The sequence below is a fragment of the Equus quagga genome, chromosome 2, assembly GCF_021613505.1.
Source record: "Equus quagga isolate Etosha38 chromosome 2, UCLA_HA_Equagga_1.0, whole genome shotgun sequence".
In the NCBI taxonomy this organism is placed as follows: Eukaryota; Metazoa; Chordata; class Mammalia; order Perissodactyla; family Equidae; genus Equus; species Equus quagga.
The window spans coordinates 178,461,370-178,533,458 of NC_060268.1; positions in this window are offsets into that span (position 1 = coordinate 178,461,370).

Below are 72,089 nucleotides of genomic sequence, written 5' to 3' on the forward strand. Positions count from 1 at the left end.
CTGCAAATATTGTCTCCCATTCTTTAGGTCGCCATTTCAATTTACTGATGGTTTCCTTTGTTGTGCAGAAGCCCTTTAGTTTGATGTAGCCCCACGTGTTGATTTTAGTTTTCGTTGGTGGTGCTTGCTGTTGTTTTATACTTAGAGTGGAAGGATGTTTTTATTTGTTAATGTTGTCAATTTCTGGCTTATTTTGGTCAGAGAATCCTGCTTATATTATTTCTATTTCTTTAAATTCATTGAGATCTTTGTGGGATAAGATTTGATCAATTCTCTTAATGTTCCATCTGTACTTTAAAAGGAGTCTTCTCTTACACTGTTGTTTATGTTTCTACATATATCTATAAGACTCACCTCACTGATTATGCTAATTAGGTCTTCGGTATTCTTACTAATTTTTTGTCCACATGGTATTCCTTCAGTTGAGAGAAGTGGGTTAAGTCTAATGTTAACGTGTTTGACGATTTCTCCTTGAATTTTTTATAGATTCTGCGTTACAAGATTGTTGCTGTGTTATTGCGTGCCTGCACACTATAACCGTGGGATCTTCATTGTGACTTGTAGCCTTGACATTATGAACTGTCTTCTGGGTCTTTTATAATGTTTCCAATCTGAATTCTACCTTGCCAAATATCAAGTTTTCTTCCTTGCATTTTTATCCTTTATTTATTTATTTATTCATTATTTCACATAGTATAAGTTTGTCCATTCTTTAATTGTTAACCTTCCTGGATCTCTTTATTTTAGGAGTGTCTCTTACATAGGACATAACGCTGGGTTTTTCTTTGGTAGCCAAAACTCTAAGTCCTTCTTTTAATAGGCTAAGCCCATTGATATTTATCATTATAATCAATATATTTTGCCTCAGCTTCATCATATTATATATTTGTATGTACATATATACATATGTATATATATTACTACACACACAGATACACGTATATTGAAACACACATAATAGTCTTTCAGTGTGGTCTTTTTGATTTTTGATCTTTCTATCCTTTATTTTATCTTTTGGAAGCCAAGAAGATTTGCATTTTTGTGCAAGTAGTTACCTTTTACTAACATTATTTGATAATACTTTAGTTCCTCCTCACTAGCTTTTATCTATTGATCCCCTACTATAAACAACATCAGAATTAGCTAGTAGCCTCTTCTTTGCACTCTTATGCTGCTCCTCAATGCCTAATTGGAAATAATAGCACTTTACTCCCAGTTATACCAATAAGGTAATCAGGAAGATTATCCTTGGAATTATTAACTGTGAGGTCTTCAAAGTTAATAACGCCAATTTCCGTAGTTCAGTGAGCTGCTATTTCATTGATCAGTCCAGCCCTGCAGGATTCATCTAAATACCCTGCATCCTGAGTTATATTGAGGAGTTCATGGTCAAGGGCTGCCTGTTACTGAACCCCAAACATTTAAAGAATAAGAGCATAATACACTCCAGGGAGGACTGATTCCCTATACCCCTGATGGTCACCCTGCCCTCAGGGCTGTGTCTTTGGACATCTTCAAACAGTGGCCAAGTCAGTGGGATGTTTATTGAATGGTCAAACTGTGCCTAGCACTGTGCTAGGTATACATGAAAGATTAGTTCATGTGAGTAAAGGGCGTGAGATGATGTCTAGCACAGAGGAGATTATCGTTACAGCTATCAGTATCATCATCACTCTGAACACATATCAAAGCTGACCCCAGGACGCTGAATGTCGTGAGTGGGCATATCCTGTCATTCAAGGCCTTTTGGGATCTGACTGCAAACTCTTTGCCTGTTATGGACATTCATGCTTTTTTTCATGATCTCTTGGAGTCTATTCTACTTTCCTCTCTAACCACATCCTTTTTTCCCTCTGGGAAACCGCCTCTACCAAACTCTCACTCCTCGTTGTTGGAGGAGACCTGGCCTCATCCCAGAAGATAAGCTCCAGAGATGAAGCACGTGAGCAAGATCTAGGCCAATCAGGGAATAGATCGCATTTCCTTTGGTACACTGGTTGGTTCAAGGATATGCACATGACCCATCAGAGGCAATGAGATGCAATGAGACATTTTTTAGGTATCCTGGGAAAAACATATTATCATCTGCTAGAAATGTGAGGTCTGGAGCTGTTGCAGCTCTTTTGTAGTCTTGAAAAGAAAGCCTGTCTAGGTTGAAGTCCATAACTAAAGCCAAGTGACAAGATGGGGAGAAAGAGGGTTGGGACGTTTTTCGAGCCATGCCTAAAGCTACTTCTGACTTTCCACTTAAGTGAAACAATAGATTCCTTTTCTCTTTAGCTGACTGGAGTTGAATTTGGTCACTTTCAAGCACGAGAATCCTAAGTGACACATGATCTGATCTTGCTTTTCCTGATTTTGCTGTCTTCTATGCGTGCTCCATAATTTTCCACCTACTTGACTTTGTTCAAACTAATCCCTCTGTCTGGGAGCCCCTTTTTCCCCATCCCTGAATATCCAAATCCTTTTCATTTTTCAGGATTTAGATCAAATGCTGCCTTCTCTATAAAGAATTGTTTGAAGTATTCAGAGAAGATGAGGCATCCACTCAGCAACTTCTTAAATAGTCCAAGAAACCAATGTTCTTTGCATTCCCCTGGCAATTTTTCTATAACTTTGTAATTACCTTAAAATTTTTAAAAGTTAAACGTAAAAAAGTCTAAGCTCTTTAGTGAGCTTGTGTTCAGTAAAGTCAACTTCACAACAGTACTATTAATAACACTCTTTCTGTGGGATTGATTTGAAATGGCCCTAAATGTGTCCAATGTCTTGGACGAGGTAGATGGGCCCTTTGTCAAAGGGCAAAAGTATCCAGGATTTATCCCAGTTGCTGGCACATAGTAGCGACTCGACCGAAGTCTTTTGAATGAATGAATGAACAGGGATGGATCCCACACACAGGCATCAAAGTGTTGAGCGTGCAGAGAATCCATAGAACATTGTCTTCAATATTTTATGTGATGTAAGAAAAAATTATTAGAGTTCTAGAGTCTGGTCCCTGTTAAATAGTTAGGAGACTAAAAAGGAGATTTTCCATCAACTGAAATAACTTTACTTCCTGCAGACTGTGTAACGGTATAATTGAAGATTCATGCAAGACTAATGGATTCTTTGTGAAAGGAATGGAGGCATGAAGGGAACCTGATTTCATTGCGCAGTGACAACAGCAGCAGTTATTTATCAGAAAAGTAAATTGGATTTACTCGCTCATGGCACTGCCCCTATTGTAATGCTAAGTACGCGTGTGGCCCAACTTACCTCCTTCTTCCCCACCTCCCTCTGCTTCACCTGCCCCTCATTTGTTGGCACTTCTTGCATCAGATGATCAATTTCCATGACCCTATATAAAGGTGTAATCATGTATATGGTCATAAAACTCATGGGTATAACATGAGTTACACCATCATGAGTATGACACGCGTATACTCCATCACCATCATGAGTACAACACCTCAGCAAACAAAAATCCCACTCTTCAGCCTGGCTGCTGCAGGCCCAGCTCCAAATCCTAACCTCACATAGAGGGCCTGGACTCTGACTGCTCTCTCAGAATGGAGCATCAGAAAGAGTCAAGTGCCCATGTCTCACATTTGGAAAGAGAATTACATCAGTTCAAAAGAGTCCATTCCTGGCCCCAACGCAGTCCCTATGTGACTTTGGTAAATCACCCAACAGCCGAGCGTCTCAGGCTGCTGGTCAGAGTGGCAGATACAGTAATGACTGCCCTAACTTCTTCCCAGTCATAGTGAGGATCAAAGGTATGTGAAAGCTCTAAGTAAAACAGTTTCCAGTACACAAAAGTTATTATCAATATTTGGATGCTAAGGCAATACGTAGTTATAGAGAAATGATACCAGAGCAAAAAGAAGGTAGATGAATTAAGGGAATTTGGTCCAATCTCCAGATGGAATGGAATGTCTGACTTCTCCTCAGATGATGCTGGCCTTCCACTGTCCCTTTGGCTGATAGCATCACCAGGAAGGTCTCTGGTTGTTGGGCAGTCTTGTGACATGGAAAGTCTTATCATTTTAGCGTACATTAACTTACCCACATCTCCAGGAGATAACATCTGTGGTATTGGCGGTATTTGGTCTGGCAAAGAGAAGAGCATTACTGAAGTAGTCTTGTGGCTTCTTCTGGTCTCTCTCCATTTAGGAAGAAGTAGCCCTCCTTCCCACCATCTTTTCTCACCTGCTCTTCCGTTCTGCTCCGTCGCGGCTCTCCCTCTCTCGTGTGTTTTCTCTTCTTATAGCTCCAAGCCAAAGACACACTTAGACCTGCCCAAACAGAAAGTGCTTCCTGCTACTGTGCTACCTTCCAAGCCAAAGGATTCTTCTCTCCCCCGACTCCCATGCTTCCTAAGTGAAGATCCATCCATCTCTCAGCCCAATTCTTTCCCACTTTGTCCATGTCCTCTTTCCTTGACCTTCTCAAACCACCCAGGCCACAGGTAATACCTCCCTGAGGACTCCTGAGCCTGACTCTCCTGGGGTTCCTGGCCCACAGTCACCCATCCATGGGACATCCTTACCTGACTGTCCCAGCAGACCTTCATGCTTACTATAGGCCCAACTCAGTTTTCATCTCCTTTCTCAACCTACCTTCTGCTTCAAACTCCTGTATTTCAGCCAGTTGGGCCAACATTACTGCAGTCATCCAAACTGAGAACCTTGGCATCATCTTTAAACACCCCCTCTCACCTCCCCAGCCCTGTGAAACCTTCTATTGTTCTTGCTGCCACCCTTGCTCAACTCATCATTGCATTCCTCCTGGACACTAGCCCTCCAACTGCCTGGCCTCCCACTCCGAGTGTCTCTTCTTTCTAACACAGCTGCCCAGTGGATCTTCCTAAACTGTAGCAGGCAATAGCACAGCGTAAAAGCCTGCAGCCCCATGCCCACCTCTCACCTTGCTTCCTGTAGCGTTCATCCCTCCGCTTGGCTTTAGAGTCCCCTTTTGGTCTTGTCCAAGCCAACTTTTGCAGCTTTATTTCCGACTCCTCCTTTGCAAATACTGCATATTCCTCTGTAACCAGAGTGTTTGACCCATCCAAGCATGCCCCGGCTTCCGCGCCTCCGGCCTTCACTTCCTGAAGTACCCTTTCCAACCGCCTGTCTCTACTTGGTAAAGTCATTTGAGACTCAGCTCCAACTCCCTGCCAGGAAACCTTCCTGGATTTCTGCTTTTCTGCTCCCTTTATTAGAACCATGGATGGAAATTCCCATTCTCTCCACTAGATTATAAATTCCTGAGGGAGTAGGCTGTGTCCTGCCCATTGATGAATGCCACATAGCACCTACCCCATAATAGCACACAAAGCTTATTATTTGCTGTGATAAATCCATTTGTTAAAATAAATTCCTCTGGAGTGGATTTAATACCTCCTTTGAAATGAACCTTGTTGCTTTCTGATGTTTTTATCCTCTTGAAATTTTCAGAAATCTTTTCTTAGACTTGAATCATCTAGATAGATTTGCTTAGCTGGTGACCACAACATCCATCTTGAAATCTTACAAAACAATAATAATCCAATTCACCTGAATAACAGAACAATGCTAAATAAGGGTTTATGTTTGTGAAGTAGAAAATGCCCAAAGAAGAGAGAAATGCTGCTTGAATATTTAATTAGCAGTGATGCAAAGAACCTGAAGGAAATATACATAGAGCCACTCCTTCTGAATTCTCCATTCCCTGAAAGCTGAGTGCGCTGTTTCTGTGGCCAGGAGAAGAGACAATATCACTTCCAGAGTTGAAATAGAAGATTTCTGAACGTCAAGTGGATTCGGCAAGTCTGAACAGATTGACAGGATAGAGAGAGCCAACCAGGGTCTGAACTGGGCCGGCTTCAAGCGGGTGCAACTCAGGCAGCCGCACAGGGCCCCCTGCCCAGAACCCTGGGCTTGGTCTAATGCTCTGATGTCACTATCTTGAAATTCTTAATTTTTGAAGAAAGTGTCCCGTATTTTCATTTTGCAATGAGCCCAGCAAATTACGCAGCCAGTCCGGGTCTGGAGCCTTTGAGGTCAGAGGAGCAGAGGATGAAGAAACACCAAGAATGTGGTGACATCAGTGAGCTGTCACTTGACTCGGGGGTGGAGGGAAATGCTTGCTCGATTGGAAAAAGTCACGTATTCCCTAGGAAAGATGATATAAGTTCCTCTTCTCTTTTGTAAGCCAGCCTCTGAAGGCATTTTGGAAAGTTTTTCCTATCTAGAAGAAGGGGAGTAGAATTTCCCATGAAAATCTTAACTAAAGATTTCCATGTGGAATCACCAGACCAACTAAAAATTATAACACATAAACGTCTCTGGCATGTATGCTCATAAACACGTTTACAAATACTCCAGGACGCCATGTCTTGACTGCCAATTACTCAGCAATTAGTCTTCCGAAGTATGTCACTACGTGATCCCCTTTTAGAAAATGATGTTACATGACCATAAATAGCTTATATCCACAACTTGCGCATTTTCTTAAATGGAATATCTTGGTAAGAGATCGTATTTCCATCACACCCGAGAAAACGCTCCTCTGTTAATTGGAAGAATGAAGAAACCTATATTTTGTAGGCAAATGCCTATGCTGGAGGAACTAGCGGGTTTAACTACAATATTTGTCTTGTGACTCATTTTGGCTTTGACAGTTCGACTACAATAATTATCACTTTCTCAGGAAATATTTAATGAAGATAATAAGATAATCCTGTGCACTACTGCACTTTCTCATTGAATCTTTTTAATTCATTGTTTTAATGATAGAAAAATGTGAATCTGTTATTAAGCTAACACAAGGCTAAATTTTCCAATATGTTGCAAAAAAAGGTACTTTGCGGTATATAATTTGAAGTGCAGTTAGGCTGAATTTATTTATGTGGTGAGGTTTAAAAGTTATCTTAGTGGAAACATCAACATTCTTTTAGGGAGGGTGCTGGCTCTATTTAGAAAAATAGTGATAATTTGCTCTTGGGGTGTAAAGTCAAACTCTCCCACTCAACTTGGCTTGCAACAAGTCAACAAAAGTTGTGGTTAAGCTGCTCTACATTTGGGGGTCAAGGAGAGAGGAGAGGAGAGAAAGGTTGAAGCAGAGCATCCCAGAGGCTTTTAAGATCAGAATAGTTAATATTTCATCATGAGTTGCAAATCAGGCCCATCTCCCCCAACATTCCTTCAAGTCCACCGCCCACACAAATGCCTCGAGAGAACGGGCAGCAGCATCCACTTGGGATGGCATGGAGCAGACAGATTGTGGGTCCTGTAAGAGCAGAAACTGAAAGCACATAGGGATTTACCCAAATGTTGGGCAAGCTGGAAGATGGCACGTGTGTAGATCTCTTCATGGTGCTTGGGGTTGCCCTGCCTCTAAGTCTCTCTTTCGACATTACTACTAATTTTCAAAAAGAAATTATTTCCCCTTGGAAAATCTTTTCAGTGACTTTTGTTTTTCTGATTTGAGAGATCTAGTATGACTCTCACCAGAGTTTTCCCCTCTCCCTTCAGCTCCCCCCAGGAAAGGCTTTACCTTGAGCAAGGCACAGAAAGGGTTAAAGATGAAATGGCCCCTGCCTTTTCCTGGGGTGTTTTCTCCTCTCACTTTCTCAGTATGGACTCAAGAGAGTCAGAGTTCCTGTGTTCCCAAACCCCATGGAAGAACTCTGCAAGAAACGGGGGCAATAGCAACTTCTGGCATCTTGGCTCAGGGTTGAAAGTCCATACGCTCTCTTCCCTTCTCCCTTCTCTCTCAACCATAAACTGGAAATCTTAAAACACACTCACTAAGTGAGTCCTCGTCCTCCTTTTCCCTCTCAACTGTCAGCCATTTAAAATGTGTTTTCTGAGCAGCAACTCTGCATGACATACAAACCTATAGACAGTCTTGCTTAAAAGCAGTATTTTCCTAGTTAGCAAGAAATTGAGAGATGGCTGAAAGAGGAAGAAAATATTAAGAAGATTCACCCACTAGAATAGCAATACTGTGTAACTAACCACCAGTAATACACAGCTGTAACGTGCAACTTCGCTAACTTCCCCGGCTCTGCAAACCCATGATTTACCCGCTACTTGCAAATTCTAAAACCACTTCCTCTAAGTTTCTGGACGATTCTTCACTCTAGGGTCTAGGAGATGATAACCAAGTCCACTTCCCTCCAGAACGGCATAACACGACACCTGGAGGTGAGATGGCTCACTGAGGTTCTTTTGAACTAGAGTGAAGAGAAACTGGGAAAACTCAGGTATGTTTGTCAGCAGTTTCCTTCCTGAGCAGGAGATGCTGGAATTTGCATTTTGATGTAGTCTGTTTCCTAGCTCTGGGGAAACCAGCCAAAGGTCCTTCAGTTATCTCAAAGCAAAGAGACTCTACTGGAAAGGAAAGGGTTGAGAAAATGTGGCTTCAGGGCACCAAGCACCTCTGCATAGTCATCCAAGATGCTGTTATTTTTGTGGACAGACAGAGCTGCCAACACTGCAGGGTGTTAGTGATGGCAAAGTGCTTCTTTCCTCAGCGGGGACAGAGTCTGCCCTTTGCCCATGTATTCTCGTGCGTTCTTACGGAGCTACGGGTGCCTTCTCATAGCAGTTTGGGGAGGCATGGATGAGGTATAGCGATCTACAGCAAGGATGCACAAGCCTATCCATCACCTTACTCAAAAGACACCAGGCTCACCTTGGCCCAGCACAGCCCAGACTGCAGGTGGGATTTAAGACCAGGTAGCCCAGCTTGAAGAAATGTACTTGTGTCCTACGGCTGGAGAGGGAGCAAACCTGGATGGACTTCTTACTAGAGTTAAGGGGAAAACATGTCCTCCTAGCCTTGGGGTCCAGGACCAGTCTTGAGAGTGCACCAGTAGCAAGATGGAAGCCAGCTGCGGACCCAGGAGGGAGGGGGCCGGTAGAAGACCCTCTGCAGTGGTTGAATGTGATTCTGTTCATCTCCTATGATCACAAATCCACCCTTAATATCTTTCTAGAAGTTGCAACCTGGTCTTTGCTGTGCTGTAGGTCCCAAAGGAGCCAAGGGGAAGGCTACCTCAGCCTTTGTATTCGTTTCCTGTGACTGCTGGAACAATTACCACAAACTTAGTGGCTTAAAACAACACAAAGTCTACAGTTCGCAAGGCCAGAAGTCCACAATGGGGCTTAGGAGGCTAAAATCAAGGCCAGTGTTCCTTCTGGAGGCCAAGGAAAGAATCTGTTTCCTTGCCTTCTCTACCTTCCAGAAGCCTCCTGAATTCCTTGGCTCATGGCTGCATTACTTCAACCTCTACTTTCATCCTCACATCTGCTTCTCTGACTCTGACCTTCTAGCCTTCCTCTTATAAGGACCTTGTGAGTACATTTGACCCACCCAGATAATTCAAGGGAATCTCTCCATGGCAAGAGTCTTAACTTAGTCACATCTGCAAAGTCCCTTTTGCCATGTAAGGTCACAGGTTGCAAGGATTCGGACATGGCCACCTTTAAGGGCCATTGTTAGCTTTCCACAGCCTTCCACCCCAGGGCACAGGTGAGCATCAGCACCTGCATCCTGCAGAGGGGCCCACTGGAGGGGCAGCGGTGGCAGAGGCAGCAGTGGCAGAGCCCTGAGTTGCAGGAGGTCAAAGTGGAAGACCGGAAGGGAGCTCCTCCATACTTTTTGTTTCAGATTAACAATGAATCGTTTTCAGTATAAGCAAAACCCAAATAGGACACACTTGTACTAAAAATGATGCATTGTTTACCTGATATTCACATTTAAATGGACATACTATATTTTTATTTGCCAAATCTGGAAACCCTTGAGGAACTCAGGGAAATAGTTCCCAGGCATCTGGAAGGAAGATACTCTGAGGGAGCAATGTCCTACAAGGAAACCATTCGAGAGGCTTGCTATTGCAATTACATTACACATAGAACTCACAAATTTTATAGACTGCAATCGGGGCTCCCTTAACACTTTCTTTTTTCCACATGAATATTTCTCTGATCTTAATTTTATTGTCTTTTCTCACATATGTTTTATGCATTTTTGAAACATGGCCAGTGTTACCCAGATACTAAATATTTATTTCAAAAATGTGATTCCAACTAATGTATCCAACTGAACTTTTTATTTTTATAAAGCAAAGACACCACCTGGTGCCTTCGATAAACAGATGTGTGGCTCGTACAGTCAAACTCAGGACTGGGCCATTGACTATCAAAGTTCCTCTTGGACATCAAGAAGATCAAGGCAACATTAGTAACCAGTTATATTCCTTATGCATCGGAAAATCCCCAGACGTCTTTTGTAAAATGCTATGACTCTTTGAACAGTATTATAGGCTAGGTATTGAAAAAAGTCTCAAATAAACTGCCACATCATGGGAGTTTTCCTACGCAGTGGGCGACCAGAAGTGTGAACAAGTCCAAGGGTGATTTAACGTCGCTTTTGAAGAGTGTATATTCTTGCTTGAATTGCACAATAATCTGACTGTCTAGACCAGCCGTATCCAACAGAAGTAATGTCAGCCACATAGACAATTATAAATTTTCTAGTAGCCGCATTAAAATAGTAAAAAGAAACAGGTGAATTTAATTTTAATGATATATTTTTTAATTTATTTTTTATTGAGTTAATGATAGGTTACAATCTTGTGAAATTTCAGTTGTACATTATTGTCTGTCAGTCGTGTTGTAGGTGCACCTCTTCACCCTTTGTGCCCACCCCCCACCCCACCTTTCCCCTGGTAGCCACTAATCTGTTCTCTTTGTCCACATTTTTAAATTCCTCATATGAGTGGAGTCATACAGAGATTGCCCTTCTCTATCTGGCTTATTTCACTTAACGTAATTCCCTCAAGGTCCATCCATGTTGTTGCAAATGGAATGATTCTGTTCTTTTTTATGGCTGAGTAGTATTCCATTGTGTATATATACCACATCTTCTTTATCCACTCATCTGTTGATGGGCACTTAGGTTGCTTCCACGTCTTGGCTATTGTAAATAATGCTGCAATGAACATTGGGGTTCATGGGACTTTTGGAATTGCTGACTTCAAGCTCTTTGGATAGATACCCAGTAGTGGGATAGCTGGATCGTATGGTAGTTCTATTTTTAATTTTTTGAGGAATCTCCATACTGTTTTCCATAGTGGCTGCACCAGTTTGCATTCCCACCAGCAGTGTATGAGGGTTCCGTTTTCTCCACCTCTCCAACATTTGTTACCATTTGTTTTAGTTATTTTTGTCATTCTAATGGGTGTAAGCTGATATCTTAGAGTAGTTTTGATCTGCATTTCCCTGATGCACAGTGACGATGAACATCTTTTCATGTGCCTATTGGCCATCCATATATCTTCTTTGGAGAAATGTCTGTTCATGTCTCCTGCCCATTTTTTGATTGGGTTGTTTGATTTTTTGTTGTTGAGTTGTGCGAGTTCTTTATATATTATGGATATTAAGCTTTTGTCAGATGTATTACTTGCAAATATTTTTTCCTAGTTAATGGGTTGTTTTTTTGTTTCAATCCTGTTTTCCCTTGCCTTGAAGAAGCTCTTTAGTCTGATGAAGTCCCATTTGTTTATTCTTTCTGTTGTTTCCCTTGTTTGAGAAGACATGGTGTCCGAAAAGATCCTTTTAATACTGATGTCAAAGAGTGTACTGCCTACATTTTCTTCTAGAAGCCTTATGGTTTCAGGTCTCAGCTTTAGGTCTTTGATCCATTTTGAGTTTATTTTGGTGAATGGTGAAAAAGAATGGTCAATTTTCATTCTTTCACATGTGGTCGTACAGATTTCCCAGCACCATTTGTTGAAAAGACTTTCTTCTCTCCATTGTATGCCCCCAGCTCCTTTGGTTAAGATTAGCTGTGCATAGATGTGTGGTTTTATTTCTGGGCTTCCAATTCTGTTCCACTGATCTGTGCACCTGTTTTTGTACCAGTACCATGCTGTTTTGATTACTGTAGCTTTGTAGTATGTTTTTGAAGTCAGGGATTGTGATGCCTCCAGCTTTGTTCTTTTTTCTCAGAATTGCTTTAGCAATTCGGGGTCTTTTGTTGCCCCGTATGAATTTTAGGATTCTTTGTTCTATTTCTGTAAAGAATGTCATTGGGATTCTGATTGGGATGACATTGAATCTGTAGATTGCCTTAGGTAGAATGGACATTTTAACTATGTTTATTCTTCCAATCCATGTACATGGAATGTCGTTCCATCTCTTTATGTTGTCATCCATTTCTTTCAGAAAAGCCTTGTAATTTTCATTGTATTAGTCTTTCACTTTCTTAGGGTGAAATTCACCCCGAGGTATTTTATTCTTTTTGTTGCAATTGTGAATGGTATTGTGTTAATTTTAATGATATATTTTAATCAACATACCCAAAGTATTATTCTTGCAACATGTAATCAATAGGAACAATCTTTTTTTTCAAAGATTGGCCCTGAGCTAACATCTGTTGCCAATTGTCCTCTTTTATTTTTTCTTCTCCCCAAAGCCCCCAGAGCCATGGATGACTAATATCACAGCGACTGGCTAACATCCTGCTCTACGAGATCGAGAGGTGCATCTGTATAATGATAATGGCAGCATTACACTTAAATAAGAACTTACGGAAAATGGAAACTTCTCATCCAGAAGGCTTTACAGCGTGAGATGCCATCTCCAGGACCCTGTCTGTCCTAGGAAAAGAGGCTGATACCAAACCACCAAGACTAATAAGTTAAAATACACATCTTCCTCTTGGAACACTTCTGCTGAGGGAGATTTTTGGTAAAGGAACAGAGAACTGAAATGGACTGACTCCAGGCCTCTTCTGGTGACGATGTACCCTCCAACATTCATGGAGCAAACTTCCCTTTGTGGGTCCTTTGGGCGTGGAGAGAGTTGCAGCCTTATGGATGTCCTCACATGGCTTTTAGCATCCTGATCTTGGAGACACCTCTGACTCTAGAGCCCTGGAGGGGGAATAAATGAAGGTAAAGTAAAATCTTTTTTTTTTCTTATTTTTAATTGATCTAAGAGATAACTATTTGTTCGACATAGTGATAGTAATAATAATGGTAATAGTAATAATTATAGCAAATGGATGAGTGAAGTGAATGACAGCAATAAGGACGGGAGGGAGAAATTGAGAACTCTTTTTTATTAGATAAGCTTACTATACATAAAATGGAATAACGTTATTTATAGGTAGACTTAAATTAGTTTAAAAATGCATATCATAAACTCTATCATAGGGCAAACATTAAATTTTTTTAAAAGAAGAATAACTGATACACTAAGAGAGTAGATAAATCTAACCATATGAAATGCTCAAATAAAATCAGAGAAGGCAGAAAAGAAGTCTCTGACAATAAATAGAAAACAGTTACAAGCATGGTTGGTATCAACATTAATCCAAATATGTCAATAATCACATTAAATATAAATTGTTTAAATACTATAATTACAATACAGAGATTGTCAGAGCAAAAAAAAAAAAAGACCCAAATACATGTTGTCTATGTGAAACTGACTATAAATATAAAGTTTAATGTAAAAGAAGGGAAAAGATAGACCACGCTAATACTATTAAAAAGAAAGCTGGAGTAGCTATATTAATTTCAAAGAAAGCAGATTGTAAAACAAGGAAAATTATCAGGGGCACTGAATGATGACAAAGCGGTCAATTCTCTAAGAAGACATAACAGTCCTAAAGACATACGCACTCAACAACAGAGCATTGAAATACGTGAAGCAAAATTTGGTACAACTAAAAGGAGAAATAGAAAAATCTGCTGTTAAAGTTGGACTTCAACGCCTCTCTGTCAGTAATTGATAGATCAAGCAGACAGAAAATCAATAAGAATATAATAGACCTAAATAATACTATCAATCAAGTTGATCCAATTTCCATTTATAGAATATTCCATCCAACAATAGCAGAATATACATTTTCCCAAGCTCATATGGAATATTCAGCAAGATAGACTACATTCTGGGCCACAAAACACATCTTAATGAATTTAAAAGAATGGAAATCACACAAAGTGTGTTCTCAGACCACAAACGAATTAAACTAGAAATCAGTAACAGAAAGATAGCTGGACGGGGGCCAGTCTGGTGGCACAGTGATTAAGTTTGGTGCAGTCCACTTCACCGGCCCAGGGTTTGTGGGTTCGGATCCCGGGCACAGACTTAGACTACCCATCAACCACGCTATGGTGGTGTCCCACATACAGAAAAAAATAGAAGAAGATGGACACGGATGTTAGCTCAGGGCCACTCTTCCTCAAGCAAAAAGAAGACTGGCAACACGTGTTAGCTCAGGGCCAATCTTCCTCACCAAAAAGAAAGAAAGATAGCTGGAAATCCCCAAATATTTGGGAATTAAGCAATACACTTCTAAGTAATACATGGGTGTAAGACAAATGTAAAAATATTTTGAACTAGATTAAAATGAGATTACAAGTTAACAAAACTTGTGGGATGTAGTGAAATCACTGCTTAGAAGAAAATACACAGCATTAAAATGCATATATTACAAAAGAAGAAGCTATAGTATCAATAATTTAACCTTTCGACTTAGAAAATTAGAGAAAGAAGAGCAAGGTAAGCCTACAGCAGGAAAAGAAAAGAAATAATGAAAATTAGAGCAGAAATCAATAAAATTGAAAATGAGAAAATCTATGAAATCAAAAGCTGTTTCTTAGCAAGATCAATAAATTGATAAGGCTCTAGCCAAGCTAACTAAAAAAAAAAAGAGAAGAAACACATTATCAATAGCATAAATTTAAAAGGATTCGTCACTACTGATTCCATGGATATTAAATCGATAACAAAAGAAGACTGCGAGCAACTCTGTGCCCACAAATTTGATAATTTAGATGAAATGGACCAATTCCTTGAAATATAAACTAATAAAATTCACACAGGGAGATATAAATATCCTAAAAGTCTGATATCTTTTAAAGAAATTGTCTTAATAATTAACATCCCTCCCAAAAAGAAGCACCAGATCCAGATAGCTTCGTGGATGAGTTTTACCAAACATTTAAGAAAGAAATAATGTCAATTCTCCCCAATATCTTCCAGGAAATAAAAGCAGAGGGAACACTCCCTAACTCCTTCTATGGCTCCAGCTTTACCCTGATAACAAAATCAAATAAAGACATTATAAGAAAGGGAAAACAGACCAATATCTCTCATAAACATAGACTCACAAATCCTCCAAAAATATTAGAAAATCAGATTTAACAATGTATAAAAGTATGCTATTTCACAACCAAGTGGAATTTATTCCAGGAATGAAAAGCTGGTTCAACGTGTGAAAATCAATCAATGTAATCCACCACATCAACAGACTAAAGAAGATAAAGCATGTTGTCAAATCAATTGGCAGAAAAGCATTTGACAAAACTCAACACATATTCATGATTTTTTAAAAAACCTCGTAGCCTACTAGGAATAGAAAGTATCTTCCTTGATCTGATAAAGAACGTCTACAAAAAGCCTACAGTTAATATCATAATGGTGAGAAACTGAACACTTTCTCCCCACAACCAGGAACAAGACAAAGATACCCTCTCTCACCACTCCTGTTCAACATCATACTGGAAGTGCAAGTTAGCAGAATGACATAAGGAAAGAAAGTAAAAGGTATACGGATTGGAAAGGAAGAAATAAAACTTCTTTGTTCTCAGATGACATAATTATGTCAAAAATCCCAACCAATCAACAATGACAAAAAAACCCCTAGAGCTAATGATAGAATATAGTAAGATTACAAGATTATGAGTTATGGCAAGATACAAGGTTAATAGACAAAAGGCAATTGCTCTCTTATATACCAGCAATGAATAATTGGAACTTAAAATGGAAAAGAAAATAATTTACAATAGCATCCAAAAAATGAAATACTTAGGTATAAATCTAAAAAATATGTGTAAGAACTATATGCAGAAAACTACAAAACACTGATGAAAAATCAAAGAAGAGCTATATAGAGAGAGACTGCACATTCGTGAAATGGAAGACTCAATATCGTTAAGATGTAAATTTTTCCTAACAGGATCTACAGATTCAACGTAATCCCAATCCAAATCTCAGCAAGCTATTTTGCAGATATCGACAAAATAATTCTATAGTTTATAGGGAAAGGCAGGAGACCTACAATAGCATACATAACACTGAAGGAGAACGAGGCTGGAGGACTCACACGGCCTAATTCCAAGAGTCACTATAAGGCTACAATAATCAAAACAGCACAGCGCTGGAGAAAGAATAGGTACACAGATCAGTGGGACAAAATCAAAAGCCCAGAAATAGACTCACACAAATATAGTCAACTGATCTTTGACTAGAAGCATAAACAATTCAATGGGGAAAAGACAGTCTTCTCAACAACCATATTGTATGCAAAAATCATTGGCTATCAGTATGCAAAAATAATAACCTAGACACAGACCTTACACAAAAATTAACTCAAAATAGATCATAGACCTAAATGTAAAATGCAAAACTATAAAACTTGTTGAAGGAAATATAGGAGAAAATCTATATGAACTTGGGTTTGGTGAGAAATTTTTGAATACAGCACCAGTGGAATGATCCATGAAAGAAAAAATTGGTAAGTTAGGTGTATTATAATTAAAACATGCTCTGCAAAAAACACTGTTAAGAGAATGAAAAGATAAGCCACAGACTGGGAAAAAATACTTTCAAAATACATATCTGATAAAGGATTTATATCTAAAATATGCGAAGAACTCTTAAAATTCAACAATAAGAAAACAAACAACCTAATTAAAAATGGTCAAAAGATCTGAATAGACACCTCAATAAAGAAGATATACAGATGGCAAATAAGCATATGAAAAGGTGTTCGACATCATTTGTCCTTAGGGAACTGCAAGCTGAAACCCCCAAGATACCACTGCACATTTACTTGAATGGCTAAAATCAAAAACACTGACAACACCAACTGCTGACAAGGATGAGGAACAACAGGAATTCTCATCCTCTGCTGTTGGAAACACCAAATGATACAGCCCCTTCGGAAGACAATTTAGCAGTTTCTTACAAAACTAAACGTTGTCTTACCATACAATCTAGCAATTACACTCATAGGCATTTACCCAAGTGATCTGAAAACTTATGTTCACACAAAAAACTACACATTCATGTTTATAGCAACTGCGTTAATAATTATCAACAACTGGAAACAACTAAAATGTCCATCAATAAGTGAATGGATCAACAAACTATGGTACATCCATACAATGGAATATCTTTCAGCAATAAAGAACCATCAAGCTCTTTATGAACCCTAAATGCACATTGTTAAGTGAAAGAAGCCATTCTGAAGAAGCTACATACTATGTGATTCCAACTATACGACATTCTGGAAAATGCAAACTATAGAGACGGTGACCGGATCCACAGTTGTCATGGGTTCTGGGCGGGGGTGGGAGGGCTGAGTAGGTAGAGCACAGGGGATTTTTAGGACAATGAACTATTCTGTATGACACTATGCTGGTGAACACAAGACAATAAGCATTTGTCAAACTCATGGAACTTGACAGCACAGAGAATAAATCTTAATGTATGCAAATTTTTAAAAAATCACTTAGGATCCTGGGGGATTCCAGGATGGAAGGCAGAATGTGACAGAAGAATCTAAATGTATTAAAAAGATATGAAACAATCTCATTGAAGGGGTGGGGAATAAGATGTTGACCCAAGGAGCTTTGGAAATGAGCAGAGGCTGCAAGACCAAAGGCAAAAGGAACTAACCATAAGCACCTTAGCTGATAAATCTGTTTCCCATGTGGACATGTGTCAACAATTCTGAAACCATCAGAATATATAATGGAAGTGAGCAGTTAGTAAATGGCAGGAGCCAGGCTTCTCTCTGTTGGAGTGGGAAGTTAAACAGATAAGCAAGGAGGGGAGGCTGGATGATCCCTGTGGGAATGGATCAGAGGGGGAGACAGGAGTATGCTAAGCTCACGTTCAGCTCAATCTAGATGCAGATGGTTACACATAGAAATATTTACAGAGGTATGTATACACGTGGATTAGTATACACACAAATGACTGCTGTTCTGTTAGCTGAGAGGGCCTAAAGGAAATGACACTCCAGTAGCAACAGCACAACCAGCACCCAGACTTTGGTTTCTAACGCAGTTCTTCAATGAAAGGAAACAGAGCTCCTTGGAGAAATGCCGATTCTAGGCCTGAGACAGGAAATTCACAAGTGGAACCTGGAGAATCTTGCAGAGCAAGGAAGCCTAAGAAAAAGGATGGGGGGTATTTCAAAGGGATACAGGAGCAACTGAAAGAGCTCTCAACGGCCAAAGTTGGGAAAATTTGAGAACCGAAATAAAGTAAATAAGTACTGGATTATCACCCAAAGTATAAAATGAATATATAGAGTCCATAGTGATGTCAATAGTGATTAAATAAGTAAATAAATAAGAAAAAGTAGACAAATCTTCCATGCAGAAGAATTCCAAATATACTCTGCCTTCAAGGAAGGGGAGCATAACTCCTCACCCCTTAAGTGTGGGCTGCGTATGGTGACTTTCTTCCAAAGAGTGCAGTAGAGAAAGGGAGAAGCAGAAGCAGAATTTGACAGTAGAGAAACCTGACAAATACCACCTCAGCCCGGTGATCGACGGCAACGTCAGCAGTGAGGAGTCATAGCGACAGTGTGTGCGCTTGAGATGATGTGATGAGAATGGCTCTTTGCCTCTGTGGCCTTCTTCCCACCCCACAACCCCAATCCAATTACAAGAAAAACATCAGACAAATCCCAATTGAAGGACATTCTAGAAAATGACCAGTAATCCTCAAAACTATCAAGGTCATCAAAAACAAGAAAAGTTGGAGAAACTGTCACCTAAAAGGAGCCTAAGGAGACAGGATGACTAAACCTAATGTGAGATCCTCGACAGGATCCCGGAACAGGAAAAGGACATTAGGGAAAAACTAAGGAAATCTAGATAAACTATGAACATTTTTATATATAATTCTTTTTCTCCTGTGTGTGTGTGTGTGTTTCGAGGAAGATTAGCCATGAGCTAACATCTACTGCCAATCCTCTTTTTGCTGAGGAAGACTAGCCCTGAGCTCACATCCATGCCCATCTTCCTCTACTTTATACATGGGACCCCTGAAACAGCATGGCTTGACAAGCAGTGCGTAGGTCTACACCTGGGATCTGGACCAGCAAACCCCGGGCCGCCAAAGTGGAACGTGCAAAATTAACTGCTGTGCCACTGGGCCAGCCCCCTAAACTATGAACTTTAATCAATAATAGTATATCAACACTGACGCATGAATTATGACAAATATGCCTTATTAACGTCAGATGTTAATGCCGGGGGAATTGATGCGGGGTATATGGGAATTCTCTGCACCATCTTGGCAATAATTCTGTAGATCTAAAACTGTTCTTTTAGGAGTTTATTTTTTAAAATCAAAGGGATAGGATCAAAGTTGAAAGAACTCAGAGAACTCTGAAATCAGACATTTGCAACAGATTTGAAAAAAAATCAAAAAAAATTTTTGTCTACAAACATGTCCATCATAACAGTATTGTTGGTTAATCTAACTTAATTCTGAGCTAAATTTGACTTAATTATATCCTGTTATAGGCAAGATGTAGATAGATACCAAACTATTCAAGCATCAGATGGGCTGGGGATAAAATCTTAATAGAATGAGTGGCTTGTTTTTAAAAATGCTAAATCAGAACATGAAAATCCAGACATGCATGCTGGCTAAATCCACACAGAGACGGGGGAACAGGATCTCAGACACCATACTGCTCATGTGTGGCATCCTTGTAACTAAATTGGGCAGTTTGAGGAACACCAGGGAAGACAGACAAATGATAAGAACGGATCTAAGGAGATTATAAACGGAGCCAGAAAATACGAAAGTGAGATTTCAGCTGGATAAATGCCAGGTAAAACATCTGGGAAAAATAATCCCAAACACAGATAAAGTCACAGGGAATGAGGTGCCTGGAGACACCAAAAGAAATCAAGCAGAGAGAGCAGATTAAATATTAGCCTGTATGCAGTGCGGTGGGGAGTGAAACAAGCGGGCTGAACAGAGGTGCGCCTCTCCCGGGTTTAGTGGAGCCGTAACGAAGCCCTGACTCTCCTCCTGGGTAAGGTCACAGCTCTGGTCCTGCGGGAAGCTGGGGAGGAATGGGTGTGGAGCTGGCTTGTCCCAAAGAACAAATTGCTAAGAAATTCACTGCTCCTAAAATTCTTACCAAATGAGAAGGTGGTTCTTCATTTCTGCTAAGTGTTCATAATGGAGCAGAGTCAAAGCAATCCTTAGAACACGGGAGATAGAGAGGACCTTCGAAATCCAGTGTCTGAAGAGTTTAGGGCTCATGATAATGCGGGCATTAGAGGTCACTGGTAAGTGACAGCTCAACACCATTATCTTCAAAAACTAAGAACAACAGACAGCATTTGCTGCTAGCTCACCATGTGCCAGCCCTGGGCTAAGTATCTTACGTGCGTTGTCTCATTTAATGCTCACCACACCCTCCAAGGCAGGAATTGGTATCATCCTCATTATACAGATGAGGATGATGAGGCTCAAAGAAGTTAGGGCACTTTCCTGAGGTCCCCTGGCAATTGATGGCAGAGCCAGGACTATGACCAGAGCCGCACGGTTCCCAAGTCTGTGCACTTAACCTCAACTTGTCGAGTAAGCATTGCAAAGTGAGCCCCACACAACACGCAGCCCATGTGGAGGGCTGCAATGGCCTGAGTTGCTGTGCTGCAAAGGGCTTGGTCCAGGAGCTGGAAGTCCTCGGGCCGGAGGAGGGGCAGGGCACTCTTTCTATCTCTTTTGCTCTGCTCTCTCATGAAGGAAGTTTTACAGGGCAGCTCCAGCCCTGGGGGTGGGGAACAAGGCCGGAGGCTGTGCGCACTGCAGATCTGGGGACCCCAGTGTGGCCGCACACCGGAGCCTGTCGTCTTTATCATCAGGCAACCTGATGTGTTGATTTCCATTTGCCTGACTCTTGCAGTGAAGAGTCTTTCTCTCCCGCCGTCCCTTTCTTTCCCTTCTGAACTCAATCAGAGAACGAAGTTGGCACTTAACAGCCCCTCATTTTAATACTTGACACCGCCCCGGACAAGTGAACAACACAGCCCCTCTCTCTGTTAGCTGCTTTCTGCTCCGGAGAGAAGGGCAGTGCCAAGGCCTCAGGGCACCCAGGCAAGGGACGCTCCTGGCACATGGCGGGCACTGCCCCAAACATGTGGCTCACCCCTTCCTTGAGCCTTACTTCCTCCCACCACCTACCAACCAGAGGCCAATTCAACTGATCTTTCTTGAGCATCAGTCCTACGCTCAAAGGGGTCCTGGCAACAGCCCCCTTGCTAGGAGAGCATCCACTTTAGGTGGGAAGTTCCTGTGTCAAACCAGAAATGTCAATTTAAGCATCTGTTATGTTCCAGGCCCTAGTCTGACATGGGTGCAGGTAAGAAAAATCATCCATTGCACCTACCTTAAGAAAATCAGTCTGGTGGAGGCCACCATCCTGTCAACCAGGAGGAAGAGAGAGTGGGCCCTGCACAGCAGCAGCTCTCGACCTCTTCCTAGGGGAGTAGGGGGTGGCCTCCCCAAGCCGAGATGCACCGTGGAGGTAGAATATACAGCTGACGCAATATAGAGAATAATAGAAAATAGGACGCAAGGGAGGGAGGCAAAATAATTGGGACTAGGCAATGAGAAAAGGAGAAAAAAGAAGGAAATGAAGAGACAAGAGGCTGTGTGAGCTGGAGGGCCACTGACAAGGCTTCTGGAAGCAGCAGACTTCACCGCGACTTTGGAGGGTTCCCCAACTCCATGTAGGCATGGATCAGAGGCACGGATGGGGTTCCACGTGGGGAACATGGGGGATCGGAAGTCAGAGGAGGTCCAGGTCCCAGCCCAGGCCTGAATCAGCACTGCCTTGGGGGAAAGGGGAGGATGGAGGGGGCAGAGGAGGACAGAAGGTCATAGAGAGCTCTGTCCACGCCAAAGGAACATCAGGAAAGCTGACAGAGATCTGGCCTGGCATGTATGCCCATCCACCCCAGGCTAATTGTGGACCCTCGCCAGGTGCCCAGGTGGGCTCTGCTCCTGAGCAGCCTTTCAGCAGTGCACGGGTACCCAGGATGGGCCGGAACTGTCCCATTATCCAAGGAAAGCTAGGAGGTTCCTTCCCCAGCCCGCGAGAGCAGCTATGCAAAAGAGCCTATCTGAAGATCGGGGCAAAATGGCTGCAGGGGGGATCCCCGCCTTAGACGTGGTTCCTCACGGTCACAGAACCCACCTGGAGAGCAGCTTAAATCTCACCCGATCCAGCTGCTTAACTATGCTTGCAGAAGACGGAAATGATCTTGACAGTCATCGATGTGACAAACAGAAAGAGAAGGAAGTGCCAGAAGAATGACCCTCTTGCCATGTCCCAGGATGTCCCTCAGTGCTAACCAGGCAGGCACTAGCACGAGGCTGGAAGCAGGAGGACCACAGGCTTTGCTTCCTTGTTAGAGCATCTTAAACCTGTGGCCCCCGGGCTGAATTCCTGCCACCACTAGCCGCTGCCTCCAAGACATTCCAGGAGCCCCACAACCACATTCTCAGCCAGCTTGCATCCAAAAGAGCCCCCAGAATATGTCTTTGTCAACCAAAAAGAAATTGGTTTTTTCCCCGAAGTTGGGATTTTTTGAGTAGTCTCCCTGTACCGATGCTTCCAATTACACCCTATAGGTTTTAAAACAAAGATAATTAAATGGGTCTTTCAAGGCAAAGACCAACCAGTGTGACAGAAAGTTATGGTTAAGCACAAACTTCTGATTGAAATATGCAACTTACTGAACAGACCACGTGCCTCCTGCCTCGCTTGTGCCGATGCCAACAGCTGCTGGCTTGATTTTCACCGTCAAATATGGTAACTAGGTAGCTGAAGGACTCTGAGGGAGCCCAGAGTGTGGTTCCATCTACCAATGCTTTCGGGCTTTCTTCTGAGTCCTCACTTTCAAGCCTTGGGTGCCGCAGAGCAAGGTGACTTCAAAGCCTTAAGCTTCTCACCTGGGCAAGTGGCCAACTCAGAAGGCCCAGCAGAGAGCTGGTCTATGAAGGGCACTCCTGCAGGCGGCCACGTGGGCCTTCTGCCGCACCTTCCTACGTTGTTCTTGGGAGAATACCAGGCCTGGGACAGACGGTTCTGGAGAGAGGAGCTCCTGAAAGTCAGAGGCCGGGCCAATGAAGCCACATGCAGGTGAGTGTGACAAGACAGGCGCGGCCACAGCACCCCACGATGCTCTGCCCTTGCCTAGCGACTGGCTTGCTAAGTCCTCCGGGGGCCCTGGCTCACAACCTACCCTCCCACTGCCTGCCGATTGCCCTCTGCGGCCTGTTCCTGTTTCTGCTGTCCACGTCCAACTCTCTGGGGCCCTGTGCGGGTTAAATCCTGCCCGCACCCACCCTTTTGTGTTCCAGCAGGTGGCTCACTGCAGAGTCCCCCCCCCCCCGTGCCCCACGTGGCTCAGCTCAGATTCGCAGATGACCTCCTTGTTTTCCTACGACAAAGCCAGCCCAAACCCCCAAATTCCCGTTCTTTGTCTCATAATGATTAGCTGAACTCTTTGTTCCCACTGACCAACCTGGACGAAATGCCACTAACTTGATTTGAGCAAACTCTCCTCCGGCTGTCCCCTTCCTGGGACCCCTGAACTTGTCTATGAGACTGGACCAATGAACAACCCCTTCTTGATGGCCCTGCGGAGAATCAGCTGCCTTCGGGGAAGGACATGCCCTGATCCGCTGTCTGACTGTCCCCTCTGGGCCCCCACACTGGTTCTCTCCAGCCTGTCGACTCCCCCCCAACGTGGAGAGCCCGCAGAGCCCACGGTCATGTTCTCCTTATCACGATGGTCGTCCCCTCCCCCTACTGCAATAATCCCTTCGTCATCACAAAAGGACCAAGAACCATTCTATAGATAAGGTGAGCTGCACTGGGGCCAGAGCGAGGATTAGAACCCAGGAAGGCCTTGGACAGTGTTGCAGAGAAGCATGGCTCTCAGCACAGTCTTATACCTTTTTAGAGCAAAGAGTATACATTAAACACACCTAGGATACATTTTCAGAGTTTCAAAGAGATGTTTAGTTGCAAATTAGCAATTCAATACGAGCCTGAGGTCTGGAAAGGGACTAATAATGAGCACTACCAATAGGACGCAGGAGGGGAAGCACACACTCTTATTTGAATGGTTAAAGCAGATGTATGATGTATGTTTGATAGGCTATAAATCAGGCTTTTTTTAGTTCAACCCAAATCAGTTTTGAACTCCAATAGTTTCCCCATATACTTCAATATATGAAAATCTCCTGTCACTTTTAGGCCAAGTTTCCCTGTGCCTAAGTCTGGATCTTTTTTTTTTTTTTTTTTTTTTGGTGAAGAAGATTGGCCCTGAGCTAACAGCTGTTGCCAATCGTCCTCTTTTTGCTTGAGGAAGACTGTCGCTGAGCCAACATCTGTGCCAATCTCCCCCTATTTTGTAGGTTGGATGCCTGCACACCATGGCTTGATGAGCAGTGTGTAGGTCTGCACCGAGAATCTGAACCTGTGAACCCCAGGCTGCCAAAGCAGAGCACGCAAACTCAACCACTACGCAACTGGGCTGGCCCCAAGCACATTTTTTTATCTGACACCACCAAGTCCAGTCTCCCACACGCCCTCTCAGTCTCCTTTCTCCTCCATCACCTGGGAAAGTCCAGTTCGTGACTCAGCTCACCTCCTCACAGAGCCATCCCTGACTCCACCCAGGCTTAGCTCAGTGGAAAGCGATGGTGTCTGATCAACTCAGCTCTAAATTGTTTCGTTTGTGTAATGGCCACATGACCTCAGAGGAGTTCCTTCACTTCTCAGAGCCAAGCTTGCTCCTCTACAAAATGCTGTTAAAGATGTTGAAGATGCTTTCCTCCCAGGAGGAGTAAATGGGGGGTGGGCGGGGGGGGGGGGCGTGTAAAGTACTCAGTGTGCATATCTGGAAGCCAAGGCCGGCACACAGAGGGTTCCACAACCCCACTCCAGCACCTAAGACAAACCCACCAGCCCAGCCGGGCCCACAGGCCCTGCAGAGGACAGGACGGGGCGGCCCCACCCATGAGAGGCTCGTTACCACTGAAGAAAGGACACCTGCCAGGGCAGCGGCGAGGAGCCGAGCTTCATTACGCCACTTGGTACAAAGCTGCAGACACCTTTGGGTGTCCCAGTGCTTCCCTTCAGTGGTCCGCACATGGCCAGAATCCTGAAAAGTAGTAACAGGGGTTAATGTCTCTATTTCCGAGGCACTGATCTGCGTTAGCACTGCAGACACTCATTAAAATATCCATTTTCGAGATTGCCTTCAGTTGGCCTCATAACAACTCATTGTGATGGCACTGACTATTAACTGCAATATAAGAAGTGCATTTCGTATGCAAAGTCTCTCACAACACGAAATCAGTGGGGAGGGAAAGTTTTGGAAGATGTCCTGACACAGCAAAGGTGACCCACCTCCTGCAGCTGACGCCCTGAGAAGCTGGGGGGCCTTCTACGTTTACTCACAACAACCAGGGGTCACAGATTTGCCTCTAAGGTGAGTTCTGCTTGGCCAGAACACAAATCTTGGTTTTGGTTGTTTTCTTATACATTTGAATATTTTCAGTTCGGGTGTGCTGACCATTCCAATGTGCCTTGCCTATTTTCTCACAGGCCCTGTCACTGTCTACTGACATGTCCCCACCAGATTCCCACAGTTGTCAGCCCTGCTGGGATTTTTATTTTGTGGCGTCAGTCAGGTCTCCTGCCTCCTCGACCGGTGACTTCTCTGTTAGACGTGGCGTCCCGTGGCCAGCTGACAACTTCGGCCATTTCTCAGGGGGTCTCCGCCCCAAGTCAGCCTCACAGGCCCAGAGAGTCCTTCAGGTGCCCAAGAGATGCATTTGAAAATCCAAGACTCAAAAACCCCATTTATCTAACTTTGAACGCACAATTTTCCTCTCTGGCCTAGCTTTTCTATTCCTAGAAATATATCCCAAGGAAATATGGTCCAAAAATATATGTGTATAATAATATTCATCAGAAAGCTGATTGAATACCAAAAAATCAGCAACAATTTAAATGTTGAGCCATGTAGCATTAATACATAATTTATAGCCAGTGAGAAATTACATAGCCATTTAAAAAATGATATACACGCTATAATCAGATATTAGTTCATACCATATTGATGGCCTATAGTGCAGCGGAAAAATCACACCTTATTTTGTAGTGGCCCCAGTTTGCTTGGTCCCCTGATCCTCCCACCCCTGGGGCCTTGGCTGTTGCCTCCGTGACCTCGTGTCCCGCCCCTGCCTGCTGCCTCATCTCCTCAGGCCAGGGCTGGCTTGGGCTCAGGCCCCTTGGCTCCAGCAGCCAGGTCCAAACCAAAAACCCACATAGGCCACCACACCTGCCACCAGCCCCAGAAGAAGCATGAGCTGCAGGGTGGAATCTGCTTTCTACAATGTCAGCCCCTGGAGGCTGGTAACAAAGCACAGAAATGCCAGGAAGTGGATGTCCAGGGGCAACCTTTGACGAGTGAGAGGCAAGAGACTAGAAGAAGGCCTCAGAGGAGAACCTCTCCTTTCCAACCCCTAACAGACTGTTCCAAGACGTGGAGGTCCCATATAGCCTATTGCAAGGCAGCGCACTGTTTCTTGTGAAGCTCTTGACAGCTCAACAATGCACCACCGCATATTTGGTTTTTCACCTTCTCTGCCTCCTTCCCTTTTCCTCTCTGTTGCCACTCCAGGATTGCGCTTCCCAGGAAAGCCTCAGGAAATAAGCTAGGTGCCTGGGCTAAAACAAAAAATATCTAATAGATACTCTGTGTGTTTGTGTGTACATGTGTATGCATTTGTGTGCCTGTGCATGCATGCATATGTCTACGAGAGAGAGAAAATTGTGGTCATGGATGATTTTCACTTTTATACATTTTAAACTTTCTGTAATTTTAATAATGCAGATTATTGCATTTATAATCATTAAAGTTTATTTTTGAGAATGTCATCCCCTGAGAATTCTAACCACCTCTGCGAGGGTTAGCCAACTGCAAAATCAGAGGGAACACAGTCCACCGGATCACCCTCACTTCTGACACCAATTGCCAGTTTGGGGAGATTCCCAAAACCACTCTCAGGTTTGATAACTCACCAGAAGGACTCACAGAACTCACGGGAAACTCGCGTTATTCTCATGGTTATGGTTTATTACAGTGAAAGCATACAAAATTGAAATGAGCCAAGGGAAGAGGCTCCTGGGCAGAGTCCAGGAGAAGCGCCACATGTGGAGCTTCCGTCGTCCTCTCCCCTGGAGTCACGGGCAGCACTACTTTCCAAGCATCAGTGTGTGAAAATATGCATGGAGTATTGCCAGCTGGGGATGCTCACCTGGGGCTCGGTGTCCAGGTTTTTGTGGGGCTCCATCACATGGGCATGGCTGATGGTCCACAGAGCTGATCTGTCTCCAGCTCCTCTGGAGGTCAACTGATACCATGAGACCTAAAGTCCTCAGCCTACATCACATTGTTGTTTTCCAGCTTGGTCCAAGGCCCCTGGGAAAACAAAGATGCTCCTATCAGGCAGAACGTTGCAAGGGCTTAGAGGATACCCCCCAAATTTGGGGCAAAGTCCAGCCCTCATTTTGGGCAAAGTTAAATTACACACAACCCCTATAGAATTCCTCAGTGCTCTTCCGGTGCCTTCACAGTGAAGTCCAGTCTTTGCAGACCGCTTTAAGATCTGGCTGCTGCTTATCTGCATGCTTCCTTCTCTCCACCCATTCGCCCCCTCCACCCATCGTAGTCTGTTGCATGTGCTGCTGTCTCCCACCTCCAGGCCCTTGCACGGTCTGTGTCCTCTGCCTGGAACAGCTGGCTAATGCCACCTCATGCTTGGACATGCTGAAGCGTGGGAGTCTTATGCCACGAAACTTTCTTCTTCCCTGCAGGCCATCTCGCAGGCAGCAGCTCTCATGACACGATTTTTTTTTTTTACATGTTGTTTCTTTGGGGAAAATAATACCAGAAAGAAAATCAGTGCTGGTGATTGAAGTAAAGTATCTAGGAGATGATGGTTCTTAGCCAGAAAATGGAAGTTTGGGACAGATTAGAGAGTGACATGCCAAATGCGCGGGCTTCCGATGTATGCCTGTTAAGATTTTAGTCTCTTCCTGGAGAAGCAATCTGGGAGTTGACTCAACAAGCAGTCCCACCGCTGCAGAAAGTAGACAGTGAGTTAAACATAAAACTTCAGTAATATTTTGGAAGGACAGTTAACCGTAATGTATCAATATGCAGAGAAAACGTGTAATTATGAATTGACTTAAATAATTTACTTACTTTAGAACTGCCTGTGTGCCAGGCATCGTCCCAAGCCCTTTACAAATAACTTTTTTAATACTCTTAACAATCCCATGAGGTCAGTAATATTATTACCCTCCATTTACATGGGAGGAAACTGACACACAGAGAGGTTAAGTAACTTGGCCAAGATCACACAGTTCATAAGTGGTAGAGCCAGGATGGGCATCTGAGTTCTGATTCTATGGTAATAATGTAATTCACTAGAGCATAAACTTCAAAACACCAAGAACTGAGATTAATTTGCTCACTGCTGTATTCCCTGTTATTAGCATAGTTCTTGATACCTAATAGATACTCAACAAAGGTTTATTGTCAATTGATTAATTAATTAAGAGGACTAAATATTTTTAAATGTCCGTTAGATAATTAATCACACTGAGGGCCTAACATGTGGAACATTGAATGGACATTTGAAGACATTAAATTATCTGCCTGGGCAAATGGGCTCTATTCTCTAGGGTATGTTTTGTGGACATTGAGGGAAAGTAAATGAGTTAGGGATTCAGGGAAGGATCCACAGAAAGAGTCTGAGAGCCCTCTCCTAGCAAATAAGAGCTGGCAGATGACTGGCTGCGGTGAATATAGCTGAGATACGATTAAATAAATTTCTTGTCGAATTCTTGAGTATACTGTCAGGTTCATTAGTCAGTGCCCATAAGGCTTAGTTCAAGAGAATCACAGAATTTCAAAGATGGAAATGACCTTAGAGGTCATCAAATTTAACTTTCTCATTTCGCCTGTGATTTTCATAAAAAGAAACCAAGACCCAGGGCGTTCAAGTGGCCGGCTTATGATTATCACTCCTTTTGCCTAGCAGTCCCTCCCTCCCCTCGGACTCTCCTGGTCTGATACACCCTGCAAGACTCTTCTCAACCCCCATCCACTCATGTGGTCTTTCCTGCACCCTCGAAGCCATTGGAAGCCATTTCATCTCCTTTGAACTCCCATAATGCCCAGTTTGTAGTAGTCTTTAAAGCTTGGCTTTTTTCAGCAGCTGAGTGTGTGTTTAATTTCCCCCAGATGGGCACAGAGCTCGGCAAGCGTGCGTTGAATGAATGAATCCACTCTCCATCTTGGCTTTCACAGTAGCGCACGGCGGCTACAGGGACAGCTGGTTTCACAGTCCATGACATGATATGCCAGCTCGGGGCTTTGCTCAGGGATGGGGCCCCAGAAAGACTTTGTGTGAGAACTTAGACCTGTCATCTAGGAAGTTGGCGGTCATAGAGGCTGGGATCACAAGCTTCAGAGCCTGGATTCACTTCCTTTCTCCATCACTAACTAGCTCAGTTATTTAGGCATTTACTTAAGTTCTCTGTCCTCCTTGTCTTTAAGTGAGAATAAAAATAAACTACACTTCACAGAGTTTTCATGAGGAGAAAATGGATGATGTTATGTGAAGCACTTAGAATAGTATTGAGCACACAGAAGTGCTCAATAGATGTTAACTGATATAATTGTTAATTTCTTATTATTGTGCCTAGAATAAAGCCTGACATACAGTAACTGCATAATAAATAGTAACTGCTATTAGTTCCTTTGGCATCCAGAGCCTTTGTCTCTGCCTCTAAATATACTTCAGAAGAGAAAATTTCAAATTATCCGAAGAAAAAATAATTCAGAATAGACTAATGAAACTGTACCTCGAAGGGCAGTCAAATAACCAGGGAAGGGATAGAAAAGCTTATCTGTGCAGGAAGAAATGTGTATAACTACTACAGAGTCTTAAAAATTCCATAAAGTTGCATGAGCAATTAAAACACATTAGGGACCAATTCCGTATTTGCTCCCAGAACCAAATGGTGTAATTGTGTCACTGTACTAATATCATCATTTCCATTTAGTGGAAAGAGTTCTCAGGTCATAAACACAATGGTTTTGCATTCTACCATAGCCGACTGCTATGAGCATAATCGAGACCTAATGACCCAGCTAGCTTAATCAAAGCAAGGAATCTTCTTTCCAGAAGCTTCTGTCACTTAAATTGTATGATCTAAACTTAAAATTATGGCATAGCCCAAACACAAGACAATGTCCATTCACCTTTCTGAAGCTCTTAGCTCTAAAGATTTAAAATATACTGAGCCAAGTACTTAGAATTCAGGGGAAAACGTCTCCTCAGCATTAAGTCGCGGGGGTGATAATAGTTATGAGGCATTATTAACCTTTCCTGCCCTAGAACCACATTTCACAGATGATGAAGAAGGATTTTGCTTTCTGCCCTCGACCTCAGTGCCTTTTCTCTAATTTTAAATATTAGTCTCAGGTCCTTCCGGCCTATGGTAAAAGGACATGGGACTCAAATTTTATCGTATTTTCTCATCACTATTATATTTCCTACCTTTGGGCGAGTAGTCTAAATATCCAGCCTCATCAACAGTAGTAGGGGTCTCGGGGCCTCAGCGAGATCTAACAGACTGGCATCCTCCTGCCGCTGCCAGATCTTCACACCAGCTCTGACAGAGCAGGTAAATTTGCGAGCGTAAGAAGGGCTTTGTGTCCAAGTTTGTAGGTCTGCTTGACACATGAGCAGCACTTACAGCAGGAAGATAGAAACAGAAGCCCTTGTCAGAAGGGGCTCCTCTAGCAGGGCATTTCATGAAAAGAAACGAGACCATTTTATTCCATTGTTCAGCTGCACTAGAGGGGTCACTGCCTTCTTGTCTTGGGGAGGAAAGTTTCACTGTGAGAAACGTTCTTGATGTATTTCCGTCTGAATTTTATTTGAAGATAATTCTTTTGCTCTTGTAGGAAGTTTCTTTTTTCTTCATTGAAGGAAAAGCAGCCGTGCTGTATCATGCCCTTCTTTCTAAATAGGAGGGATGTCACCTACTGCTTTGGACTTTCAAAGGCCCTGAAATTCCTGTGACTAAGATAATTAGAGGATACAACTGAATAGCCAATGAATTGAAACATCCTAAAGTTGCATTTGCAAGAATTGGTTAAATAACTAAGGCATTTGTTCAATGGAATATTATAAAGCTCTTTAAAAGTATGAGACAGTTCTTGTACTAATATGGAAGTTTCTCCGAGACAACATATTATTAAGTGAAAAAAGCAAGGCCATAAACAGTGGGTATAGTATGCTACAATTTGCAGGGGTTTATATATATATATATCTTTATACTTATATATATGCACAACTTCACTGTAAGAATCCATTATAAATTGATAACAACTGTTGTCTCTGGAGAGGTAACCAGAGAACTGATGTACTGTGGTGAAAGAGAAATGTACTGTATAATCCATATATTTTTACTGGGCTATAGGATTTTATTCAGAGAGAGAAAGATTTACATTTTTAAAAAAAGAAAGATGGTCCTAGAAATGATGTTAGAACAATTGTCATCTATATGCAAAAAAAAAATAAAACTTGACCTACATAAAGATTAACTCAAATGGATCAGAGATCTAAGTATAAAACACAAACCATAAAACTTTGTAGAGGAAAACCAGCAAAACCTAGGGTTAGAGGAAGAGCTCATAGAAATGACCAAAATCATGACCTGTTAAAAATAATTGATAGGATACCAGCAAATGGTGGAATACCAAATGCTGGCCAGGATGTGGAGCAACTGCAACAAAACTAGAGTGGCTGCATTAATAGCCAACAAAATAGATTTCAAGACAAGAAATATTACCAAAGATAAAGCAGAGCATTTTACAATGATAAAAAAGGCCACATATCAGGAAGGCACAACATATTTATAATTGCATCCCTAACAACAGAGTTTCAAAATACATGAAGCAAAACCTGATGGAAACAAAGAAGAAATAGACAAAGCCACTATCAGAGCTGGAGATTTTCATACCCCCTCTAAGTAACTGATAGAACAATTTTTAAAATATAGAAGACTTGAATGGCACTACAAAACCCCCAGCCTAATAAACATTTACAAAATACTGCAGCTAATACATAGAAAACATGCATTCTTTTCAAATGTACATGGAATGTTCATAAAGCTAGACCGTAAGCTGGGCTATAAAACAAGTCTCATGAAATAAGACTTTTTAAAAAAAGATGGAAATCCTAGAGAGGCTGTGCTCTGGCCAAAATTGACATAAATTAGAAATCATTCAGATATGCAGAAATATCCCAACTATTGGAAATTAAACAATAAACTTCTAAATAAACTATCAGTCAAATAATAAAGTGGAAGGCCTAAATCAATTATTTAAGTTTTCACTTTTAAATCTAGAAAAAGAAGAGAAGAATAAACCAAAAGTAAATAGAGGAAGGACATAACAAGGAACTAAAAAATAAAATAAAAGAGAAAACAGACAATGGATAAAATTAAGAAAAGCAAAAATTGGTTCCTTGAAAAGTTAAATCAAGTTGATAAACCCCTAGTAAGAGTGATGAAAGAACAGCGAAAACCAATCACCAGTAACAAGAACAAAAGAGGTGATATCACTACAAATGCTACAGACATCAAAAGGACAACAAAAAATTACAAATTATGTCAACAAATTTAACAATTTAGAAGAAATGAACCAACTCCATGAAAAAACCCACTTATTAAAATTGAAATTACATTAAACAGAGAATGTCATTAGCTCTTTATCTAATCATGAAAATTAAATTTATTAAAAAGAACTTATCAAAAAAATCACTTGCCCAGATGTTTTCACTGGTGAATTCTACCAAACATTAAGGATGAGAGAATAACAATTTTACATAAACTCTTTCAGAAAATACATAAATAAGGATCTCTTGCCAAATGATTTAATAAGATAAGCATAACTTTGATTCCAAAACCTAGCCAAAACATTGTAAGAAAAGAAATTTATAGCACAAAATCCTTTGCAAAAATTCTTAACAAAATATTAGCAAATCAAAAATAAATACATATATAATTATATATTGCTATATAACATAGTAGTATAATGATTGTATATCATTATAAATATAAATATATAATATATAGTAATATAATAATATACCATATATAATGTAATATGTCATATAATTATATTATATTGTTTTATATAGTTATATATAATATATTAATTATATTATGTAATAAAGTATAATCACATATTATATAGTTATATATATTATGTTATGGTGGTTTAGTCACATAATGGAATATTACTTGGCAATAGAAAAGAAGAAACTACTGACATATACCAACATGGGTGAATCTCAATTACATTATGTTGAGATAAAGAAGCTAGATATAAGAATACATACATGAGTCCATTGCTATGAAGTCCTAAAACAGGAAAAAATAATTTAATGTGAAAAATAAATCAGAACAATAGTTGTCTCTTGGGGTAGGGAGAGGGATTGTCTGGGAAGGGATCTAAAGGAACTTTCTGGGGAGATGGAAATATTCTACATCATAATAGGGTTGTGGGAATTATTGGTCTTTGTCCAACATCACACAGTCAAAATTTGTATGCTGCAAAGTTTTTAAATATTACCTTTAAAAATCTATGAAAATAAGTAAGTATGGAGAAAAGTGAGTAGAAATAATAATGAAAAGAATTATGGGAGCGTGACATCAGCATCACGCTGGAGTGAGCTCTTCCCTTAGTCTCTCCCCCCTAAGATATAATGAAAAGGACATTCATAAACCATCAGGTGACATTCACACAACATAATATAGGTCTGAGAGATCCACGCAGCCATATTTCTAAAGGTGGAGGTGCTGGACCCCCTGGGAGGCAGTAGATGGAGATAGGGGATCTCCTCTCCCTCCTGAATGGCATTGATATAAGGCACAGGACCTCATGCTGTGGCTGGCACACAACTCTAAGAGGAGAGAGGGGAAAAGGGAGCCCTATGCAGGAACACCTTCACTCTCAGAGTTGCCTGCCAGCCCATGGGAATGTTCCACACTGAGGAGGTTAAGCAATCACATGGGTGTTTCCACCAAGCCAAGCAGCCCACCAGGGCAGACAGTGACTGCAGAGGTAGGGAGCACCCAGGACCACATGTGCAAAAGAAAACACCCCTCCCCCACAGCACACCAGCTCAGCCAGAGCAAGAGACTCCCATCAGAGCACCTGAGCACCTACATGTGCACACCAGTGGCAGCCAGGGGACAAATGCAGAAAGGCCAGTCTGGCACAGCTTCCAATAGACAGGTATAGCTGCCAGGGATTGCAATGGGCTCAGAATACACAGATCCTGCTCCCTGCCAGTGGCAGCAGGTGGAATCTGCAACCAGGTACTACCACTATGAGACAGGACAAGTCCACACCATCAAATAGCATGAAGAGGTATATTAGCACTCCAGACCAGAAGGAAAATGACAGGTACCCAGAAATCAATCCTGTAATTGCAGACATTTACAATCTAAATGTCAGAGAATTCAAAATAGTTCTCATAAAGAAACTCAACAAGAAACAAGAAAACTCAGAAAGACATTTCAATGAAATCAAGAATAAAATTAGTGAACAGAGGGAATTCTTCACAAAAGAGATTGAAACTATAAAAAAAAATCAGAAATGTTGGAGATGAAAAACACAATGAATGAAATAAAAAAAATATCTGGAGTCCTTCAATAACAGTGTTGATATTATGGAGGACAGAATTAGTAATTTAGAGGACACAAATGTAGAAATGCTTCAGATGGAGGGGAGGAGAGCTAAGACTAAAGGGAAATGAATAAATTCTCAGAGAAATAACCAACTCAATTAGGAAATGCCACATAAGGATTATAGGTATTCAAGAGGGAGAAGAGTAAGAGAAAGGAGCAGAGAGCTTTTTCAAAGAAATAATTGCTGAGAAGTTCCCAAACCTGGGGAAGAATCTGCAATTACACATAAATGAAGCTAAGAATACTCTTAATTAAATCAATGTCAAAAGAACTTCTCCAAGGCATATGTTAGTAAAAGTGGCAGAAGTTAATGACAAAGAAAAAATATTAAGGCAGCAAAGCAAAAGAGAATAACCTAAAAAGGAAACCCTATCAGGCTTTCAGTGGATTTCTCAGAAGAAACCTTGCAGGCTAGGAGAGAGTGGAATGATATATTCAAAATTCTGAAAGACAAAACTATCAACCAAGAATACTCTATCCAGTGAAAATATCCTTTAGATATGAGGGAAAAATAAAAACTTTCTCAGATAAACAAAAGCTGACGGAGTTCAATGCCACAAGACCCCACCACCACCACCACAAGAAATGATCAAGAAGGCCCCCATACCTAAAAAAAAAAAAGAGAGAGAGGAGGTTTACATAGCCTTGAGCAAGGAGATAAACAGACAAACAAAATCAGAAAATTGCAGCTCTCTATCAGAACAGGTTAGCAAAGACTTAATTATAACATTAAAGATAAAGGGAAGGAAAACATCAAAAATAACTATAATCGCTTCATTTTAATCACAAATTCACAACAAAATGGAATAAGTTGTGACAATACTAACTTAGACAGTGAAGAGAAAGGGGTGGAATCTGTTTAGAATAAGGAAATAAGAGGCTATCATAAAATGGACTATCTCATCTATGACATCTTTTATACAAACCTCACGGTAACCACTAAACAAAAAATTAGAACAGAGACACAAATGATAAATAAAGAGAAAACTGAGAAAGCCATCATAGAGAACCACCAAACTGAATGGGCAATTAGAAGTACATGGGACAGGAAACAAGGGAAATACAGAACAACCTGAAAACAAGTGATAAAAATGGCAGTATTAGGCCCTCATATATCAATAATCACTCTAAATGTAAATGGATTGAATTCTCTAATCAAAAGACACAGACTGGCTGGATGGACTAATAAACAAGACCCAACAATATGCTGCCTCTAGGAAAACACATTTCAGCTCTAAAGACAAACACAGGCTCAGAGTGAAGGGTTGGAAGACGATACTCCAAGCTAATGGCAAACAAAAGAAAGCAGGTGTTGCTATACTTACATCAGACAAAGTAGACCTCAAGATAAAAAAGACACTGAGCGACAAAGAGGGGCAGTATATAATGACAAAAGGGACAAGCTACCAAGAGGACATAACACTTATAAACATATAGCAACTAACACCGGAGCACCAAACTACATAAAGCAACTATTAACAGACCAAAAAAGGAGAATTGACAGCAACACAATAATAGTAGGGGACCTCAACACCCCACGTACATCAATGGATAGATCATCCAGACAGAAATTTAACAGGGAAAGAGTGACCTTAAATGAAACACTAGACCATGTGGACTTAATAGATATGTATAGAACACTCCATCCCAAAACAGCAGAATACACATTCTTCTCAAGTGCAGATGGAACATTCTCAAGGATAGACCACTTGTTGGGAAATGAGGCAAGCTTCAATAAATTTAAGAAGACTGATGTCATATCAAGCATCTTTTCTGACCATAGTACTATGAAACCAGAAATCAACTACAAGACAAAAGCTAGAAAAGTCACAAATGTGTGGAAACTAAACAACATGCTACTGAACAACCAATAGATCAATGGAGAAATTAAAGGATAAATCAAAAAGTATCTGGAGACAAATAAAAACGAAAATACACCATACCAACTCTTATGAGATGCAGCAAAAGTGGACCTAAGAGAGCAATTCATAGCAGGCTCACCTCAACAAATAAGAAAAATCTCAAATAAGCAATTTTAAACTACACCTAACAGAAGTAGAAAAAGAAGAACAAACAAAGCCCAAAGTCAGCAGAAGGAAGGAAATAATAAAAGTTAGAGCAGAAATAAATGAAATAGAAACAAACAAACAAACAAAAAACAGTAGAAAGGATCAATGAAACTAAGAGCTGGTTGTTTGAGAAGATAAAATTGACAAACCCTTAGCCAGACTCACTAAGAAAAAAAGAGGGAAGGTTCAAATAAATAAAATTAGAAATGAAAGAGGAGAAATTACAATAGATTCCACAGAAATGCAAAGGATTATGAGAGAATACTATGAAAAACGATATGCCAACAAATTGGACAATCTAGAAGAAATGAATAAATTCTTAGACTCATACAACCTCCCAAAATTGAATCAAGAAGAAACAGAGAATCTGAATAGACCAATCACAAGTAAAGAGATTGAAACAGTAATCAAAAACCTCCCCAAAAATAAAAGCCCAGGACCAGATGGCTTCTCTGGAGAATTCTACCCAACATTCAAAGAAGATTTAATGCCTATCCTTCTCAAACTATTCCAAAAAATTGCAAATGATGGAACACTTGCTAACACATTCTACGAGGCCAACATCACCCTGATTCCAAAGCCAGATAAGGAAAATACAAAGAAGGAAAATTACAGGCCAATATCACTGATGAACATAGATGCAAAACTTCTCAACAAAATATTGGCAAACCGAATAGAGCAATACATTAAAATGATCATATGCCATGATCAAGTGAGATTCATTCCAAGGTCGCAAGGATGGTTCAACATCCACAATCAATCAATGTGATATACCACATTAACAAAATGAGGAATAAAAACTACATGAGCATGATAAAAACTCTCAATAAAATGGGTATAGAAGAAAAGCACCTCAACATAATAAAGGCCATAGATGACAAACCCACAGCCAACATCATACTCAACAGGGAAAAACTGAAAGTCATCCCTCTGAGAACAGGAACAAAACAAGAGTGTCCACTCTCACCACTCTCATTAAACATAGTACTAGAAGTTTTGGCCATAGCAATTAGGCAAGAAAAAGAAATAAGAAGTATCCAAATTGGCAAGGAAGAAGTGAAACTCTTACTGTTTTGGATGACATGATTTTATATACAGAAAACCCTAAAGAATCTATCAGAAAACAACTAGAAATAATCAACAATTACAGCAGAGTTGCAGGATACAAAGTCATCTTACAAAAATCAGTTGCATTTCTGTACTCCAATAACAAACTAACAGAAAGAGAACTCAAGAATACAATTTCATTCATAATTGCAACCAAAAGAATAAAATATCTAGGAATAAATTTAACCAAGGAGATGAAAGACCTATACAATGAAAACTATAAGACATTATTGAAAGACATCAATGATGACATAAAGAAATGGAATGATATTCCATCGATGTGGATTATAAAAGTAAACATAGCTAAAATGTCCATACTACCTGAAGCAATCTACAGATTCAATGCAATCCCAGTCAGAATCCAAGTGACATTTTTCACAGAAATAGAACAAAGAATCCTAAAATTCATAAGGAACAACGGAAGACCCCAAATAGTTAAAGCTATCCTGAGAAAAAGGAAGCTGGAGACATCACAATCCCTGACTTTGAAATTTACTACCAAGCTATAGTAATCAAAACAGCATGGTCCCAGTACAAAAACAGACATACACCTCAATGGAACAGAATTGAAAATCCAGAAATAAAACCATACAAATACAGACAGCTAGTCTTTGACAAAGGAGCCAAGAACATACAATGGAAATAAGAAAGTCTCTTCAATAAACAGTTTTGGGAAAACTGGACAGCCACACGCAAAAGAACGAAAGTAGATCATTATCTTTCACCATACACAGAAATTATCTCAAAATGGACTAAAGACTTGAAGGTAAGATGGGAAACCATAAAATTCCTAGAAGAAAATATAGGCAGTACACTCTTTGACATCAGTCTTAGAAGGATCTTTTCGAATACCACACCTACTTGGGCAAGGGAAACATAAGAAAAAATAAACAAATGGGACTATATCAGACTAAAGAGCTTCTGCAAGACAAAGGAAACCATGACCAAAATGAAAAGAAAACCCACCAACTGGGAGAAAATATTTTTGAATCATATATCCAACAAGGAGTTAATCTCCAAAATATATAAAGAACTCATACAACTCAACAACAAGAAAACAACCTGCTCAAAAAATGGACAGAGGATAAGAACAGATATTTTTCCAAAGAAGATATACAGATGGCCAACAGGCACATGAAAAGATGTTCAACATCACTAATCATCATCAGGGAGATGCAAATCAAAACTACAATGAGGGGGCCGGCCCTGTGGCCGAGTGGTTAAGTTCGCATGCTCCGCTGTGGCGGCCCAGGGTTTCGCCAGTTCAGATCCTGGGTGTGGACATGGCACCACTCTTCAGGCCACGTTGAGGCAGCGTCCCACATGCCACAACTAGAAGGACCTGCAACTAAGGTATACAACTATGTACTAAGGGGATTTGGGGAGATAAAGAAGAAAAAAAAAAAACTACAATGAGATATCACTTTACACTCATTAGAGTGACTACAGTCACCAAGACAAAAAATAGCAAATGTTGGAGAGGATGTGGAGAAAATGGAACCCTCAGACACTGCTGTTGGGAATGCAAACTGGTGCAACCACTATGAAAAACAGTATGGAGATTTCTCAAAAAATTAAAAATAGAAATACCATACCACCCAGCTATCCCACTACTATTTATCCAAAGAACTTGAAATCAACAATTTAAAGAGACTTATGTATGCAATATTCATTGCGGCACTATTCACAATAGCCAAGACATGAAAGCAAGCCAAATGCCCATCAACTGATGATTGAATAAAGAAGATGTGGTATATATACAATGGAATACTACTCAGCCATAAAACAGACAAATTTGTCCCATTGTAACAACATGGATGGACCTTGAGAGTATTATGTTAGGTGAAATAAGCCAGACAAAGATAAACACTGTATGATTTCACTCATGTGGAAGATAAATAAACACATGGACAAAGAGAACAGATTAGTGGTTACCAGAGGGGAAGGGGATTGGAAAGTGGGCATAAGGGGAAAGGGGCACATATATATGAGGACTGACAAATAACAACGCTGAAATTTCACAATGTTATAAATTATTATGACCTCAATATCAATGAATGTTCACAATTGTTGAAACTGGGTGATGGGTACATGAGTGGTTCACTGTACGATTCTGTTTACTCTGTATACGTTTGAAAGTAAAGTAAAAGCTAAAAATTAAGTCTAGGTGAGGATATATGGTCTTTAGTGGATGATTTTTAAACTTACACACACACACACAAAGGCACCACTGGCTCTGAGGGTAGAACCCCAGGGACCGAATGTCCAGTGAACAGTGGCCCATGCCTGTTCCCCTGTTTTTTCTCTTATGCCTCCTTAGATCTTCCCACCCTCTGGGCACACCTAGTGCCTGTCCACATCCATAGGATTGTTCATACCATTCCCCTAAACTTCCCTCTCCTCCTCCACATGGTTGAAGCCTGCAATATTTAACACAACCCCACGTCCCCCTGAGGACTTCTCCAACCATTCATCCTACTTCACCATGTGAAGACGTTGCCATAACTTTCTGTGACACTTATCTTGCAGTTAGCACATATTATCTAGTAAGGTTAACTTTCTTTCATTAAATTTCATAGTTCCTAAAATGGACACCAACTTTAAAAATTGTCAGAATCTCCACCTTCTGGGTAGAAAGCTGCCATTTTGTTTTGGTACATACATTGATGAATGCTTCTCTTCAACCCATGCTGGAGAAGGGAGGTCACAATACAGGAAGTTAACTAGTGAGAGGCATCTCCTGTCTTCCCCTAGCTTAGTCCTAATGCTGTGGTAACAATGCACATGCCGCAGCCAAGGAGTGGAGGAGCCAGGTCTGTGGCCAGCCTTGTGGCACAGGTATGCAGAGAGAAGAGCAGGAAAAGGGACCTACGTGGCAAGTCGATCAAGACACATCTCTGAATTCTGCTGCTTCTTGCTTTCCATCTCAGAGTTTCTCCTTCTTTTCTGTGATAGCTTTTGGTAAAACAGTTTAAAGTCTCCCTTTCTTTTCTGTTAATATGAAATGTTCTACATTGGACCATAAAATATTGACCGCGCTCACTTCTGAAACAGACTCACACATCAAACCTTTCCAAACAGTCTTGGAGAGGATCCTTAGCTCAGGGATTGTCTTCAGCCTACACTACAACAAAAATAGTCTCGAGAGAAAGAAAGAAACCTTTTTCTTGTTCTCCCTTCAAGCCTCAAAAAGATATACACCTTTAGGGGCCGGCCCGGTGGTGCAGTGGTTAAGTTCGCATGTTCCGCTTCTCAGCGGCCCGGGGTTCGCTGGTTCGGATCCCTGGTGGGGACACGGCACCGCTTGGCAAAAAGCCATGCTGTGGTAGGCGTCCCATGCATAAAGTAGAGGACGATGGGCACAGATGTTAGGTCAGGGCCAGTCTTCCTCAGCAAAAAGAGAGGATTGGCAGTAGTTAGCTCAGGGCTAATCTTCCTCAAAAAAAAAAGATATACACATTTAAGGGAAAATATGAAAAACAGGACCATTGTCACTTTTAAAAACGACCTGGAACACTGTGAGTCTGGGCAATCTTCACCTTGGTTGTGTGTGCAGTTGAAACCCATGCATACTGGGACTCTGCAAAATCAAGGACGGCCTGTACCTCCCTTAGCAATTCATGACTCCTTAGAATTCGGAGCAAGGGGAACTTTCTGAATAAAGACAGGTGACTAAACCTACTTCTTTCACCCCTTTCAAAGCAACCCAAACAACATGAAAATGGAAGAAAACACCATCTTCAAAGGGACAGAGAAAGAGTCACAACTCCAAAGTACAAAAAGGATGCGAAGTACAGTAAAATATGGTCTAAAACAGAGAAGCCTCCAAGAGATAAGGCACGTCTTCAGATGTTAAGCTTCTCACAGATGTCCAGGAAAGTTAGCGTCACAGTCCTGAAAGGCCACTGGAGACATCAGCCTTCGATTAGATCTGTGAATAGGGTTGGCCGGGTGAAAAGCAAACTGGTCAATGGTCAGAAGAGGTCAAAGAAAAGGGGAAACCATGATGAGACATCACTTTCACGATCTGAGAGCATCTGAACTGAGGGAGGTCATCAGAGAAAAAGAAGAGGAGGCAGCCATGACCAGATCGTAAAACAGAGAGGCTATGAGCAAGGACTCTGTAAAGGCTCCACTGACTTTTTGGTTAATGAAAACTGAGACATTACTTCCCTTTCATCTCGAAGACATCACAGGTGCAATGGACTGAATGCTGATGTCCCCCCAAAATTCACATGTTGAAATGTAACCCGTAATGTGATAATGTTAGAAGGTGGGGCACTTGGGATTTGAGTAGGTCATGAAGGTGAAGCCCTCATGAATGGGATTAGTGTCTTTACAAAAGAGACCCCAGAGAGTGCCCTTACCTCCTCCACCATGTGAGAACACAGGGAGAAGGCGCCATCTATGAACCAGAAGGTGGGCTCTCACCAGACACCATATCTGCTGGCACCATGATCTTGGACTTACCAGCCTGCGTAACTGTGAGGAATAAATGATTGTTGTTTATAAGCCACCCAGTTTACTGTGTTTTTGTTATAACAGCCCACATGGACTAAGACAACAGGCAACTTGATTCTCTGATAAAAGAGATCAAAAAAGAGATATAGGGGCCAGCCCTGTGGCCTAGTGGTTAAGTTCAGCACACCCTGCTTTGGTGGCCCAGGTTCCATTCCCAGGCAGAGACCTACCCCACTCATCAGCAGCCATGCTGTGGCAGCAACCCACATACAAAATAGAGGAAGGTTGGTACAGATGTTAGCTCAGGGCTAATCTTCCTCAGTGCAAAAAAAAAAAAAAAGAGCTATAAAGATTCAAACAGATATTATAAGGCATCAGAAGAAGATAAGCAAGTTGGAAGATCTAGGAAAAATAAAACATTGAAGGATTCAAACCATATTGGAAACAACAAAAATTGGTGTTCAGAAACATAGCAGGGGCAAAGCAAAATGCAAAAAATGAAACCATAAACTTATTAGAGTTCTGCCTTCTAGTAACACAGAGCAGCTTGTGTCAGACTAAGCCTCGCGTCATTTGTAGTAATTATAAACTTTGGACAAAATCTTTAAAAAATAATGTTCGAAGACACTGAAGAGCAACCAAAATCAGGCAGAAACTGGAGGCAATTCAACCTTTGAAAGAAAGGAATCACACTGGTCGTGACCCCCGTTTCGTTGCTTTTCCTCAACAACACTCCGCTGCACAGGGAGGGTCAGAAAGATCCCAAGGAAAGTCACAATCCTGTTAGCAGAAGGGAGCAGAGAGGACATTTGGGGCTGTCAGGGTGACTAGAAATTAAGGAGGAAATCCAATAAGGAAGGGAGGCACAGAAAAGGGAGCCCCAGTGTCTGGGAATAATCTCCCCTCCAAATCTTTGGCTGGCCCCGAACAGTGTGTGCAACCAGTGAGACTCAAGCAGCTGCCATTCCCACAGGGAAAGAGGGTTTGGAATTTGAGTTACCAAGTTCGAGGGACTTGGTGATCACCCGGGTTTCTACTGAAACCCCAGAAAGGCCATCCCTCGAAAGTCAAGTCCTTATCCCAGCCAACTGGGAAATTGGCACTGGGAAGCTGGACCACCAGGGGCTCAAGGTCCAGATCATCTATTCCAGCTGCAGGGGTCAAAGGATAAGGTTGAGGTGAGACCAGAAGGTGGACATGCAGCCAGGGGCCCTGCGAGGCTCCACCTGCCTGGGCTTGTGTCACAGGAGGCTCCAGGTGGACCCTCATTCCAGAACCATCCTTCTCCTGATGCATGGGCTTCAATTCGCACAAATGTGCCTCATTCTCCATTCTCAGAAACCTGAACACCGCTCATCATCTTTCCAGTATTTATTGAGTGGCTTCCTGTGCTGACTGCTGGGTTTCTTCCAGCTGGTTCTTTTCAGCTCCAGGCTTTCATTTTGGATCTCCCCTTCTGACAAGACACCATCCCTCCTCGGCCTCTCAATGACAAGTCCTTAAATACAGCCTGAATCCTTGACAAGGGCAGAGCCAGACTTTGCAACATGGGGTTAAGGTGAGAGGGACATCATTTACTGTGACGCGTGAATCCAAGTCAGGACAAATCGTGTTGCATAATGGATAGGTCTGCTCCTCCAACCGGGGGTTTGTTATTTTCTCCCACATACACGTCTTTCCCATTAAATACCAATCAACTGGGGATCTTCCATGAATTGTAACCCTGTTTTGTAAATACCTTTTTCTGCAATGAGTACATACCGTAGAAAGAGGTTTTGGAGCCTTCTGAAATCCAACATATCTAATGACTTTAAAACGTGTCTACATGACTACTTTTGCTGTTGTTTTTTGGGGTGTTTTTGGGGTTTTTTTTTTTAATTGGCACCTGAGTTAACAACTGTTGCCAATCTTCTTTTCTTCTTCTTCTTCTTCTTCTCCCCAAAGCCCCCTCAGTGCACAGTTGCATATTCTAGTTTAGGTCCTTCTGGCTGTGCTATGTGGGACACCGCCTCAGCATGGTTTAATGAGCGGTGCTAGGTCTGCAGCCAGGATCTGAACCAGCGAAACCCTGGGCCACCAAAAAGGAGCTCGAGAACTTAGCCACTTGGCCACAGGGCGGCCTCGACATGACTTTACTTTTAAGGATCAGAAAAATAAGTTTTTCTGAGACAACCTTCACTGGTTCATTAATCTAAATGTCTGTGCTCTGTTCACAAGAAATTGATTCAAAATGCTACAAGTGCTAACTGTCCACTTACCTGTGTGACCTTGAAGCTGGTCACCTGCTGTAAGCCTCTGTTTCTTCTACAAAATGGGAATAATAATGTCACATACATGATAGATGCGTTCAACAGATCAAGAACGCAGAGGAGAAGGGGCTGGCCCCCAGGCCAAGTAGTTAAGTTCGTGCGCTCTCTGCTTCGGCGCCCCAGGGTTTCGCAGGTTCGGATCCTGGGCGCAGACACGGCACCACTCATCAAGCCATGCTGAGAGGACATCCCACATGCCACAACTAGAAGCACCCACAACTAAGAATATACAGCTGTGTACCGTGAGGCTTTGGGTAGAAAAAGGAAAAATAAAATCTTAAATAAAAAAGAATGTATAGGAGGATTTAGCTCACGGCTGGTACAGAGGAATCACTCAGAGAAAGCAAGCTGTCATTCTAGGTTTGTTTCTATACATAAGGGTTCGTGGAGGAGGGGCAGAGATTTGAACCCACGGCCAGCGCTTAGAACTTTCTTACACTTTCCGTAGTACAGAGCCCTCTGCCCAACGCCTCGCACTCAGGAAACACAATTCACAGTGACTACGGTTGTGAACCAGGGTCTACTCTTGCTTCCGTTGTTCTCTCTGCAAAAATGCCACTCCACCAAGTCTGCTGAAAGCCAGTCCTTCTTCATAACGATCCTCACAGGCCACGTGGTCCCCCAGAGAGACATTCTTTCCCTCCAGTCCCAGCCCCCGACTTCCCATTCTCCCTAACTCTGCCGCACGTGCTTTCCACACCTGGCACACCTGGCACCTCTCTTCCTGAAACCAGAAGGCTCCTGGTGTCCTGGGAGGTGCTTGGGCTTCCCTGCCAGGGTCGGAATCCTGGTTCTGCTTTTCATTCACTATGTGATCTCGGGTAAGCTCCTTAGATCCCCCACCTGTAAAACAGAGGCAGCCGCTCCCACTTGCAAGGGTTCCCCGAATGCAATGGACCGTGTGGCCCAGGCACAGAATAAGCCCCTGCTCCGCACCCCTGCGCTGAGAGCACTCCTGGTGGCGAGCTGGTATTTCTTTTGCTACCTGGTTAAGTTGCATGAGACACACGATGGACAGTGTCTTAGTCATTGTGTGTTTTCTGCTCAGCCCAAGACATAGTAGGCCCTCTGTGACCACCTCAAATTGACCTAAATGCATACCTCCCCAAGAACATGGAATAAACACTTACGTCGCCCTTGTTTATTCAGCCTAGGTCTCATAATATACATTTTTAATGCAATAAGAATTATTCAGAGTTATTAACTTTCAGAAACAGTCTTTGCAAAGAACTTCTAAATCTTCAGTAGGAGCTGTGTTTACATAAATATTTATTGAGTTTAAGGATTTCAGTGTATATTGTAAACAACACTTCCAGGCATAGTTTCTATTATTGCTCAGAATAGACCGAATTTAATTTTTCATATTCTGTTCTTAGTTACTAAGGACACATCAACCTGCCTTGGTATCTCGGGAGTCATTAGCATGTAGAAGCAAGGAAAGAAAGGAGGAGAGAGTGACTCCAGGATCCTTGGTCGACGTTATCACTCACCAGCTGTGGAATCTTAGATGAGTCAAGAAATTCTTCTATGCCTTTATTTCCCAGCTGTAAAATGGGGGTAATGACAGCATTGCCCTCGCAGCAGTGTCGTAAGACTTCAATTAGAAACTGTTTGCAAATGTGCTTGCTAACATGTAAGAAATACAATGTTAATAATCATTATTGTCCCTTCGCTATTGCAGTTGTTCACCAAAAATAGCTCTGAGCTTCCTGGGTATCTAGTCACAAGAGAAAACCATAGTTTATATGGTTTTTAATGTTTAGTAAGAGGAAGCTTAACACTCTTTGGGAAAAAAAACTCTAGCACTCTGTGCTGAGGGGGATTTGCCATGTTGATACAGACAGGAGACTAGTAATTTCCTAATGAATGACATGTTTGGCCCATTTTGGAAGAAACAGAGACCTTCTTCCCAGGAATGTTTCTCACAGTGACATCCAATAAAAGCTGAGGATGTAATATTGGATTGTCACTCAGGGAAGGGGTTCCTGCAGCTGGATTTCCTGCTCCATGCAAAGCCCTTCTCAGACCTGAGAATTTCTCAGTATCAGAGAATGGCTTCATTATCTATAGACCCTCCACAGGCATATGAGAGAGAAAGAGAGACGGGGAGAGAGAGAGAGTGCATGCTTCAGGTGTCAGCTTCACCTACTCAAAGGGCAGAGACTCTAAGATCCATGATTTCTCACACCTGTCTCATTTGACAAGCTAGAAAGAGGTAAAAGTCTTTTCTAGAACATAATAGTTCACGAACAGAAAAATCCCTAACCAAACTACTTTCCTAGTCCATAATAAATTCCTAAGCCACAGTTTATATCAATTAGCACAACCCTCATTTGTCTAACACTCAAATGGTCGGCAAATATGTGTTAGGCATCTATTACAGTCCTAATGATATTATCATTGATAAAAGCATATAGTAAAAATAATAGCAAACATTTACTGAGTGCTTACTATGAGCCAAGGTACAAGTCTGGGCTGTTCCAGACTTATTTAAAAAAGTGCTGTCTCGGGACCTGGCCCAGTGGTGTAGTGGTTAAAAGTTCCCGCACTCTGCTTCGGCAGCCCTGGGTTCGCAGGTTCGGCTCCCAGGGGCAGACCTAGCACTGCTCATAAGCTATGGGGAGGCAGCGTCCCACATGCAAAACAGGGGAAGATGGGCACAGAGGTTAGCTCAGGGACAATCTTCCTCAAGCAAAAAGAGGACGATTGGCAATGGATGTTAGCTCAGGGCCAATCTTGCTCACCAAAAAGCAAAAAAAAAAAAAAAAGTACTGTCTGAGCCGCCACCCTGGAGAAGCAGAGGCCCTTCCTCTTCCCCCTCCCAGGACTTAGGGAGCAGAGGTCCTGCTGTCCACCCCAGAGGAGGGAGTAAGGAGAGCACTAAAGGCTGAGACGGTAACCTGAGGATGTGAGAATGCATCGTACACCAAAGGGTGGTATGGCCCATCTGCAGGATGAAAAGCACTGCTGGAGAGGTGAACACATTCAAGAGGGAAAGGTGAAGGACTCCCCGTACTGGAGAAATGGAGATTCCCTGTTGACCCCACATCTCTCTAAAGAGCTAGCCTGCAGGTCGGTGTTTTGTTGAAGTCAAATATCACCAATAGGTACCCACATGTCTGGAATCTTCCATCTGGCCTGCCCCACCCTGTCCAAGGCATCATCTTCTGTTCCCAGGCAGTGACAGCTGCTTCCTAACTGCCCCCTCCCCCGAGCTCTGCACAGGAGCCTGAGTGAACGTTCTGGATGGCAGATCTGACTTCGTCACTGCTCCCCTTGGAATAAGCAGAGCAGCCGTTCCCTTGCAACCTCAGGATAAAGGCGGACTCTTCACAAGGACTCCAAAGGCCTTCCCTCATCTGTTCCCACAACCTTCCCGGGCTCTGCTTCTCAGAGTCCTTCTTGTCACCCTCAGACCCGTGCAGTCTTTCAAGGCTCCCTTCTGCACCCTCACCTCCCGGCCTGGCATAAGCCTCGCCCACTCCCCTCCTCCCACTTTGCTCGGCTTGCTTCTCGTCCTTCTAGCCTCTGGGTCTCGTTCAACGGGAATCCTATGTGATCTTCCACCATGAACCTGCCTCGCTGACTGTTGTTGCCCAATTGCTGTCTGACGCCCTGGCCGGCTGCTGCTGATGATAACAGCCCAGTGGAGAGCCCAGGGCGCCCGGGAGACTTGGTGGGATGAACATATTAAAGACAACAGGCAGAAGACCACCCAAGAAGCCAGCTCCTGACCCAGCCTAGACCAACACCAGCGGAAGGGCCATCCTGGACCAACCAGCTCCTCACCTCTGCCTGAGGGCCAAACCAACCACAGGCATGGCTTCCATGAAAGAGCAAGACAGGAAGGCACTGGCTGGAGTTCCTTTGGTGTCTGTCACAGAGATGTTCTTCTCTGATTACATCAACACAAACGTCCCCGTCGTCCTCCGTGGCACTGGCCTTTCTTCGAGATGAGGACTGTCATCATACTTTACATGTAGGTGCACTGTCTATTTCACCGTGTCTTCCCTCCTGAGCTCTGAGATAATGGTCTGCAGAACAATATACAACATATTCCAGGCCCCTGGGGTTTGAGGGTTGGTGTTTTCTTTTTGCCGCATTTCTGAAATCAAGTGATTTTTTTCCCTCTGTGACATGTAGCTCAGCACAATCTTTCACTTATGTTGCAAAATAGGGACTTCTCGGAATTTTCATGCTGAAGGTGCGCCCTACGTGAAAATAATGGAATTGCAAGGCCATAGCTTTATCTGTAACCACCTGAATCCACCTCCCCTCCCCCACCCGCCCACCGCACACTCCACAACCCCCAGGGCAATGCTCCGTGCCAAGTTCAGTGAACCTGGCACATCTCCCCGGGATCTTAAGGAAAATGGATAGACTCGCTCTCTGATTTTGATCAAAATATCTAAGCAGAAAATACCAACAATGCTTTGTTTCCACACAAAACTTAGCCCCTTGGGAAATTACACTTGGATGATTTATGGAATGTGGGTCTTTAGCTGTCTTACACTTTGCAGCCGACAAAGACAACAATAATGTATAATTGATTCCACTTGGATCTCAGCGAGTCAATAAAGAACTTTGTTTATACATAATTTTGTTGGGCAAATCTCCCAGATGGTGCTGAAACGTTGCATTTTTAAGATGTTGAGTTTGGTCCAGGAGGATCATAAATTATAAAGATAATGTGTCTTTGTATCGTTACAGTCATCTAATTGTAATCACAATTATAGTCACTGTGAAATCTAACTACATTCTATTTTAGTATTTCTCTCGACATTTTTAAAGCTTCATTTATTGAAGAGCGAAAAGTCAAAATAGGGGCTCCAGAATCCCAGAGCACCACCTGCTAATGCAAGGGCAATTTTACAAATTAAAAACTATCATGAAAAAACATTTAATATTGTAGTAATAGGAATCAGCAGTACAAATATAAACTCATCAATAGGTTTTAGGTTAACTTTCTCACTCTATAGGAAGAGGTTTTAGCTGGGTTCCTAGGAAACTAACACTTTATCTCTGCAATAATTTTCCCCTCTCCAAAACATGTAATTTGTGCTTTTATTAAAGAAAAATTTATGTTTCTCTTGCTGCCGTATCCCACAAAAATGCTTGAACAGATCATCACGAAATTGGGAGGGTAGGTTTGGGATGGCGAGACTTAAAATGCAAGGTCCTGGCTTATGAAACGCCTCTGGGGCCCCCTGATGGGTGCATCTCAAAGAGCCTGGCGGGTGTCCCACTGCAGCTGAGACTGGCACCCCAGCACGCCCCATGGGACTCTCTCCCGAGGGAGCAACAGGACCTGCATACTAAGACACTGGGGATAGAGAAAGCAACTGGTAGTTTCAAAAACCAGCCCCCGAATGGAAAATTACCCAAACACAGGCTCCAGATTGCAGGCATTGACTTAGAACTAAGCTGCTTCTCCCAAGGGCAATGCCACATCACCTGCTCCAGGTGAGAGGCCTCAGGGATCCGGGATCAGAGGATGGTTAATTATTCTCTCAAATAATGGCAGGAAGCCCAAGTGGCTTCTGGATAGATGGGAGGAGATTTGGAGCAGAGGAGAAGGCCATGGAGGAAGGGACTAGAGCAGCAGTTCTCAGACCTCAGTGAATGTCAGAAGCATCTACAGGGCACTTTCATCAGAGATTCCCAGGCTGCACACCAGAGATTCTGATCCAAGGGTCTGGGATGCAATCTGAGAACATGAAGTCCTAGCAAGTCCCCAGATGCTGCTGCTGGTCCAGAAACCACATGTGGAGAGCCACACCGAGAGCCTTGCTGTTCCAAGGGCCATCCTTGCTTAGACCAGCAGCAGCAGCAACACCTGCGGGCCTGTTAGAAATGCGGAATCTCATGGAGAAGAGGAGTCACTCCAGCCCATGGCCGGTTAAACAGAGGAACAAAAAGCCCAACCCAATCCTCCATGGGGCTGCTGGAGACACAGACACCCCTAACTCTGCTGACCTCATCGATGAGATGAGCAGATGTATAAATGTTATCAATAAGGAGGCACTTTACTAAGCAGCTGCTGCATGCCGGGAGTTCGCACCTGAGAACATCCTCACGGCCCTGTGAGGTGGAGGGCATTGCTCTCCTTTACCCACAAAGACAGCCAGGGGCGGACCACTGGATAACGTGCCCAGAGTCACACAGTAAAGAGCAGGTTCAGGAATCCCACCCAGGTCTGTCTGATGCCTCTGCAAAGCGTGATGGTTGTTGTGTTGTTGTTGTGTTGTGTTGTGTTGTGTTGTTGTCACAGCCCAACCCGGTCTAGAGACCCCATGCCTGGTCCCCAGCACGGTCGGTGTACCTGAAAGTGGAGACAGCGCAACAGCCACTGCATGAAAGACCATCTCCCGAAAGTTCTCCTCTTTTCCCTGTCATTCTGTTGGCTGAACGAGTGCTGGGGGAGGGGTGGGTGGCAGACACAGAGTCTGACTTTGTGAGATTGAAGCCCACTCTGATCTGCTGTGTGACCTCAGACACGTCTTTGAACCCCTCTGAGCCTCAGTTTCCTCATCTGTGAAATGGGAATAAGGATAGCAGTTCCTACCTTGAATGTTTTGTTGTGAAGGATTGTATGATAGAGGATGTGAAAGCCCTATTCAAAAACGTTTTGTGCTTGAGTTGGGTTTGGTTTTGTTATCGTTGTGGGGGTGTTAACTTGTGCACTTTCCCATGTGTTTTGTCAGCAGGGAAGGCAGCCCTGCCTCTTCCACAGTCGTAAACCACCTCACAGGGCTCGACTCTGAGTCTATGGTGCGACTTGTCATCACGCCATTGGGTCCTCGCCCCCTGGCCTTTCATCATTGGCCTTTCAGATCCACCTGAGAGCTTCCTGGACTGTGGTGACCCTACTGTGGGGCGGGGGATCTCGGGGTCCCAGAGAACCAGAGACAACTGAAGGAACGGGCGTCCCTCATTGGGGTCACTCAGCCTTTCTGCTTCTGCTGAACTCTCTGTCTTATTCCAGCTCGCCTCCAGGTGGGCCTCTGCTCTCTGCTGGCCCACCTGCCTCCGTCTTCACCAGCACACCCCACCCGCCCACTGTTCCAATCCCTCAGTACCTGTTGGAGAACAAACGGGACTATGCAAACCCTGTGTTATTGCAACAAATCTCCCAGGGGGCACATTTACACTTACCACTTACCGGGGCAGGACCTCTGGTGTCTTATTTCAAACAACAGCTAAGGGTGAAATTTGAGATGGAGGAATTAGGGTCACTGGGCTTGTTCTTCGCTTGGGCTCTGCTGACAGATAGGGCTCTGCCCATGACCACGGTTTCTGTAGGCCTCATTCTAACTTGGAGCAGGAGTCCCACCCACAGCTCCAGGGAGACAACACACGTAGATGCTTTCCATAACAATGTCACATGGCCTGATAGGAAACATACCTATTTTTTTAACTTCTCACCTTGTTTTCACTTAAGGAGATTCACTGGTCCTGTACTTCATGATGCATTACAGCCCATCCATCCCACACCGTGTTCTGGACAGCAGAGGGGTGGCCTGTGCCAAGCCCAGTGACTCTAGTGTTGGGGATTCTATCAAGCCCCCAAGTGGTGGGTACAGGGGGTGAAAGGACAGAGTTGCAGAAATGCACGGGGGGCCTGGGCCCCTGTCTTCACCCTTATTCATGGTCTGCCACGCAGGGCCAGCTAGGTACCTGCACACATAGGCTGCAGCCACAAACAGGACAATAAAAGGTATTTGTCTTCATACCACCTAAAAGCAGTGTGCGTAGCACATGTGCCATCCCGTGGGAGTCACTGGCCCACACCAAAGAGCCTATAAATTCATCAAGTACACTTCTCCCACTAATTTTGTAATTTAATTAAAAAAAATCAACTTTGCTTGATATGATCCATCCTTTCTATACTGGAGGGATCAGCATTACCGCTTTAAATTAAATATAATTTTGAAATGTGCCACCTGGATGCCACCGTCCCTTAAGGCCTTTAAACTACGTTCTCTTGGAAACAACGTGACATTTTAGCTGAACAGTGTCTTTTTTCCAGTTGTAAATGAGCATTTTATGTCCTCCAAAAATCAAAAGGGTATTTTCACTGTTATGATTTTATTATGCTTCTTTATAGTGTCGTTTGCTTTTGTGAAGTTAAAGAAAGCGGCGAGGTGGAAACCAGTAACAAATAGGGCATATTCGAATCGGGCTCCACAGTTTAAAGTTTTTATTCATTTAATTGGGGAGAAAAGTGTGTGTTTGTTTGGATATCTAATTATCGGGAAAGGAGAGGTTCATTTGTCTAAGTTAATATCCCTTAACCAAGTTAAAAATTAGCATACATCTCTTTAATTATACCTCGCAGTGACAGCAGCACACATCAGCCACATGCACAGGCCCATTTACCACGGTTCCGGTTCACCTAATCCACACACCAGGGTGGGAGGGGACATCCCCATCCCCTGCCCCCTGCACTGCCTGTTGCTGGAGAGACATCGGCCAGGTATCCCCCAGGACCCTCCAGACACTGCTTCTCCAGGGGCAGCTCGAAGCACACATGGCCCTGTGTGACCAGCCTCCCTTAGTGTGCTCAGCTTGTACATTGCTTGGTGCGTGGATGTGCACAATAGCTGTCGAATGAATGAAGGATGAAGGAATGACAATTGAACAAATGCTTGGGAGCCCTCCGCTGTGGCATCACAGGGCATGTGGCCTCATATTTGACCTCTGAAGCCAAGCATTAATCGGCCACATGGATCCACTGTGGCTCCCGTGACGGCGCCCCCTGGAGGCTGAGGGGAGAAGGCTCCCTCCTGCTGCAGGTGATGGGTTAACCTTGAAGCACATCATCTGGAGGTTCCGTCCGTTCACTCTCATTATTGCCAAAAACAAATGATCTGTAGCTTAAATGGCCGACACTGAGAAATGGTTGAGGAAATAGTAGAATCGCAATGCACCAAATTGCTATTAAAAATGATGTTTATACAGCACTTAGAATAACGTGAGAAATTGCTTATGATCTAATACTAACAGGAAACAAAATAGTCTATGCCATATAATGTTACATGAAGACTATTACAGCAAACGCATTTTTTTAAAAATCAGCGAATTCTAATAAAACACCAGAAGAAAACAGCAAGAATGCTAACTGTCTGTGGGTGATGTTTGTTGCTCCTTTCTGCTTCTGCATACTTACAAGATCTTCAAGAGTGAGCATTTACTACTTTTATTATATAAAGAAATCGTAAAGTTTCTTCTTCCAAGAGAAGGGATCTATAGCACCTCTATGCCCACAGCCGGCTCAGAATTGCTACTTCTGGTTTCCTTGAAGGGGGGGTTCTGGTGACATCTGCGTGTCCAGGGGCCTTTCCCACACCTGGAGGGCTGTGGGGTCTGTGCTGCAGAGGAGTCCCCGGGCCCCACGCCCCACTGCAGCCACCCGTTTCCAGTGACTGCGAACTGAGTTAGTCCCCAGACGAGCGGGGTCAGCGGAGGACGGGGCGGGAGCTCCTGCCTCTGCTTTCCTTGTTAATTATTCAGGCCCGGACGCTGTACTGCCTCCCACATTACATTCCCAAGCTGTTTCAAAATCAATAACTAATTTATATGCAGTCCTCTAAGAAATAGTTAGGTGTTATTTTTCATCTCATTAAAATGCAACTTGAGCTTAAGCCGTGACCGACGCTGGGATTCGGCTCTGGCTGGGGGCTCTGGGGGTGGAACCGCCAGAGCAAGAGGATGAAGAGTCTCTAGACACCAGTCCTGCTGAGGGAAGGGAGGCTGTTGGGCAGGAAGTCCTAGACGGTTGGCCCGAGAGCAAAGCCACCGCGGTTATAGGGGAGGGAGCATTCTGAGCTCCCACCTGGAAATTTCTGTGTACCACGGTGTGAATTCACTTCAGGGATTCTAGTAACTCATGATAAATGGAAGGGGGAGTGTGTGTAGGAACGATTTTTCAAGGGTCCCATTGGAAGTCCTGCAATAGTGTGGTTATTACTGCTAATGTGCCCCCCACATCACACGTACCCTCTGGACTGCACGCCCAGGGAAACCACCATATGGTCACACACTTGGTATGCTGTTTCATTTTTAAAGAGAAATCTTTAGGGTGTTACATTTCATAACGTCTAAAACATTGCTGTCATGGGGACAAAATCCCTTTTTAAATCACTTGTTGAAACATTAGTCATTTAAGTTCACAAAGATATGATAAAAAATTTTATCACAGAACCATTTAGTTATAAAAGTAAAAGGAATTCATCTACCCTAAAACTTCCAGTGCACATTTCTTTTGCTTTGTTGGTGTTTCTGAAGCCCATCTATTAAACTTGCTTTAACAAGGGCCGGGGCAAATGGTGCCCTCGGCCCGGGTCTCGCATCCTCTCTCTCCCTAAATCCTAGCAGTCCTGTACACGCGCCTCCAATGGCGCCCACTCTTGAGTCCCAAGTGGCACCAACACCGAGTCTTCTGGACGTCTTGGTTCTGTGTCTTCTTCCCCAACCCTCTGACTCTCCTGAGGCTCCCAGCGTGGACCCACCACATCATCACTACCCTGCTGGCATAATGGGACGGGGCCATCCCCACATCAGTTTCTGGGAAGAGCAGAGGAAGAGAAGAACCTATGTTCAGGAAATAGACAGTGAGACCATCAACTAGAGGCATAAAAGGTAGGAAGGAGAGGGTGTGAGATCATTCCAGAAAAGTAGAAGGGCATCACTTTTGAAGGCCCCTGAATGCAATGCCAAGGCTTCATTCTGCAGGTAACAGGGAGCCATTGATGGTTTCCAAGCAGAGGGGTGGGGTGATCAGAGATTGGGTCTTGGAAGGTCCTGCAGTAAAAATTAAAGCTGGAAGAAACCACTCTAGCCCTCTAGCTGGAAGTCAAATCACCCCACTGGAGACCCTCTCCTCATTCCTCCCACTCTCTCTCCATTTATGGAGGCTCCTTTCTACCCTGTGGCTCCACTTCTCTGTGCTAATGTGCCTCATCTTCCGTCTGGTAGGTCAGCTACTTGCAGGCAGGGGTGGTGCCTGACATGCCTCTCCCATCAGCACCTGGGGCAGTAATTGTTGCTACCCATGCTGCCTGGCTCTCTGCCTTATTTAAACAGGACTCAGAGCAAATTGTTGGCCATAAGGAAATTAGATGAATGTAATAAACAAATGAAGGAATGAATGGATGCTTGAGGAAATGCCAGCTTTCATTGTCCCAGAGGCCTCTGCTTCTCCCACAGCCCGGAGGGGCCAGAACTGGCCGTACCCATGGAAATCTCTGGTCATTAAAGCTCAAATGAGAAGGAGATCCCTGGGCTCCTGGGCGCCAAGGGGGCCTGCCACACACAGCCAGGTTTCCTGTGTCCCCTCTGCTCCCTCTTGAGACCCTCTTCATCCTGCTTACCTCATTCCGAAAGGACAGAGACCTTCTCCAATACTAGTGTGTGCAGAGTTCATTGAACAAAAGAGTCACGCCCTAGTCACCTCAAACCTCCCTTGATCACACGTCCTGGACCACACTCCTTTAGAAAAAGAGAAACCCTCACTGCTTAGGCTGATTAAACCCGGTCTGCTGAGGTGCACAGTTCTCTCCCAGCTGAGCCTCCGCACCGTGAGTCCACCCCAGCTCCCGCACCTGGGTAGTATTCTTCCGTCCATCGTACCTTGTCCAGGTGAACTGAACCCCCTGGGTAAGACAGCATTTTTTAAAATTCCACCGCTGGACAAATATTACTGCAGAAACTGGGCTGAGAAGAAATACGACATGTATTAGAAAAGTACGTAGGTACTAGGTCTCCAAGTTATGTATATTTTTTAAATTAGCCTGTACCCAAGGATCTTTACATATGGTATTAAAAAGCAAACTGTTTGAAAAGCTGTAATAACTTTAACTGCAGCATAAAGGAAGGTAATATGTGGCATGATTTGCTTGCCATTTTGTTATTTGTACTGTATAGATACAAAATTTCAGAATCAGATGTTTTATGGGAAATCATTGCAATTCTGAAAATGTGACTGAACTTTTCCTAAATATATCAAACATGGAACAGCTTGTGAGCATACATAATTGAAAACAAAGTTTATGAGGCAGTAGATGTCTACAAATATCAACAAAAATTTAACAGAGCTCAGTCAAAATTTGTGTTTTGTATATTACACTCAGAAAGACTCTCCCCTACATATATCCACTGTTCATGTAGCTGATGGTGCTGAGCCCATTCACAGATGGGTAAAATGAGTTAAGGAGAGAGTTTATGGGGTTTGAGACTGAAGGAGCTGCCATGTACAGCCATGCAGGCTGTGCACTGCACCGTTACAGGGGACCCCTTTGACACTGAGAACGGAGTGAAAGGCATCTGCTGGAGTTGCATAGTACACAACCTGCACAGCTGTAAAGAGTTCTTCATGAGCCACCACCCTGAGGGAGAAGCAGAATCCACCTGTGCTCCAAACACAGCCAAGAAGGAAAACAAATTTCACTTCTTAGAAAGAACTGCCTAGCAATCGGAACCACCTCCAATTCATTCATTCCACTCATTCATTCATTCATTTATGCAACTCTCAGAGCTGTGTATTCCCCCACAGCACCGTCACAGGGACTGCCAGGGGCTTCCTGCATCGATGAGAGAACACAGCTCCTCGGTCTGCTCTCACTCTGGGGTCCATGATCTCTCCAGGAATCCGGGTGCTTTTATCCCCTGTGCCTGCTCCTGGGCACGTCTGTCTCTGACCCCAGGGCCTGTGGGTTGGAACTCATGCTGTGTTCCAACTAACAACCAGGAAAGTTATTTTTGCCAGTGGAGGGTTCATGTTTGATAAAAGTCTCAACCACATCCTCCCCTGTCACGCGTGATGGATTCCTAACTCTGTCTGGCAGAACATTCAATGGCTTCCGGGGAGCTGCCCATGTGATAACCTAGAACAACTCTACGAAATGTGCTCCCATTTTAGGCCCAGCAAAAAGAATTCCATTCTAACAAATGATTTAGAACTGACAAAAAAAAAAAAGAAAATCTCACAAATACAATAGAAAGGAATAAGCAGTGAGTTGGCATCTGTTATGGCTTTTTTAAATGTCCTGTTGGGCGTGGACAGACTTTGGGACCACCAACGTCTATAGGATGCAAAGCATCTCCTTGAGGTCACCCCTCTGGCCCCGGGTTCATTTCACACTGGAAAGCTCCTCGCTGATTCTTTGCTGCCTAACTAGTATTTAATAGAATCACACACATCAACGCACAGTGAATAATTGCAAGAACTCAAGACTCTTCTGGAGAAAAGAAGCGCCGGTGATTTAGGCGCTGGAAAACAAGAACTAAGAGAAAAATCTGATGGAATTAGGGCTATTTTACCCAGAGAAGAAAAAGACTGCATGATGGGTCACTAGTTCCGGCAAGTTTATTAAAAGTTATTTTACACGAGATACTGACCATCTGGTTTCCCTTTCCTGAGCACAGAGAGGAAATGATTTTCAATTGCATCAGGAAGGGTTTAGGCTGGAAAAGAAGGACAAATTTCCAGATGCTTAAGGTTATTAATGCCGACTGCTGACAGGCTCTAGCCTCACCTTCTGGAAACGATTCGGGGCACAACAACTATTGTCCGTCCGGGCTGTTTCAGGGGCAGTCTGAGCGGAGGAAGTAGGATGAAGGAAATGATCTCTTTGAAATGCCTTCCAGCCCTATTTGTCGTACTAAACGTGCCTCTTGCAGGGGCATACATAATTCCTAGGCTTCCGCACTTTCCTTACTGCCTCACTTACACAGACCCTTCCTCCAGGCAGAAAGAGGCAGTTGCTCTGGTTCTGACTCCTCTTCTGTCGGGTGAGTCACAGGACATGCAACATGTCACAGGATCTCTAAGCCCCAGTTTCCTCGTCCGGAGCTGTCTCAGTGGAGGTAAACACATCAATGACGAGCCGCTTGCTATCCGCACCAGCTGTCATTCTCACCCCGCTGGCATGCCCTCCCCTGCATCTAGATCTGGAATCGGCTTCCCTGATTGCACCCAGGTGAGCTGCAATACCCTGTCCACTGTCCACCCTGATTGGTCCAGAGGTGGGTTTGGAACCCGAGGCTGGCCAATCAGGGTTCTTTGCTGGGAGTGTTCTACCAGAAGGTGTTGGAAAAAGGTCTTTGTTTCCTTTCTGGAGAGAAGTCAGCCAGGATGGGAGTCCATAGCTACATGATGCCCTGTCTCCACTACTTGGAGAAAGCTATTTGCGTCAGAATCCCCAAGACTGCGAGAGGGGAGACAAATGCTGAGAGAGCACTCCCGGGCCTGCATGTCAGCCCGCAGGCAGCCCTCCGGCTCCTATTTCCCCTTTGGTCTTGTGAGTCAATAGAACACTCCTTTTTTTCTTCTTCTTCTCAAGCTAATTGGAGTTGTGTTTCTGTCATTTGCAACCCAAAAATCCTGACGAATATGGAGTAGGAATGACGTCCCAAGGATGTGGGTGCTAGCAAGAGGCAAGGGCACAGAAGAGAGGACCCAACTGTCCTGCATCAGAAAGACCCATGAGCAATATCTATTCCTGCCTCAGAGAAAAAGAAGAGACAGAAAGGAGAGAGAGAGGAGGGAGAAGAGAGGAGCCAGGTGATAGCAGAGGCAGGGACCTGCCCCCGTGAATCAGCAGAGGGTCCAAGGGTGCTCTGAAGAACAGCAGTACCTGTGCAGGATTCCCAATGCTTGCTGCATGCCCTGCCAGGTGACTATTCCCCGTGATCCACAAACTATCAGGAAAAGTTCTGCCATGTGGAAACAGCCTCTATTCATGGTTGCTGGACGGCGAGTGATAAATCCAGAAGAAGAGGCCGAGGGTCACAGAGGGGCTCGCCGTAAGGTGGAAACAGGAACAACCACAAGAGGCAGAGTATAGGGGAGGCTTCTTCAAGGCTGGGAATCAAGGGTTCTGGTCTGACTTCCTCAGGAGAGGTAAGCAGCGGCCATTTGTTGAAATCTAAGGGCTGGCTTTTGATTTCCTTGGGGCCAGGAATGGGTGCTTGAGTTACTGTTATCTGGATGTGGTGGAACCTGAAGACCCCAGAAGACATTTGGGTTACAAAGGAATAGGTCTTGAAATCAGAGGAGACATTAAAATGTGGACCCAGCAACCTCTTCAGATGTTATGAGTCACTCTACCTGAAGAAAGATGTATGCAGGCAAGTAAATAAAATATTGTCCTTTGATGAAACAATGTTGCACAGTGATCCAGCATCTATACATGAGCATCCTTTAACAACAGCTAAGTCAGCCTCTTTCCGTTTTTCATGGAGCATTTTACAACCAAAGGATGTGTAGTGATAGAGAAAGGTTTTCCCAAGTCTTTTGGGGAGCCAAGCAGGAGCCAGCATGAAACAGAAATCGTGAACAGGACGGTGTCAGCAAAGCCAACACAATTATTGCTCCTAAATCTCGGAATGGAAGGAAGCAGATTTCAGAATGAAGCTGATTTGGGTGAGAATTACTGAGAACACTGTTTTAAGGAATAAGCTACCTTTTTTAACACGCTAAGCTTCTTCCGAAACTACTTTACCATTACATTTTAACAAAGAAGATTTAATGTGAGAGAAGCTAAACTTCCACTAAGTCATTTCAAATGCCCCCGATTCATATTTACTAATAATAATGATTTCCAAAAGCTCCTTCCTGCAGCCGAGAGCGGGCGGCCCAGCAGGCGGACACTGTGCACGGGGTAATCTCCATGAGTAATTGCCTGTCAGCGTGGCGCATGAAAGAGAAGCAGCAAGCTTACAAGACAATGCTTTGGTCTGGTGTCTAACTTGAAGACACAAAGCAGAAAACTAAGCTTGAGGAAAACGCTTTTAAACTTTCAAGTTTACATGAAATTTGCGAGTCTTAACCCCTAGGGAGGGCCTTAAAGGGATCAATGGGTGCTCTGAACATTTGCACCAGACAGTTTTTATATGTCTGTGGTGTGTGCCTTTTCCTGCAAAGAGGATCCATAGCGGGGATGTGACTCTTAAATATTTAAGAACCACTGAATAAATTTACTTTTACCTGTGCTGTCCAATAGAACTTTCTGGAATGATGGAAATATTTTATATCTGGACTGTCCAAATTAGTAGCCATTGCCACATTTGCACATGAAATGTGGCTAGTGCAACTGATCAACTGAATTTTTAAATTTTATTTTAATTAACACATTTTAAAAGGCGAATTTAGGGCCAGCCTGGTGGCGCAGCAGTTAAGTGCACACGTTCTGCTTCTCGGCGGCCCAGGGTTCGCCGGTTCGGAACCCAGGTGCGGACATGGCACCGCTTGGCATGCCATGCTGTGGTAGGCGTCCCACGTATAAAGTAGAGGAAGATGGGCACGGATGTTAGCTCAGGGCCAGTCTCCCTCAGCAAAAAAGAGGAGGATTGGCAGTAGTTAGCTCAGGGCTAATCTTCCTCAAAAAATAAAATAATAAAAGGCAAATTTATAGAGATAAAGAACAAATCAGTGGTTACCAGGGGTTAGGGGTTAGGAGAAGGATGACCACAAAGGAGCAGCCCGAGGGAATATTTTGGAGTGCTGGAACTTTTCTGTGTCTTGATTGTGGTGGGGGTTACTTGACTCTCTGTATTTATCAAAGCTCAGGGAACTGTACAGCAAAAATAGTCAATTTATTGTATGCAAATGAAAAATGAAATTTTAAAAGATTTTATTGGCTCCTGGGGCATAGTAATTACCATATCGGATATACAGTTCTAGACCATCACTTAAAAAGACCCACGTGTACAGGCATTGGCTGTAACTGAGCTTTCCTGACCAACAGACTCACTAGCTTAGAAACTCTTCCCCAAACCATTGCTCTAATCCAGCGCATTCCTGCCTCACTGATGAGGGCCACATGCTAAGCGCAGGATGTTGCCTCCGTCTCCCATTCCCTCCATCCCTGCCGGGCGGGCTCACCCCTCCTTGGCTACCTCAAAGTCAGGCGGAGCAATGTTGTCACAAGTCTAATGCCATTGCCCCAAGTTCCGTCTCCAGTCTCGGGACTGACCTCCTGCCTTCTCAGCATGCAAAGCTTCTTCCAGGCAGAGAACAGCCTCGGTGACCTGAAGGTGCCACTCTAGCCTTGACAACCTCCACTGACGACCACAGGCCTCTTAGAAGCACTCCCAAGCTCCCAGGCTCACGCTCGCTCTTTCAAACACAACTCCGGTTCCTTCCCTTGTCCTCCTGTATTAGCGTCCTAAGGCTACTCTAACAAAGTACTACAAACTGGGTACTTTAAAACAACAGAAATGGATTCTCTTGTGGAGACCAGAAGTCTGAAATCAAGGTGTTGGCAAGATTGGTTCTTTCTTGAGTGCTCAGAGAAAGAATCTATGCCATGCCTCCCTTCTAGCTTCTGGTGGCTTCTGGCAATCCTTGGCTTTCCCTGGCTCATGGCAGCATCACTCTAGTCTCTGCCTGCATCTTCACATGGTGTTCTCCTCTCTGCATCACTCTGAGTCTGTGTCCTAATTTCCCTCTTGTAATACGGACATTAGAAATTGGATGGAGGGTCAGACCCCGTGGCCGAGTGGTTAAGTTCGCACGCTCTGCTTCGGCACCCCAGGGTTTCGCTGGTTTGCATCCTGGGCGCAGACATGGCACTGCTCATCAGGCCATGCTGAGGCAGCATCCCACAACTAGAGGGACCCACAACTAAAAATACACAACTATGTACCAGGTGGCTTTGGGGAGAAAAAGGAAAAATAAAATCTTAAAAAAAAGAAAGAAATTGAATCAGGGCCCACTCTAATTCAGTATAACCTCATCTTAATTAATTGGCAAAGACTCTTTTTCCCAATAAGATCATATTCACAGTTATGGGTGGTTAGGGCAAATGTACCTTGGGGGGCATAATTCAACCCATAAGAAATCCCGATCATCGTTAGGACAGAGTCCCTTCCCCTAGGGTGGAGCATTCCAAGCCAGGTGTGGCTTCACCTGCGACTGCTTTTAATTTCATTTGTATACGCGTGTGTTTTCCATTGTAGTGTTTTTGCCATAACATGAGTATGCAATTCGTGGTGCCTGGCCAGTGTCCGCCTCTACTGAGCCCTTAAAACTCAGGAGAGACTTCTATGCATCAACAGAAGGGCAGGCCCCCCGGGGCAGAGATGCATCATCTAGGTGGGTGGCCCATGCCCTGGTTCACAGAATAACGTGCGTGGGGCCAATGGGACACAGTAGAGGAAGAGAAACGGGATTTGATTCTACAGCACGTCTCTTCTTACAGGTGACTGAATGAGTTACTTCCCGTTTTGAGCCTTAATTTCCTCGTTAGTCACATGTGAATGTAACGCCCACTTCTTAAGTTGTTCTGATCAGTAAATATCGTATGTATTGAGCTCTTAACAGCTAATGCACCAATGTTACTTTCCAAGACCTTCCCTTTTTTATTATATCCCTGTCACTTTTCCACACACATAGGGGTCTTATAAAATAAAAATAATTTCTATTTAATACAAAAATGCAGACGACTATAAGGAATAAATGACAGTATCTTAATTCCCTCACTCAGAGATGGTCATTATTTAAATTTCTATGTATTTCCTTACAGTCTTTTTAAATACATGTATTTATACACACTGCTTCTGCAAAATTGGTTTCATTCTGTACATATTTGTTTTGTAACCGCTTTCACATAACAAAATAATACATTTTCATATTTAATTAAACGGTCTTCTAAAGCATGGTTTATAATGGCTGCAGAGTAATCCATCATGGATATAACATAATTTCTTCAATTAATACTCCTTTGTCAGCCATTTTTGCCGTTCCCAATTTTTTACTATTTCAAACAATATTGTGAGAAACATTCTTATGGATAAAACGTTGTGCACCTCTCTGATTATTCCTTTTAGAAAAGTTCGAAGTAGAATGACTTCAAACCACTCTCTAAACGACCATTTCATAACCTCTCCTTCCTTCTTCCTTCTTCCCCGCCTTCTCTTCATCTCGGCTGGTGACCTTCTTCCTCTATTTCTCCGAGAGAACAGAAAGCATCAGAAGGGAACTTTCTTATCCTCCCTTGACCAGCTCAGGAATCCACCGTCATCTGGACCATCACACTGTCTGGTCTCGCTCCCGTACAGGTGAAGTTCAGCCCCTCCACTTGGGTACCAGGTCCCGGCCTCTCCTGCCTACTTGGAACGCTGCTCTTAGAACTCTCTGCTTCCTCTCCCCGTCTGCACGGATCTTTACTAGATCTGGGTCATCCCCAACACCATGCAAACATGCTGAGTCATCTCCTATATTCCTTTCCTATGGCTGCTGTAACAAATCACCACAAACTTAGTGGCTTAAAGCAACAAACTTACTATCTTACCGTCCTGGAGGTCAGAAATCCAGAATGGGCTTTACTGGGCTAAAATCAAAGCATCAGCAGGATTGCATTTCTTCTGGAGGCTCTAGGGAAGAACCCATTTCCTCCCCTTTTCCAGGCTGCCTGTATTCCTTGGCTCGTGTCCCCTCACTCCATCTGATCAAATCTCTCTCTGTCTCTGACCCTCTTGCTTCTCTCTTTGAAGGAGCCTATGATTACACTGAGCCCACCCAGATAATCCAGGATAACACCCCCACTCAAGATCCTTAAATCAAATCTGCAATGGCACCTTTTGCCATGTATGGTAACATCCTCACAGACTCCAGGGATTGTGGTGTGGACATCTTTGGAAAAATCATTATCCTGCCAACCACATCTCCCGTTTTTCCTCTCTGAACCCACTGTTGGGGTTCCTTATCCCACCAATGTCCTTCTTCTGCCAAGATCACCCGCAATCTCCACAGTGCCACATCTGATGGTCAAGCCTCAGTCCTGCTGTGCCCTGACGTCTCCTCTAGATTTGCTCAGCTGATCATTGTTTCTGCATAAAAATACTTCTTTAGCTTTTAGGGTGCCAGAATTTCTTGGCTTTCTCATTTCACTGGCTACTCCTTCTCAATCTCTCTCACTAAATCCTCCCCTTCCTCTTGACCATTGTGTACCACACGATTCACTTCTTCATCTGCACTGACTCCCAGAGTGACTTCCTTTGGTCCTATAGCATTAAGTGTTACCTTTTATTAATGATACCCAAATCTATATTCTCATTCCTAAACTCTCCTCTGAGCTTCCAGACTCATTGGTACAATGACACATTCAACATTTCCCCTAGATTCTAACAGACCTCTCCAGTTTGGCATGTCCAAGACTGATCTCAAGGTCCCTCCACTTCCACCTGTCCAACATATTATTCCCATCTCAGCAAATGGCACAATACACCCAGATGCTCAGGAAAAACCACGTGGCTTCATCTTGACTCTGCTCTTTCCCTCAAAACCACATCAGGCCCACCAACTGGGAGAAAATATTTACAAATCATATACCCGATCAGGGGTTAATCTTCATAACATATAAAGAACTCACACAACTGAACTACAAAAAAATAAACAACCTCATCAAAATGTGGGCAGAGGATATGAACAGACATTTTTCCAAAGAAGATATACAGATGGCCAACAGGTACATGAAAAGATGCTCTACATCACTAATCATCAGGGCGATGCAAATCAAAGCCACACTTAGATATCATCTTACGCCCATTAGAATGGGTATAATCAGCAAGACAAAAAATAATAAGTGTTGGAGAGGTGGTAGAGAAAAGGGAACCCTCATCCACTGCTGGGGGGAATACAAACTGGTGCAGCCACTTTGGAAAACAGTATGGAGATTTCTCAAAAAATTAAAAATAGAATTACCATATGACCCAGCTATCCCACTACTGGGTATTTATCCAAAGAACTTGAAATCAACAATTCAGAGACTTATGCACCCCTAAATTCACTGCAGCATTATTCACAATAGCCAAGACGTGGAAGCAACCCAAGTGCCCATCGACTTACGACTGGATAAAGAAGATGTGGTATATATATATACAATGGAATACTACTCAGCCAGAAAAAAAAGAGACATAATTGTCCCGTTTGCAGGAGGCATCACCTTGAGGGCATCATGTTAAGCAAAATAAGCCAAACAGAGAAAGACAAACACCGTATGATTTCACTCATCTGTGGAGTATAAACAAACTTACAGACAAAGGGAACAATTTAGTGGTTACCGGGGGAAGCGGGGGGAGGGTGGGTACAAGGGGTGCAGGGGCACATTTATATGGTGTTTGACAAATATTAATGCACAACTGAAATTTCACAATGTTATAAACTATTTAGACCACAACAAAAATTTTTTTTAAAAAACACATCAGACCCATCAGCAAGTCCTGAAGGTGCCACCCTTTTTTTTTTTTTAAAAGATTTTATTTTTCCTTTTTCTCCCCAAAGCCCCCCGGTACATAGTTGCATACTCTTAGTCGTGGGTCCTTCTAGTTGTGGCATGAGGGACGCCGCCTCAGCGTGGTTTGATGAGCAGTGCCATGTCCGCGCCCAGGATTCGAACCAACGAAACACTGGGCCACCTGCAGCGGAGCGCGCGAACTTAACCCCTCGGCCACGGGGCCAGCCCCTGAAGGTGCCACCTTTACCACATGTCCCTAGATGACGCCTTCCATCCCTGCAGCACTCCTCGCACTGCCCCCCTTTCCTGGGTTGCTGCAGGTGCCTCCAGGTTACCTGGATTACTCGTCTTCCTGCTTCCAGTTCTGCCCCACAGCCTGCTTCTCATGCAGAAGCCAGAATGATCCTTAAAATTTTACATCAGATCATGTCGTGCATATCCTCAAATCTTCCAATTACACTGTGTACAAGACCAGGACAGGAAGAGTGCCCCATGGATCTCAGCCATGTAACAAGTGGATTAAGGACTTTGCTAACAACCAACAGACAGGTAAAAGACTCAACGCATTATTAGTCCTGGAGGGTTTTGGAGGTGTTGTAGGAAGTAAGCTAGAAAACAGGTGGTGAAAGAGTGAGGTCAAGATTTAGGAGAGCTCCAACGAGTGGGCCAGGCAGTGGCTCTGAAGCCTGGCTGTGCATTAGAAGCAGCTCAAGAGAGTTTTGACAAGACTGATGACTTAGTGTTCCCCAGATTATGTAAATCTGAATGGCTGGGCATGAGGTCCCAGCATCAGTGCATTCTAAGAGCTTTCCAAATGATCCTGCTATGAGGACTGAGAACCACCAGTCAAGGGTGAGAACATGGGAGTATGTGGATAAGGTGAGCAGAAGGAAAACACGGCTAGAAGTGAGAAGATGAAGCAGCTGAGAGGCCAAGGTGTCTGATGGCCATTCATGCAGATACTGAAGTCTCCCCCACAAAACTGTAGGGCGAGGAAATCCAGGTCTAATTGCAGGTGCTTCCTTGGGCTGATCTCCTGGGCATTTTGTTGAGATAAGACGAGCGGTTTGTGGTGGTAGCTGGGAGTGTGGTCTTACCAGGGGCATGTGGGCCTCCTAGGGTCTCCCTCAAATTCTTCTGTACTGAGGCCCAGAAGTGGGGTGATCTACATAGGATCACTCTGAACTCAGGGGGCCCCTTTTGTGTCTCTGGCAGGCAGAATAATGGCCTCCTGTGTTGGGTTAAATTGTGTCCACCCAAAATCCACATCACCCTGAAACTGAGAATGAGACTTTATTTGGAAATAGAGTCTTTGCAGATGGAATTAAGTTAAGATGAGGTCATACTGGACTAGAGTGGTCCCTAAATTCAGTGACTGGTGTCTTTATAAGAAGAAAGGACACACAGAGATACACAGGAGAGAAGGCAGTCATGTGAAGATGCTGGCAGCGATTGAAGTGACACAGCTACAAGCAAAGAAACACCAAGGAGTGCTGGGAGCCACCAAGAGCTGGAAGAAGCAAGGAAAGATTCTTCCCTAGAACCTTTAGAAGGAGCATAGCCAAAAGGACACCTTGATTTCGAACATCTCATCCCCACAACTGTGAGAGAATCAATTTCTGTTGTTTCCAGCCACCCAGGTTATGGTGCTTTGTTATAGCAGCCCTAGGAAATTAACATACCCCCAAAGATGTCCACGTCCGATTCCCCAGATCCTGTGAATGCATTATGTTATATGGCAAGGGAGAATTAAGGTGGCTAATCAGCTAACTTTAAAATAAGAAGATTATCCTGGATTATCCAGATGGGCCCATTGTGGTCACAAGTGTCTACAGAAGAGTCAGTGTTAGAGAGATGCGATGCTGGAAAGACTCAACAGGCCATTGCTGATTTTAAAGAAGGAGGAAGAGGCTACAAGCCAAGGAATGAGCAACCTCTGGAAGCTGAAAAAAGGCAAGAAAGCAGATGCTCCCCCAGAGCCTCTGGAAAGGAACACAGCCCTGCTGACACCTGGATTTGGGCCCAGTGAGACTCACTCGGGACTACGGACCTACAGAACGGCAAGGTAGTAAATTTGTATTGTTTGAAGCCACTAAGTTTGTGGTAATTTGTTACAGCAGCCATTGGAAAGTAATCATCTCAGAAAAGAAATTTTACCTTTTTCTATCTATTTTTCCCCAGTTGGTTTTAACTTTGCTATTTTTTTAATATATAGAAACTTAAAATTTTTACAAAGTAAACATATAATTTCCTTTATGTTTTTGTCCTTTCCTATTATACTTAGAGCTCCTCTCCATAGAGATTAGATAAGTATTTTCTTTATTGTTTTACATTTTTCATGATTTCAGTTCTTTTTTTTTTTAAAGATCGGCACCTGAGCCAACATCTGTCACCAATCTTCTTTTTCTTCTTCTTCTCCCCAAAGCCCCCCAGTACTTAGTCGTATATTCTAGTTGTGAGCACTTCTGGTTGTGGCATGTGGGACACCGCCTCAGCATGCCCTGATGAGCAGTGCCATGTCTGTACCCAGGATCCGACGGGGTGAAACCCTGGGCCACCGAAGCAGAGTGCGTGAACTCAACCACTTGGCCACAGAGCCAGCCTCAATGATTTCAGTTTTTATATTGAATTTTATAGTCCAGTAGCCCTTAACACTTTTTCTGGTTGCAGATACTTTGAGAATCTGACAAAAGCTATAGATGCCCCCACTTCCAAAGAAGAGAAACACATCCACGCAAAACAGCCACGATCAAGAACTTTCTCATTCCTGCCGTGGTTCCCTCTGGTGCACAGCCTGAAACAGAGACCTTATTTCAAAAGGGTTTTTTGTCCCACTAATACATCCCGGAAACAAAAATTTCAAATATGAAATAGAAGGCTTTTATTCCCTCAGAGCAAAGTTTTCACCTCTAGGAAAACAAGGTAATAAATCTATTTTAAAAAGTGGACCTGGGGGGGCTGGCCCTGTGGAGTGGCAAAGTTCACGTGCTCCACTTCAGCAGCCCAGGGTTCACCAGTTCAGATCCCAGGTGCAGACCCACATACAGGTCATCAAGCCACACTGTGGCAGCATCCCACATACAGAATAGAGGAAGATTGGCATAGATGTTAGCTCAGTTACAATCTTCCTCAAGAAAAAGGAGGAAGATTGGCAACAGATGTTGGTTCAGGGCCAATCTTCCTCACCAAGAAAACAAACAAAAAAATGGACCTAGGTATATACCCCAAACAGTTAAAGCAGAGACTCCAATACTTGTGCACCAATATTCATGGCAGCATTGTACATAATATCTAAAAGGTAGATGACTGAAATGTCCATCAACGGATGAATGGATAAATACAATGTGGTCTCTCCATACAATGGAATATTATTCAGTCTTAAAAAGGAATGAAATCCTGACACATGCCATAACATGGATAAACCTTGAAAACATTATGCTGAGTGAAATAAGCCAGACACAGAAGAACAGATATTTATGATCCCTCTTAAATGAGGTACCTAGAGTAGGAAATTTGCAGAGACAGAAAGCAAAAGAGAGGTTACCAGGGGCTTGGGGAGGGGGAAGTGTGGAGTTACTGTTTAATAGCACAGAGTTTTAGTCTGGGATGATGAAAAAATTCTGACATGGATAGTGGTGATGGTTGCACAACATTGTGAATGTGCTTAATCCACTGAACTGTGCACTCAGAATTGTTCAGGGAGCTGTGTATACTTTACCACAATAAAAAAAGAAACACTGGGAGGCCGTCCCCGTGGCCGAGTGGTTAAGTTCGTGCACTCCGCTTCAGCAGCCCAGGGTTTGGATCCTGGGTGCGAACATGGCAGTGTTCACTGGGCCATGTTGAGGTGGTATCCCACATGCTACAACTAGAAGGACACACAGCTAAGAATATCCACTATGTACTGGGGGGATTGGGGGGGAAAAAAAAAGGAAGATTGGCAACAGTTGTTAGCTCAGGTACCAATCTTTAAAAAAAAAAAAAAAAAGGCACTCCTCCCCAGGGACTGTCCCAGTGAGCCCCAAATGGAGAGACTAGGACAGGCCTAGAATAACAGTCAACAGTAATACAGAATGTAAAAAATAGAGAAAGAATACAAACAATGGGACTAAAAAAATTTCTTAACAAAAATGGAAAAATGATTGGACTAAAGCTGTAGATGCTACGCACTGCTCACTTGCTGGTTTATTCATTCATTTCACAGCTATTTACTAAGGACCGACCACGTACCAGAGGCTGTGCCAGATACATTGAGCAAACGCACACACACATAAGACCTGTCCCCTCTCCTCCCTGGGCTTAGAGTCCAGAGGCTGGAGCTGTGGTGTGGCACCCAGGTCCCCTTTAGAACTGAGTCAGTCTCCTTCCCAACTGCTGGGAGTGTTGGCAGGTGATGGCTCTCAGCTGAATCTCTCTCCAAGCATCACAAAGGCAGTCACCACGCCTAAGATCGAACACCCTACTTGGGACAGCCTGCATCCAATGACCAGTCCATGATAGGGTATAAAGTCCTGGCCAACGAGGGCATCCCCAAGATGCCACTCCAGCTCAGGGTCCCCGTATGATGGGCTGAGGCCTATCTCAAGACTGCATTGCAGCTCAACTCCTCCCTTTGCCCAGCCCAGCTTCCTCTACTCCCCTAGAGGAGTCGATCTGAAGGAGCCTTCCCAATAAACTTCCTGCACACAACTCTCCTTCGTAGAATCTGTTTCTCAGGGAACTCGACCTCAGACAAAGGGAAAGCAACACAAGTTGATAAAAAATGATAAGACAAACCATGAGTGATCCTCACTACAACGAGCGAGACAATTCTCTTCCTGGGTGGTCAAGGTCGACCCGGTTGGGGGAGGCGGGTTTTATCTGATACATGAAGAATGGAAAGTCTTCTGGTGGCCGCAGGTCAGAAGGCATCCCACCAGAAGGGACAGGCGTGAGCAAAGAGGAGCAGCCAGGGAACGGCATGGCATGTCCCTCAGACGGTGGGAGCCCGCTGCGGCTGGGCCAGGTATGCGCAGGGAAGCTGCAGAGGGAAAGGTGAGCCTCACTGACCTGTTTCTGCCCTGACCTCCGTCCAGGCCCAGAGGCTCCTCCTGATGAAGACACTTTCCTGCCAGTAAGTCAGGGAGGCTGTCAGACCTGAGGAGGATCAGGAACTTTCAATAAAAGAGCTTTTGTGCATTGAGTATGGATGTCTGAGAAGTGGAGAAAATTACCTTCTGAGATAAATTGTTAAAGGAACAGCAACATCTTACTCTGAACACTTTTCTCTTATAAGTTCCATATGGAGATATACAGCGACCTGCAGGAAAAAATGGGAAGGAATTATTCCTAACATCCCTTTTTACAGAAAATGATTCAGACAAAGACACAGGGAGAGGTCAAGCAATTTGTCCAAGGTCCATGATTTGTAGAATTACATTCCTGCAGGGCAACGGAGGAGTATAGTAGCATATTTAACGTTAACATTGATGGAATTTATAAGCATATAGACTTCCGGGGAGCTGTAAGGATTCTTAAAAGTCATTCATATCATTCACACCCTTCATGGAACAAGTAAAGACACTGAGATTCAGGGGGGTCAGGTAGCTCACTCAAAATCACAGAGCTGTTAGAATTAGACTGGGTCCCACCTCTCGGGAATTCTTAGGACTGAGCAGCCGTGGAAAGTTTTGTCTGCGACATAGCGGGATTTGGTGTAGAACACTTCTTTGGGCTCAGACCAGCTTTATAAGTGGCCCCACAGACAATGCACTTAGCTAGATCACCGTGGCTGGTGAGCAGGAGCTGTAGAAATTGTTCACTTCTGCGTGCTCCATTGAGACCCAGAAAAATTGTAATGAGGTCCACTCCTGAGTCATACGGCATCAAATTACAACTTTCGAATCATGGCGTCTTATGGCTTGGGGCCCTCTCTGCAGTATATGGGCCTGTCATGATCCTAGCTCACTCAA